The 72,089-nt window shown below is 42.3% G+C and overlaps 3 protein-coding genes and 1 long non-coding RNA gene across 4 annotated transcripts; 3 read left to right on the top strand and 1 right to left on the bottom strand.

Moving 5' to 3' along the window:
- Window positions 1-7,105: 7,105 nt before the first annotated feature.
- On the top strand, window positions 7,106-10,532 carry LOC308400912 (tripartite motif-containing protein 16-like). Its single transcript, XM_080888954.1, has 2 exons — window positions 7,106-7,270; window positions 7,979-10,532. The coding sequence occupies exon 2, from the start codon at window positions 8,275-8,277 to the stop codon at window positions 9,946-9,948; it is 1,674 nt and encodes a 557-aa protein (XP_080745080.1). The 5' UTR covers window positions 7,106-7,270; window positions 7,979-8,274; the 3' UTR covers window positions 9,949-10,532.
- Window positions 10,533-20,802: 10,270 nt separating this feature from the next.
- On the top strand, window positions 20,803-26,569 carry LOC308401926. The gene is made up of 2 exons (XR_013972653.1): window positions 20,803-24,494; window positions 24,639-26,569. It is a non-coding gene; the product is annotated as an uncharacterized lncRNA (long non-coding RNA).
- A 1,078-nt stretch (window positions 26,570-27,647) lies between these two features.
- On the bottom strand, window positions 27,648-53,144 carry LOC308408424 (uncharacterized protein; the record flags this gene model as incomplete). The annotated part of the gene is made up of 7 exons (XM_080900649.1): window positions 52,951-53,144; window positions 51,757-51,945; window positions 50,422-50,656; window positions 42,779-42,918; window positions 40,910-41,173; window positions 37,532-38,005; window positions 27,648-27,685 (listed from the first exon to the last, which is right to left on the bottom strand). Exons 2-7 carry the CDS (start codon window positions 51,926-51,928, stop codon window positions 27,648-27,650), a joined length of 1,323 nt encoding a protein of 440 aa, XP_080756775.1. The 5' UTR covers window positions 51,929-51,945; window positions 52,951-53,144.
- Window positions 53,145-56,141: 2,997 nt separating this feature from the next.
- LOC308400924 (tripartite motif-containing protein 16-like) lies at window positions 56,142-59,544 on the top strand. The gene is made up of 2 exons (XM_080888981.1): window positions 56,142-56,286; window positions 56,993-59,544. The coding sequence occupies exon 2, from the start codon at window positions 57,289-57,291 to the stop codon at window positions 58,960-58,962; it is 1,674 nt and encodes a 557-aa protein (XP_080745107.1). The 5' UTR covers window positions 56,142-56,286; window positions 56,993-57,288; the 3' UTR covers window positions 58,963-59,544.
- Window positions 59,545-72,089: the final 12,545 nt, after the last annotated feature.

Consider the following 72,089-nt stretch of genomic DNA (forward strand, 5'->3'; position numbering starts at 1 on the left):
TTTAGTGGCCTCCACAGGAGATCATCTGCCTGCACCACACCACAACAAGGCGTGTGCTGCTGAACTTGGGGAGCCGCTACAACGAGTCTTCAACCTCAGTCTGCGACTGGGGAGAGTGCCCGCCCTATGGAAGACATCCTGCATCGTCCCGGTCCCCAAAAAGAACCGGCCCAATGAGCTGAATGACTTCCGACCGGTGGCACTGACGTCACATCTTATGAAGACTCTAGAGCGGCTCTTCCTCAACTTCCTCCGACCACAGGTACAACATGCCCAGGACCCACTACAGTTTGCATACAAGGCGGGTGTCGGAGTGGAGGATGCCATCCTGTACCTCCTACACAGAGCCCACTCACACCTGGATGGGGGAAAAGGCACGGTCAGGATCCTGTTTCTTGACTTTTCCAGTGCCTTTAATACCATCCGGCCCTGTATGCTTCAGGAAAAACTGAACAAGATGGAGGTGGACCCCTGCCTGGTCGCTTGGATCTCCGACTACCTCACCGACAGACCACAGTACGTCAGGCTGAAGGACATCACGTCTGACACTGTGGTCAGCAGCACAGGGAACTGTGCTGTCCCCTCTTCTCTTCACCCTGTACACCTCTGACTTCTGCTACAACTCTGAATTATGCCATATTCAGAAGTTTGCAGATGACACGGCCATCATGGGGTGTATCTGGGATGATCAAGAAGAGGAGTACAGAAGTCTGGTGAGGAACTTTGTCGCATGGAGTCACACAAACCACCTGCAACTCAACACCTCAAAGACTAAGGAACTGGTTGTGGACTTCGGGAGGTCTAGAGCAGGTCCACTGCCGGTTCAGATAGAGGGGGAGGAGGTGGAGGTGGTCAACAAGTACAAGTACCTCGGGCTGTGGGTGGACAATAAACTGGACTGGTCATGCAACACAGAGCACCTGTATAAAAAAGCCCAAAGCCGACTGTACTTCCTCAGGAGGCTGAGGTCTTTTAACATCTGCAGGAAGCTCCTGAGGATGTTTTACCAGTCGGTGGTTGCTGGAGTACTTTTCTATGCTGTGGTGTGCTGGGGGAGCAGCACAGCAAAGAGGGACTCATCCAGGCTGGAGAAACTGATCAGGAGGGCTGGCTCTGTGGTCGGCATGAAGCTGGACACTCTGGTGACAGTGGCAGAGAAAAGGACATTAAAGAAACTGATGGACATTATGAACAATGCTGGGCATCCTCTGCACACGGCCATTAACAACCAGAAGAGTCTGTTCAGCGACAGGTTGCTTCTCCCAAAGACAAGAACTAACAGACTTAAAAACTCCTTTGTCCCACACGCCATCAGACTGTTTAACTCCTCTCTGGAGGGGAGAGGGAGGGGAAACAGGAGGACAAAGGAGGGGGGAACAACTAAGCTGTAGTGCCTCTTCACTTCACTGTGCAATACCTTGTGCAATACTTTTTGTAAATAGTCAACAGTGCAATAGACTCAATACTTGAAATGTGCAATTCACTTGTATTTTTTTATTTTTTATTCCTATTTATTCTATTTATCCCCTTTGTATATTTTATTTATATTTGTCTCTGTATTTATATATATATGTGTGTGTGTGTGTGTGTGTGTGTGTGTGTGTGTGTGTGTGTGTGTGTGTGTGTGTGTGTGTGTGTGTGTGTGTGTGTGTGTGTGTATATATATATATATATATAACAATTCTGTAACTGTAACTTCGGTCGTTGCTGTGCTTTTTGGAAGTCGAATTTCCCAGAGGAACCCACCCGAGGGATTAATAAAGTTCTATCTTATCTCTTATCTTATCTTATCTCTAGCACGCTCCGCTTTCACACTAACTCTCTGCATGTCCTCCTTCACCACAGCCATGAACCTCCTCTGTTACTGCCTCCTAACAGGTCATCCACTTCGGAGCAGTCTGGTAACAACTTTTAGTTAAATGTGTATTGTATATCTGAGATCTACCTTTATCTTTACTGCTCTGTCTCAGTGCTTGGAGAGGAAAACTGACACTCGATGAACTCAACAGTGGAATCTGTTCGACAAACACTTTAAATAAATGAATCAAAATATGTCAATCAAAAAAGGAGCTTTCGTTAACTATATTTAAATTTAACTGCAGAAAACTTCGGTCAACATATTTAATCATTTATTGAAATCTGGTTTTGTGCAATGATATAAACTAGTTTAGATTTATTCTGGATATTCTCACCACGGCTGAGGGTAGTGTTATTCCAAACAGCACAACACCTAATCTAGCAGTGACCATGGACCTGCACCAGTCCAACATAGTCCGTCAGGGTGGCTGTAGCTCAGGTGGCAGAGCAGGTCAGCCACTAATCAGAAGGTCGGTGGTTCGATCCCAGGCTGCCTCCTGGCTGCATGCTGCAAATATCCTTGGGCAAGATACTAACCCCATGTTTGCCTACTGGTGGCGGTCAGAGGGCCCGGTGTGCGCCTGTGTCCGGCAGCCTCGCCTCTGTCAGTGCGCCCCAGGGCAGCTGTGGCTACAATGTGGCTATCGCCAGTGTGTGAATGGGTGAATGACTGAATGTAGTGTAAAGCGCTTTGGGGTCCTATGGACTAGAAAAGCGCTATACAAATGCAGGCCATTTACCATCACTGGACACTGACCCACAGCACTGATAAATACCCAGTTTAACTTCTTCTAGTAAAGTCAGTCACACTGAAGAATCTGAGCTTGAACAGCACAGAGTTAAAAACATGTCCATACCTATGATGTGTGAGTTTCTGTCGGGTGTCCAGCTGATATCCAGCAGTCTGTGCTGACGGTTGATCTCCTCCTCATACTGGACGATGGTTTTTTGAACCTCTGAGAAGATTTCTTCACAAACAGCAGTTAGTCTCTCCTTGATGAACTCTCTCAGATACTGAGCTGAACTCATTGCTGCTGAGGCTGGGGCTGGGCGGATCGATACAAATGATACAGACATATTGGTATAAGACCCACACTAACGTGAAGGGATCAGTACTTTAGTTTGTGTTTCTCACAAATACGGGCCATTCAAGTCTGTCAGGTTTATATTGTTGATTGTCATTTATGCTTAGAAAAATAAAACCATATATGCTTAGAGGTGAATAATTGATTGTGTAGTGATAGGATGTGTGATCCTTAGTAGTTTGCAAAGACTGTGTGTCTTCCAGAGTGTTCTGGCATTCACACTCAGATCCTGGAGTCACAAGAAGAGCTCGTAACTTCTTTTATTGTTTTATGGTATAGCAAACACAAGTACATCTGTTTTAGTCTAGGTGCCTTTTGTTTAGATGAACTGCTGGACTGCAGGTTTAGGGAAGTCGTTCACAGGGTCACATCTTGATTTAGCTAGTAGGCCATCACTGTTTCCCTCATCAGATCGGTTGGTTTTTGAGCTGTTCTTTACTCAAGTGAACTGGCTTCACGCTTCTAAATAAATTACAGTACAATGTTTCTAAATCTCACTGCAACTGCTGCGTCACAATAATCTGTCCTGCTTCATAAATCTGTCCCATAGCTTATATAGTAACACATATCTTATTTTCCTATCTACTTGTTGTAATTCAGTGGAACTTATTTCCTTCATCCATCAATTACCCCAGCTGAAGTAAAAATATTAATAACAATAACAATGAGCTGATTCCACATGATGTTTGTCATGTTTTCCTGTCTATGCTGAGCTCGTTATCACTTCAGCCACTTTATCACCATCTTGTCACTTTTTCCACCACATTGTCATTCTACCTACTGCTTGAACACTTTGCCCAAACTGCACCTCCTTTCCATTTACTAGACTCAGTCGAGTGTCTTTACCTTGCTGAACCACATCCCTACAAACACTCATCAGAGAGCCGTTCCTCAGTATTATATCACTCTTAACCTCCCTGCATGCTTATTTATCGCCGTTGTAGCTGAAACTGGTTCCACTCACCGAGCCGAAGACTTTTTCTTCTGGAGACAGTTTTTTAACCTCGACTTAAATCCGTCCTCGTGTCTCGTTGTCACGGTTACATTGCGCTCACTGTCCGTTTCATCCACATTACAGATTTACTTTCACTGTTTGTTTTTTTTGTATTTTCCCCTCTTGTTTGACCTTTTTTTCACCCCCGCTCTTCTCTCCCGCCATCGACTTCTGTTCTTATTTCACTTCCTGAAACGTCACGTCGCTCTGCTGTTTCCGGTCCCTTCGCAGACCTGCCGGTCAAACCTCTCGTGGACCCTCCCCCCTCCTCTGTTTGTGTGTGTGTGTGTGTGTGTGTGTGTGTGTGTGTGTGTGTGTGTGTGTGTGTGTGTGTGTGTGTGTGTGTGTGTGTGTGTGTGTGTTTTCGCCTCTTGTTGAACTTTTTTCACCACCGCTCTTTCTCCCGCCATCGACTTCTGTTCTTATTTCACTTCCTGATACCTCTCTCTCTCTCTCTCTCTCTCTCTCTCTCTCACACACACACACACACACACACACACACACACACACACACACACACACACACACACACAGACTTGTCACCCTTGTGACTCAAGGTAAATTGATGTATTCTAATAATGTAATTGTAGAAAACTGTCCCATCATTTGAATACCGCAGACCTGCGGACACAACAGTGGAGGTTCAAACATAGCTGGGTCAACCAAACACTGGAAACATCTAGAGTATTAGAAAGGACAGAAAAACGTAAATTCCAACTTGTATAAACTTTTGTTGCTTGAAATGATTAAAATACTGCTCTTATTTTAGGTGTTACATTATGTCCCTAGTAGCACAAGTGCAAAACCTTCCCGCCATTTTGGTTTCAGTTTCCCTTTTGAACCCTCCATTGTACCATGTAGACACACACAGAGTTAATATGTTCACAATTTATATATTGGCATCACAAACATAATTCATTCATTTATTCATTACGATACCTCACAGAGTGTCGTTATAATCACTCTGCCTGTTTTACATTTATTGTCCACTTGATGGCACAAAAGAGCAAATAAAGCATCGTAAAGCTTCAGTCCATGAACGAAGCAAATAGATAAAAGCTTCAATGCTCCATGGAGCTTTATCTTTCCACCACTAGAGAGTGCAAATTACAATGTATACAAGACAAATATAGTGGAAATGAAATAAAGTTGAAATAATTAGAATCAATACATTAAAATATATTCAGTAAAATACTTTGACTGCAAAAATGTAACACATTAGATGCACACTGGCCCTTTCCATGCTCTATTTTAACAGTGCTGGCCTTTGTGAGATCCATGTTATTTAAGCACAGCGGCTTAATGTTAAGTGAAATGTGTGTCAATGTTTGTCACGTATCATGTATGAAGAACTCACTTTGAAGCTTTGAAATATGTTCAGATTCAGATTTCTTTAAAATAATAATAGTTATTATTTTGATTGCTGCTGAGACATTTAAAGAATATAAATACCAGTATAAATTAAACTCACATTATCAGCCATAATAACGAATTTCATCACAATATTTCACTCACAATGCTATATTATTGCTATTAGTTTTTAACATTTTGCAATATGAGCATATTGCTATTTATCACATTTATTTCCAGCTGCAAATTATGTCCTTAAATCTAAATGTTGTCAGTATCTGTTTTGTGCACTAAGGTAAAGTTCCCTCACTTGAGTTGTTTTTTTGTTTTTGCTGGAAAATTAGATTATTAAGCTGTCGATAATATCTGCTGTCAGTCTAAAATCTGCCTACAGTTGGGGTCATTTTAGCAAATACTTGTATTATCTATCAATTAACTTTGCTAACACATAAAAAATCACATATATGTTGCTGTATAAGAATATAACAAGAATTCAAATAGATGGTCAGTAAAGTGTCATTCAGTTGGCAATCTATCGCCATTTAAAAATTAGACGGCAACTATTTTCAAACTTTTAACAATCTCTTTGACAATGACTACAGTCATTTTCTTTTGTACATGCTAGGAAATTACGGTCCTATTTTTACTCGTGTGGCTGACCCATGTGTTTGGTCTGAATTTGGTCTGACTGGACCTATTCGCACCATCTTAGCTACTGTATACCGCCCCCCTGAACCTGTCTTCCTCAGTGATCTCATCTCTCACTCTGTCCTTCTAAGCAGACTTTCCTCTCTCAGCATCTCTGACATCCATCCGTCCTCCCTCCCACTTTCTTCTTTTACAGAATGCCTGACTTAAAATCCTGGTTCAGCTCTAATTTTCTTAAGCTAAATGAGGATAAAACTGAAATCCTCCTTATTGGCACTAAATTCAACCTTTTGAATGCAAATCATTTCTATCTGCTTATTGATAACTCCACAGTTTTCCTTTCTCCTCAGGTTAAGAGCCTTGGTGTCATCCTAGACAGTTCACTTTCCTTTAAATCTCACATCAATAATCTCGTTCTGCCTATTTCCATCTACGCAATATCAACAGATTACGTCCTTCTCTTTCCACCCAGTCTACATCCATTCTTGTCCTAGTCTAATTACCTCCCGCATTGACTACTGTAATTTTCTCTTCCAGGGTCTTCCTCCAAAATCCCCCCATAAGCTTCAACTGGTTCAAAATTCACTAAACTTCACTGGGTCCTTCCGGATAATATACAAACTTCTTCTGCTCACCGTCAAGGCCCTTCATAACCTTGCTCCTCCTTACCTCTCTGACCTGTTAAGCACTACCTCTTCTGCCCGTTCACTTCGATCTTCTTTTTCTATCCAGCTTTCTGTGTCTTCTTATGGCCTCACCACCACGGGAAGCAGAGCTTTTAGTTGCTCTGCTCCCAGGCTGTGGAACTCTCTGCCCCCAGATATAAGAAACATTGGTTTGCTCCCCCAGTTTAAATCAAGACTCAAAACCCATCTGTTCAAATCTGCATATTCACTGTGAACCCACTGTTTGTTCATTTTATCTTGTGCTTTTGTGTTTATTGCTCTTCTTTTGTCAACGTTGTGTTATGTGTTTTATTCTAGCATTATTATTGTTGTTGTTGTTGTTGTTGTTGTTGTTGTTGTTGTTGATGATGATGATGATAACAACAACAACAACAACAATAATAAACTGTATTATTTATTTGATTGTTTGCTATGAGCTAACGCTAGTCCACACTCCAAGCCACTTGGTGGCGGTAATGCGCCACGTCGTTGTTTGCTAACCGCCAAGAAACGACGACGACGACGACGAAGTTAAACGAGGCGAAAACCACAATAAGAGCAAAATGAAATCTGTAATGTGGAGAAAATGGGCAGTGTAACCGTGACAACGAGACACGAAGAGGGATGTAAAGTATAAAAAAATGGCCCAAGAAGAAAAACTCTTCGGCTCGGTGAGTGGAACCAGATTTAGCAACAACAGCGATAAATACGCCTGTAGGGAGATGAAGAGTGCTAAAATACTGAGAAACGGCTCTCTGATGAGTGTTTGTAGAGATGTGTTTCAACAAGATAAAGACACGACTCAGTCAAATAAGCGTTAATGGACTCCACAGTCTGCTGCCCGACAACAAAAGAGCGTCTGTGGGGTTTTATCCGGAGTACCTGAAATAGAAAAAAGAAAACAGAAACGGGGACAAAAGTTCTGTTTTAAAATGCATATTATAGCGAGAAATGTGACGGCTTGTCTGTTGTTATTATGTTTGATGAGCCAAGTAAGATGTGGATAAATTAGCTATGAGATTAGGCCTCCCCCCACCACGGAGATGCTGTAAGTATCAAAGCAGCTCAGATTACTTGTTTCTTTCTTATTAAAGAGAATGACAAAAGTTTCACTGTGAGGACGTGATTTAAAGATGAAAAATGTCTAAATTGCACATATCATGTCCTGAGTAAAGGACTGGCAGTTTTATGTTGGGGTGTCTGTTGATTCTCACTTGTCTTGGAAACATTGGTTAGGAAAACAATCAAATCAGTAAAACACATATTACTGGATGCAACAGTTTGCTAGAATTGGAAGGAATTTGTCAGGCCAATTGTGTAATTGATTGATTCAAAGATTTTCTTTTTTCCTTTTCACTGCTTTACCCTTGTCTGCACAGGTGATGAAAATGGATCTGTGTTTGCCAAATGCCATTAAGATCTGAAGAAGAAGAGAGGTGCTGTTTGATGAAGCGGACTTAAGTTAAAGGAGAGACACAAACTAAAGTATTGATACCATCACGTTAATGTGGATCTGATACCATCGTCTGTATCACTTCTATCATTCTGACATGCAGTCAACATGTGGTGATGTGTAAGAGCTGACAGGCTCCATTCACATTTTGAGATCAGAGCTCAGACTAGTTTCAGTTATAAGGAAGAGAAACTCACACAGTCACTGACACTGAGAGGAGAAATGGCACAGAAAGGAGTTCAGCTGGACCGAGAAACCTTCTCTTGTTCCATCTGTTTGGATCTACTGATAAATCCGGTGACTATTCCCTGTGGACACAGCTACTGCAGGAACTGTATTAAAACCCACTTTGATGAAGAGGACAGGAAGGGAATCCACAGCTGCCCTCAGTGCAGGAAGACTTTCACACCGAGGCCTGTCCTGGAGAAAAACACCATGTTAGCAGCTTTAGTGGAGCAGCTGAAGAAGACTGGACTCCAAGCTGCTCCAGCTGATCACTGCTATGCTGGACCTGAAGATGTGGCCTGTGATGTCTGCACTGGGAGGAAGCTGAAAGCCATCAAGTCCTGTTTAGTCTGTCTGGCCTCTTACTGTGAGAAACACCTCCAACCTCACTATGATGCAGCTCCGTTAAAGAAACACAAGCTGGTGGCCCCCTCCAAGAAGCTCCAGGAGAACATCTGCTCTCGTCATGATGAGGTGATGAAGATTTTCTGTCGTACTGATCAGCAGAATATCTGTTATCTCTGCACGATGGATGAACATAAAGGCCATGAAACAGTCCCAGCTGCAGCAGAAAGGACTGAGAAGCAGAAGGAGCTCGAGGTGAGACGACTAAACATCCAGCAGAGAATCCAGGAGCGAGAGAAAGATGTGAAGCTGCTTCAACAGGAGGTGGAGGCCATCAATGGCTCTGCTGATAAAGCAGTGGAGGATAGTGAGAAGATGTTCACTGAGCTGATCCGTCTCATCCAGAAAAGAAGATCCAATATGAAGAAGAAGGTCAGATCCCAGCAGGAAACTGAAGTGAGTCGAGTCAAAGAGCTTCAGGAGAAGCTGGAGCAGGAGATCGCTGAGCTGAAGAGGAAAGACGGCGAGCTGGAGCAGCTCTCACACACAGAGGATCACAACCAGTTTCTACACAACTACCCCTCACTGTCAGCACTCAGTGAGTCTACACACTCATCCAGCATCAATATTCGTCCTCTGAGCTACTTTGAGGATGTGACAGCAGCTGTGTCAGAGACCAGAGATAAACTACAGGACATTCTGAGAGAGGAATGGACAAACATCTCACTGACAGTCACTGAAGAGGATGTTTTACTGTCACCAGCAGAGCCAAAGACCAGAGCTGGATTCTTAAAATATTCATGTGAAATCACACTGGATCCAAACACAACTCACACACATCTATTATTATCTGAAGGGAACAGAAAAGTAACATTTATGGAACAACAACAGTCTTATTCTGATCATCCAGACAGATTCACAGGATGTTATCAGGTCCTGAGTAGAGAGAGTCTGACTGGACGTTGTTACTGGGAGGTGGAGTGGGGATGGGGAGGAGTTTGTATAGCAGTCACATACAAGAACATCGGCAGAGTAGGGAGAGTGAATGAATGTTTCTTTGGACGCAACGACAAATCTTGGGCATTATATTGGTACACAGACAATAATAAATTTCGCCATAACAATGTCCAAACTCACCTCTCAGGTCCTCCGTCCACCAGAGTAGGAGTGTACCTGGATCACAGAGCAGGTATTCTGTCTTTCTACAGCGTCTCTGAAACCATGACTCTCCTCCACAGAGTCCAGACCACATTCACTCAGCCGCTCTATGCTGGACTTTTTCTTTATGGACTTGGAGCCACTGCAGAGTTGATTAAAGTCAAATAGAGAAGACAGGTTCATGTTGATCCCTGACCATTATATGTACTTGTGTAGTTTCTAAATGAGGCTTTACATTTTAGAAGCTGAGAAGTTCAGTGGTCCATTGATGTGTGAAAATAATGTTGGACTGATTCAAACTTTTGTTACGACTGTTGTCGTAATTTTAATATTCAAATCTGAGTGTGCAGGTGCCTCTCCATGATTGGTGCATCCAGTGGGACTGTTCGTACCGATTGGCTAATGACCAGGAGGCAGCATATAAGAAGACACCCCCCTGGACGGCCAGTCATTCATCCTCGGCCCATCCCAACTGGCAGACTGTGTGTTTACTGTATAGTAATGTTTGTTTAATGCAGGAGCATGTACGGGTGGACCGCCTTTTTGTTTGATTACAGTTTTCTCCTGTTTTTGTTAGTTAGGGAGGTAAGTCGTTGTGGTTTGGTTTAATTCTTTTGAATAGGTAAGTTTGATTTATCCCTGAGATAGGCTCCCTTCTGTTTGTTATTTTGTCCTTAGGTTCGAAGTTATAATAATCTCCCTTCCTTTGTTTCTAAATTCACTCATTGTAAATAAATCACTGTCAAAAAGTATTAATTGCGTGATGTGCTGCTTTGGATCAGATGGGGATGGATCACTCTTATGTTATGGTCTTGCCACGCCTAGACAGACCATAACACTGTACTAACATTTATATACCTTATATATCATCAATATAAATCTAAATTTGTTCTTATGGCTGATAATCATGTGAGTTTACATTATACTACTCTTCATATTCAGCATGTTTGAAATCTGTCATCAGTCTGGTTAGTGGTTTTATTCTGTAGTTGCTGTAGTGGGTTGTCAAATTCTACTTGCTTCAAACGGCACATTTATAGGAAACAAGGAGATATGATGTATGACTTACCTTTGTTCTCGTCCTGGTTGCAAATAGAGTGCAAGTGTCAACCAAGAAAGGACAGTCCTGTCTCATCCTTTAACCAGCCACGACCTGCCCGTAAGTACACCTCTCCACTCACAACAATATTACATGGGACAAATGCATCCCATCCTGTACAGGCAGCACAACCCATCATAACAGCTAAGGCAGCATGTGCATATTGCTGCTCACCTGAACACCACATTAGCAAGTGCCCTGAGTTTATTAACAAGACAAAGAATGACTCAGCTGCTCTATGCTGCACTTTTTCTTTATGGACTTGGAGCCACTGCAGAGTTGATTAAAGTCAACTAGAGAAGACAGGTTCATGTTGATCCCTGACCATTATATGTACTGGTATGTATGTATGGTCATTTTTTTAGTGCAAGTGTCAACCAAGAAAGGATGTGTATGTATGTGTATGTATATATAAAAACACCCAGCACGCCCCTGCGGGCGGTTTATCCTTCAAGCTCGGGTCCTCTACCAGAGGCCTGGGAGCTTGAGGGTCCTGCGCAGTATCTTAGCTGTTCCCAGGACTGCGCTCTTCTGGACAGAGATCTCCGATGTTGTTCCCGGGATCTGCTGGAGCCACTCGCCTATCTTGGGAGTCACCGCACCTAGTGCTCCGATTACCACGGGGACCACCGTTACCTTCACCCTCCACATCCTCTCGAGCTCTTCTCTGAGCCCTTGGTATTTCTCCAGCTTCTCGTGTTCCTTCTTCCTGATATTGCTGTCATTCGGAACCGCTACATCGATCACTACGGCCGTCTTCTTCTGTTTGTCTACCACCACTATGTCCGGTTGGTTAGCCACCACCATTTTGTCCGTCTGTATCTGGAAGTCCCACAGGATCTTAGCTCGGTCATTCTCCACCACCCTTGGGGGCATCTCCCATTTTGACCTCGGGACTTCCAGGTTATACTCGGCACAGATGTTCCTGTACACTATGCCGGCCACTTGGTTATGGCGTTCCATGTATGCCTTGCCTGCTAGCATCTTGCACCCTGCTGTTATGTGCTGGATTGTGCCTGGTGTGATAGACCCCAGCCTCTATGGATCTTGTGCTCAGAGCTTGTTCTTGTGCTGCCATGATTAGTGCCTCTGTGCTGTCTTTCAGTCCAGCTTTGTCCAGCCACTGGTAGGATTTCTGGATATCAGCCACCTCCTCTATCTGCCGGTGGTACATACCGTGCAGGGCTCTGTCCTTCCATGATGGTTCCTCGTCTCCCTCCTCTTTCTTGGGTTTCTGCTGCCTGAGGTATTCACTGAGCACTCGGTCAGTTGGGGCCATCTTCCCAATGTATTCTTGGATGTTCGTTGTCTCATCCTGGACTGTGGTGCTGACACTCACCAGTCCCCGGCCCCCTTCCTTCCGCTTAGCGTACAGCCTCAGGGTGCTGGACTTGGGGTGAAACCCTCCATGCATGGTAAGGAGCTTTCTTGTCTTTATGTCAGTGGCTTCTATCTCCTCCTTTGGCCAGCCTATTACCCCAGCAGGGTACCTGATCACGGGCAGGGCGTACGTGTTGATGGCCCGGATCTTGTTCTTACCATTCAGCTGACTCCTCAGGACTTGCCTGACCCTCTGCAGGTACTTGGTGGTTGCAGCTTTTCTAGCGGCCTCTTCATGGTTCCCATTCGCCTGCGGGATCCCCAAGTACTTGTAACTGTCCTCTATGTCTGCAATGTTGCCTTCTGGTAGTTCAATCCCCTCAGTTCTGACTACCTTCCCTCTCTTTGTTACCATCCGACTACACTTCTCCAGTCCGAACGACATTCCAATGTCATTGCTGTATAGCCTGGTAGTGTGGATCAGTGAATCGATGTCTCGTTCACTCTTGGCATACAGCTTGATGTCATCCATGTACAGGAGGTGGCTGACAACTGCTCCGTTCCGTAGTCGGTATCCGTAGCCAGTCTTGTTAATGATCTCACTGAGGGGGTTCAGGCCTATGCAGAACAGCAGTGGGGACAGAGCATCTCCTTGGTAGATCCCGCACTTGATGGTGACTTGTGCTATGGGCTTGGAGTTGGCCTCTAGTGTTGTACGCCACATCCCCATTGAGTTCCTGATGAAGGCTCTTAGGGTCCCATTGATCTTGTACAATTCTAGGCATTCCAGTATCCAGCTGTGGGGCATTGAGTCATAGGCCTTCTTGTAATCAATCCAGGCAGTGCACAGGTTGGTCAGTCTGGTCTTGCAGTCTCGGCTGATTGTTCTGTCTACCAGTAGCTGGTGTTTTGCGCCTCTGGTATTCTTGCCAATTCCTTTCTGTGTCCCGCTCATGTATTGACCCATGTGCCTGTTCATCTTATCCGATATGATGCCTGACAGGAGCTTCCATGTAGTACTGAGGCAGGTTATTGGTCGGTAGTTGGAGGGGACCGGTCCCTTCTTGGGGTCCTTGGGGATCAGGACCGTCCGGCCTTCAGTTAGCCATTCCGGGTGTCTCTCGTTAACTAGCAGCTGGTTCATTTGTGCTGCCAGACGCTCGTGGAGTGCAGTTAGCTTCTTCAGCCAGTAGGCGTGAACCATGTCGGGCCCTGGTGCTGTCCAACTCTTCATACTGGAGACCCTTTCTTGGATATCTGCCACTGTGATGGTTACTGGACCCTGTTCAGGGAGGTCGCTGTGGTCTGCCCTCAGATCCTCTAGCCACTGAGCATTGCCGTTATGGGTTGCATCCTTCTCCCATATGCTCTTCCAGTATTGCTCCGTCTCCAGCTGTGGTGGTGGTGCTGTTCTCTTATTGTTCCCTTGCCACTGAGAGTACACCTTTGCTGGTTCTGTGGAGAACAGCTGGTTTATTCTCCTGCCTTCTATCTCTCTGGTGTACCTCCTCAAGCGGCTGGCCAAGGCTGTGAGTCTTTGCTTGGCAGTTTCCAAGGCCTCAGGTATGGACAGCTTGCTGTATTTCTTAGGCACCTTATTCGTCGCACCTTTCTGCAACTCCGTTAGTTGGCTAACCTCTACCTCTGCTACTTTGATCTTGCCCTCTAGCCTCCTTCTCCATGGAGGGTACTGCCCCTTATGGCTGTTCAACTTGTAGCCAAGCATCTCACTGATCACTGCTGCCGTATTGTAGATCAGCTTGTTAGTGTCGGTAATCGTGGTTGTAGGTATTGCCCGTAGTGCTGCATTAACATCATCTAGCAGACCTTCTGAGGGTACTTCACGTAATCTTGGTAACCGGCTACGGGGGATCCAGGTTTCAAGCTTGGCCATGATCCTATTTTTCAGGTCAGTTCCTCTCGCACTCAACGATCCTTCTCCTATCACACTTGGGGCTATGTACCCAATCTCGGGTGGGGGTGATGATATCTCCCCCCTGACCTGGCGTCCTGACTCCTCCTTGCCGTAGCATTTGTGTTGTACCTCGTCAATCTCTAGCTGTGAGAGCAGTCCCTTCTTTCGAATGTTGGAACACTGAGCTACTAGTTGTTTCGCCGTCATTGTGGATGTTGGGTATCGAAGAATCCATAGGTCCCTCATCCTATTCATGTAGCCCCTTCCGCCGGGGTTACTTGCGTAGTAGCATTCCAACAACGCCCTGTTTTCGTCCCTTGCCCACCGATGCCTTCTTGTTCCAGTAGCCCACTTTTCGTCAGGGTGCCCTGGTTCCTCAACACCTGACGCGGACCTTGTTGATCCGGGCGACGTCCGAGCCGGCATGCCTTCATATTTATCTGTCTCGCTCATGTCTGCGGTAGGCTTGCTTAGCATAGGGGGTCTAGCCTTAGGACCCTTACTGGATACAGACGCCCCAGGCAGGAATCGAACTTGCGATCCTCTGTTCCAAAGGCGTGTAGTCTAACCACTACGCTATCCAGCTGCTTATATATATATATATATATATATATATATATATATATATATATATATGTGTGTGTGTGTGTGTGTGTGTGTGTGTGTGTGTATATATATATATATATACACATACATATATATACACATACATATATATACACATGTGTATATATATGTGCACATTATATATAAATTTGTTGTTGCCAGTTACCTTGACTGGAAGAGCTCTGCTGCCGCCTAGTGGCAGGAGCTTGTCCTGCATTTTGTGGTTGAGGCGCGCGTGCTCTATTGGAAGCTGCAAATTTGCATTCCCTAAACCAATGTCCTATCTTTCCACAGCAAAACACACATCTCTACTCTTATCTTTCCATCCTCTGAAACCTCCCTGCTGTGCTGGGGCAGGTGGTACTCTTGCATACATTAGTTTCTCACTTTCTTCTGGATCTGCAACATCAAAATTCAGCATCATTTTAACATAGACTTTATATTTTATTTTTTTCGGCTTTACAGTTAATTTAGATTTTTTCTCGGACCTGTCTGAGGTGTAAAATTATGATATTATTTTATGCCATGTTATACCCCTAATTAAAGATTGTGAATTATTATGTAGTTTTAGTTTGCATTATTCTCCTGAATTAGAAGAAGCTGATAACTATTGCATTAGTTAAACTGATTTGCATTACATTAAATTGCTGACTTGTTGTGAATGAATGATATTGTTTTATGATGCATTATATTGCTGAGTTATAAGAAATACTGTTCGCAGAAGGTTATTGTCTAATTTGTCTGAGTAGAAGAGAACAGAGTGTGCTGGAGTTTTCTGCCCCATTTCAGCAGGAGCAGATAAACAGGGAGCCAAGGTCGTAGCTTAGGCGCTGTGTGAGAGAGACCATGTGAATGTTTAGGCTTTTTATGATAAGGTGGAGGCACCAGAGGTTATAAAAGTTTGAGCAATGCTCCACCATTTTGAGATTTTGAGGCTGTCTGCATCAGTGTCCATCTCCCACGTGTGTGATCATTAAATCATCGTTTGACTCAACCCGGCCGGACCAGTGTTGTTATTGTGGTTTTTTCTCTTGTCTCCATCCCCAATATTTTGAACCTTAACAGCTTGGGGGCTCGTCCTGTGGTATTGGGGTGGAATTTAAAAGTTTGGACGGTCCGAGGTTGTCGAACGGACAGGCACGAGCCAGTGGTCTGATTTGAGTGGACAAAAGCCGGCTTATCTAAAGGTAAGGCACTACCTGTTGAATTATTTCCAAAATGTGCCAAATTGGATATGACTAAATTAAAGTCTACTCACTGAAATTACTGGTAGAGTGTCTGTTTTGATTTTGATGAGAATCACCGTGTGTTATGCAGTTAAAGTTGCTTAAGAATGTTTAATGAAGTTGAAGAAATATGAAACTGTTCTGGAGGTAACAGATATAATGTTGGGTTTGAGTCCCTGGATATTGAGCTGAAGGCTCAGGTAGTTTGGTAGGGAAATTAGGACAGAAACTGTTCTGGAGGAAACAGAGACTGGTTAATAGTTTTACAAATTAGGTCAGAAACTGTTCTGGAGGTAACAGATACTGTTTAATTGATATGTTAAAATTTGTCAAAATTGTTTAGGTGAAAATTGTTATAGGACGGCACTGGAAGATGCTAAGAAGCACATAGCCCGGAGGTTACGCTCCCTCCTGGCCGTGGACGCGCGGTCTTGACCTGTCGGCGAACAGGGGTAGTTCAGTTTGGCTTTAACTGTGGGGTACAGGGCATCCCGAAATAAGCTAGGAGTTAGAATCTCCTCACCGTTTAAATGGTGTGATGTGCTTGTTTGGACAAAGTTAAATTGAGTTAGGGACTTTAGAAATCAGGCCATAGGCTGTTCTGGAGGAAACAGATACTGGTTAATTGATTACAAAAAAGTGAAGCTTTCTTCGGTTGGACCCGTTAACTTAAATTTGTTGAAATTTGTTAGGTGCTGAATCTGTCAGGCCTGTCAGTGATTGTAAATATAAGACGTCTTTGTAATATAAAATAAAAGAGTTTTGTCTGAGCTTTGTGTGACCCTGTGTGTGACGACAGCGCACTGCAGCGCTGCGAGCTATTTTTAGACGGTGTGTGAACATGCAAATGAGCTGTGACGCGCACAGAGGACTTTGCTTCCTGTTTAGCGTGTTTTTGAGTTTTATAATTTTGATTTGCAAACAATGATACATGCCTGTAAGTAAAACGCTGATTTTGCTGATTATGATACTACAAATAAGGTGTTGAATGACTAGGGTGTGAATGATGTTGGAGTTTAAAGCTGAAACTCAGAGAGGAGTGTGTTGGGAGACTGGCATGTAGTCTGTAGTGCAAAGGTGGACGTCTTGCCTGCTAGTCTATTTAACAGTGATGAAAATGATATTAAATAAATCTCTCAGTGTGTTGATACAGGTGGCTATGGGGCTGGACCAACTGCCCCCACAAGCACGGCGGCCGAAGCAAAATTATAGTAATGGAAACCAAACTCAGCAAGAATCAGCAGCTGTGGAAAAGACAGCAGCTAGCAGAGAATTAAAGGAGAAATTAAGAGAAGTTTTACACATAAAATTGCGGCCAACAGACTTGTGGAGGTTGGGAAGGCGCCTGGAGCATCACAACAAAAAGGTGAAACAAAAACACACACAAGCAGAGAAATGTGAGAGAGAGGCACGTGCTAGAGAAATGCCTCGTTTGAGAAAAAACGTTAAATTAGCCCATGTACAAACGCACATACACGCAATGAAGAAACAGCTTACACCCATGAACACGTGAAGATTTTCCAGCAAGTTTAAAGCAGTGAAACTTAACATACACCCGCCGTTACACAATAAAGTTTATCCACTACTAACAAATAAACCCTCTGGGTTGCAGGACAACAACTTAACTTCAAAAAAAAAAAAAAAAAAAATCACAACCAGTGATAACACGACAAATTTAGTGGTTAATAAAAGTCAAACTGTGACATGTTTTCTTCTGATTGATTAATACAAGTGATTACTGAATGAAAGAAAATTCCATTTTTGTGCTTTAAACATGATCTTAAGAATTTTAACATGTACCTGTGTTGTCCTGTCAGCTTGGTGAGTTATGAGAGGATTATATGGTGAGAAAAAACAAAAAAAAAAGGGGGAGAGAAGGCTGACACAGGGCCTGGTCCCGTTGTTTTTCCCCTCTCTGAGTAACACAGCCAATACAACATGATTTTCCTGTTCGTTTGTTTTTGTTTTTGTTTTGTTTTGTTTTTTCTCTTTATGCTTGATTACAGGCTGCTTTGTCGGCCCGGAAAAGCCGAGGCTGACCCTGGACTCCTGCTCTCTCCTCTACCATCTTTGCTCTCTCCTCTACCATCTTTGATGTGACCCTGACTAAATGCTAAAGCAGCTGAACCTGCAACAACAACTTGAAAAGGTCAACAGTGCTGCAGGAAAATGATCGCATGCAGCAGAGACGGAGAGCGGTAATCCAAGGCCCGTTTCACTACACGGGGAGATTTCTGTCAGCGTCTTTTCTTTCTGAGAAGATTGAGAAAGGCCCGGCTCCCACCACCGATTCTGACCACCTTATATAAAGGAACTATTGAGAGCATCCTGAGCAGCTATATCACTGTCTGGTTCGGGAACAGCACCATGCCGGACAGACAAGCACTACAGAGGGTTGTGCAATCAGCTGAGCGCACCATCCGCTCCGAGCACCCTGACCTGCACTCAATCTACAGCAGGCGGTGCTGGACCAAGACCAGGAAGATCGTGAAAGACCTCAGCCATCTCAACAACAGACTGTTCTCTCTGTTGCTGTGTACGTGACAAAGAAACATCTGGATTTGGAAAACGAGGCACTCGCAAAGCCACCAGCATTGTGCCTGATTGGACACACCCCTCTCACACACTCTTTACATTCTTGCCATATGGAAAAAGACAGCTTCAGCTGACAGAGCTGTGACGAGACGCCCATCAAGCCCAGATGAAAAGTGAGGCCGAGCAAAACCATGCTGACCTTAACCACTCTGCATTAAAAACTGTGCAGGACAGTGACGGACCAACAATGACCATCGGGCAGCAAAAAGGGCGTGCCAGGGACAGGAGGAGTAACTGAGGTCACCTCAGAATGGACAAAACACCAGGAGAAAATAAGCTGAAGGCACAGGTGTCGGGGCTCGGCCAGGAGCTGACCTCTGAGAAGAGCCGAACAGCAGAGCCGCAAAAGGCCGAGGAGCAAAGCAAGGAAAACATCAATGGACTTAAATCTGATTTCTACGGAAAAGACTCTGAGGTTTCTGCCCTCAATAAGACCTCGAGGCATCAGAGCAGAAACTGAGCATGGCCCAGGAGGAGCTAGCTGAAAATCGAACCCATCAGGCTTGGAGTCCAAGACACCGGACTTGAAATCAGGCCGGAGCATCCTGGAGCTAGATGAGCAGTGTGATTTGTCCGGTCTGCTATGGAGCGAACGTCAGGGGGATGGCTTCCTGTCGCCTCTGCCGTCCTCCGATCGCTCAGCGTCCTGGGCTGCCCAGCTCTGGACTGAACGCTCGGGCCGAGACACCCAAACAACCATGGACTCCATTCCCGTGGAATGGGACCACGACTACGACCTCAGCCGTGGGCTTGAGAGTGCAAGAAGGGATCCCAGAGAGCCTTGAGGCCTGTGTAAAACTAACAGAACAAAGATTGAGGTCTTCCACTGGGGAGGTGGAAGCTGTAGACTCTCCTATACACCTTCTGGATGTCAGCCGTTCCACCTGCAAACAAACGGACATCCAGACAATTGAGCTGCGTATCAAAACCCTGAAGGAAGATCGAAGCAAAAGGGTCAAGTTAAGGAGGAGCGAAATAAGGAGAAGATGCTGGACACTGGAGAAAAGGACTGCCTCAATTGGGGCCAGAACCAGTATGGACAGAACTCTGAGCAGCAGCACCAATGGATGCAAACAGACTGAAAAGGAGGAGGGCAGGACCCAGGGCAAGCTTCAGGCCGTGGTTTACCCAGAACACTACAACAGGAAAGTGATGAACACAAACACCCACACAAACACACACATCTACATGCACCGACTCAGAGTGAAAAGAAACATACATATGAACATATGCGCTCGTTGATTGAGGGAGAAATGACACACACACACACACAAATTAAAATGTTGATTCAATGAACTGAGAAGTGATCCACACACACACACGCTGATGCAATGAAGAATGCTTTACTAACAAATGCTGCACACAAACATCCAAATACGGAGTTGGTTACAACAGCAAGAACTGATTGATTATTTATTGCTTAAATGTATTTCATGCCACGCAGAGGGCATTTGTGTAGATTTAGAGGACATGGTCTGAAGCACTTTGATAATGAAAACAATGTCTGTGCGTGATGTCTGTTTATGGCTCAAAGCCTCCACTGAATTGTTTACTGTGCTTCACACAGTCTAACAAGGACCAGTGGTACAGAGCGAAAATGATGAATGAATGGTGTGAGTTTTATTTCGAAGAGATTATGAAAAGGTTGTGTTGATTCAACTTAGTTGTTTACGTTTTTGCCAAGGTAAAGAGTTGGTGTGTAACTAGTGTCCACTATTGAGTCAAGTAAATCCAACATGTTTTGTTGGTGCAAAAAGGAGTTTTGGTTGATCTTTGGGTTTTGTTTGACACTAGGTTGATTCTATCAGTGAGGTTTGGATTGTTCTCTTTCTCTAAAAGAGAGGAAGATGGTTTGAACTTTGGACATGTTTGCAATGGGCCCCAGTATCTGTTATTATATGAGTGTTTTATTGTTTACGTTTGTTTTTGCTTTTGTTGCAGTGCACTGAGATAAGAACATCTGAGAGGTGTGATCCACCGGTGGTGATATTTTGGTATTTTGTGAGTTCCTGATTTAACAAATCAGCTCTTTAATCCAGGCCTGAGAGATTGAACTTTAAAGCGCTATAAAATATTCTTATTGAAAACAGTCGCAAAGTATTTTTTCTCCATGATTATAATGAGCTTGGGAGAAAATTCACTTATATGGGACACTGATCCTGAAGCCTAAAAGGATTGCAGCGAGTCAATCCAGTCCAAAGAAGGAAAAACAAACAAGGAGCTGTTTCCTTTAAAATGATGACGTGATCTTGCTGGTGATGGAGCCTCGAATAGGCTGCGCGTGAGACTCCATTATCAGCAACTTTTGGTATGAATGTGTGTGGATGTATGCATATGACTGACGACTAAAAGTCATGGACTGACGACTAAAAGTTTAACTGACTTGATACTGAGACAAAAACGGTGCTGACTTTAGGATTATTGAATGTCCACAGACAATTCACCCAGCCTGTAAAAGAAGGGTGGATGTTTTGTTTTGCTTTGTTTTGTCTGCAAGAACAGAAGAATGACAGAGACTAAAGAGCTGTAGCTTCACAGCAGTGTGAACTGCAGACTGAACCCTTTGGTTGCTAATTTTGAGCTACTGATGTTTGCATTAAGGAAATTGTGTTTCAGTAGCTGTGTTTTAATTAAGGTATTACATTATATTGTTGGGAATATTAAATGCTAAAGTGAAGAAAAGGTTTGATCCCACTCATGACTGAGCATGTTATTATTAACCATAGTGGGTCACTATAGAGAGTCAATTAATTTTAGAAAAAAACAAACAAACAAAAAACCCTCCACCGAGGTCTATGAATAAGAGGGGAATGATAGACAGCCACACTCAAAATGGAGATATGTAATGATAAACACTGGTCCCCGTCTTTTGGGCGCTCTCTTGAAGTAGTCAACAATTTAAAAGTAAGATAAAATAACAGGGGCATGTGCTGAGGGGTGGTGCTGCACAAGAACAAGAGTAAAATAAAGAAAATATTGTTTTTAGAAGTGCAAATTAAAATGTACCATTACACTCAGAGGATCAATATGAAGCTTGATATTTGTTAATTTTGAATGAAGTACATGACTGGTGACTGTTCTGTCCTGAGCTTTTGTTTTTACAGCACCCGCTTGATCACACCAACAGTTTCTCGCCACCGAAGAGGGGTACTTGCAAAAATAAAGAACGGGGAGGAATATCATCAAAACTGGAAACAGGTAATCCCCAAAGGGGGTGATAATGCCATAACTTTCACTATGGTCAAATTCTCAAAATTTGACCCTCAAAAATTCTTCAAACATTTAGACACAAAGTGGAGATTTAGATACATATAATGTCGTCAACCACATAAGCATGTAGTATTTGATTCAATAACATGGTGAAATAACAAGCAGCAAAAGGTTGATCATGTTAATGGTGTTTATTCAAGGGTGCAGAGGAGATTATTATTATTAAAGACAACAAATGAAATAACGAAAACTAGAAGTGGAAAAATTTGCGTTAACGGTAATAAAATCAAAAAAAAAGAAATACTAACTAAAACTGTACTGAATGTTCACAAAACTAACTAAAATTAACTAGATTTATAGCAAAATGTGTTTGGTTGCATTGATGTGTGCGTGCCCTGCTATAGTGAAATTAAGGTAGTACGTTAGTCGAGTCGTCTGTGTTGCTGCTCCGTTCACGCGCAGAATCAGGTCAGGAAAAGTCGGGAGACAGCGCCAGAATAGAATTGAGGATGATTTTAATATGACTGTTTTGTAGACATAACAAGAGTCTTGTAGTGGAGAGGGACGTAATGTCCTCCTGAGACCCAGAGAATAAGAAAAAACAGGGAGAAAATATTTTCGTTTTTTCTTTTTTCTTTTTTTTTTCTTTTTTCTTTTAAATGAATCAAGTGTTATTAAAATAACAATCTCATAAGATGAAGATCAGGGACCAACCCAGAAGTCACTGACACTTCACTAGCTGTAAACTATTGGTTTAGGAATAAGTGATGGCACTGAACTGTCTATTTCACAAAAGTCAATTTATTTAGGATATCTGAGGAAGTACTGATTTTATTTGGAGACACAAAGGAACATTTGGCACTTCCCTCATCTCACATCTGTTTCATTGTTGTACCCAATCATTCTACAACTGAAATGCCTTGGACTGCTAAACATTTCAGGCAAGTGGAGTGAACCATATTTTGCTAGACTCTCATCAGATTGGGGCTTCCTTTTATTGATCTTTGGAGAGAAGTCTTCATTACTGGTATTATTCAGGTCTTGTTCACATGTTTGTCCCAGGTTTCTCAGCCAAGAGGAGCTTAAACCCCAGATATTGTGAGTTCTTTTCACACATTGAGATCACTGATAACTCTCAGCAACGACGTGATCTCGTAGAAACAATTAGGTGTTATGGATTCAACTATAATTGCGACACTTATTTTTTTTTTACTTTACTGGAAAAGATTTCTGCATTTTACCCATATTTTATTTTTAACTCAAAATCAAAATTCCAGATTCTACTACATGTTGGTTTTGCACCAGATAGGATGACAGATTTCAGGTGGCCCTGTGTCTTCCTCTATTACATCTGCCACTGCATCTCGATAATCTTCTCTGTGGCTTTTAGTGGGTCCTGACCCTCTCATATTTTGAAAAATCTATGTTTGAATCTCCCTTAATAATTGTGTTAAGAATTCTCTCCGTCTTTGTCAAAAGTTGGGTATTAGGAAAAAGTGAAATAAATATAAATATAAAGTCCCAATGTGTAGAGCACACATTAATAAATTAGTCATGTTCCCTGTGAAAGTAAATGAGCCTAATTCTTAAAGACCCCTGAAATTATTTACCAGATGTTTATTTTTTGAATAAAATAGAAATCTGAGTTTAACAAAACATTTTAATTGTAAATATCAAGCTTATCTTTCTTTCTTCCATAAAATGTGCTTGTGGGCACGCCAGCCATTTTGAAAAGGTGGGAAAAACAATTGGCAAGGCCACACCCCCACACATGGGATATAATTTTAAAGGTTCTGTTGTCCTCTCTAAGAAACATCAGGACTTAGAGGAGTGGCAAGTAGAGTATGAGAGCTACAAGCAAAAAACTAAATGTGTACTACAGTGCGAAAAAATGAATTACTGGGTCATCAGGGGGTCTTGAGGGACATTTATAAAACAAAAAATCCCACAAACCTTAAAAGTGCACTTGAAAAGCTCACACAAGAAGGTTAACCTAGCTTACCTAGAAGACCTCATCAGGGGGAGCACGCTCCCCCTCGTTGAAGAGCTCACCCACTTAACTCGCATCCCAAGAAAATAGCTAACCCCAGATAAGGCAGCGTGATGTATCCCGAGATAACAGGACTGGGACATCTAAATAAAGGTGTGAAACAATCGCCTTCAAAAGGTTATCAATTCACTTTAACCAAAATTAGGACCACTCGGTGCGGCAAGAGTTAATAGTTATTAGTCTCAACACCCAAGGATAATTAGAAGAGCATGACTGATATGATGGAACTGAGATTTTGTTACACTTAACTTTTGCAAAACACAAATAAAACTAAATTGAAACTAAGGACTTTCAGAAAAATAAAAACTAGACTAAACTAGCAAAGAATTGGTAAAAACTAATTACAACTGGCAAAAATTGAAAATCTGGAGTCGAAACTAAATAAAAGATAAAACCTAATGAAAATGGCGAAACGTTTAAAACTCTGGTGCAGAGATTGGCAAATCTGACCAGGAACGTTATAAAATGGATTGTCAGAACAGTCAGCGTTAAAGCCACATTTGACAGTCCATACTAGGATGGCATTGGACATCTCGGGGGTGGAAAGGGGTTGGTGTGACCAAGGTGTGGTTTGGCTTGTCGTATGTATATTTGAGATCATATGGCTCTGGATGGACCGGTTACCAGGGCATGGAAGGAGGACAGACTCATTAAAGGAGGAGAAGGAACTTGCTGGGATTGGAGATCCTCTGGGTGAGTGGTTGATTAAAAGCATGCATAAAATAGAAGTTATCTGTTGTTATTGATTGGTAATAGATTGATAATTGGCCACATTTACAGCTGTATTGACTTGTTGTGGACGTAGTCGACTTCAGGTTTAAACACTCTCATTAACAGGTTGAAAATAGTGATATTAAAGGAAGAGTATGCAGCGCCACCCTGTCAGACGCCAGTGATGGTGGAGCTCACTGATGAATCAGGTGAGCTGGATTCATGGCTGATTCAAAACTAAGATCCCCCTGCTGTGGTCAGTAAGGGGAGAAAAGGGGGAAATAAATTCAAGAATTAAAGAGGCATTTATAAACGTTTAGGTGTCAAGTGAAACGGGACAAAAGGGGGTGTTATACTGTTATTTTCAATGTCAGCATTATTATTGTATGAGAATCATGCAACAAGCATTGCATCGATGATCATTTATTGAAGCTTTTGACCTTATACTAACATTTGTGTTCCTGTGATTGTTATAACTTCTGATGAGTCTTCTATTTACAGGTGTTAGGATAATGATATAATTTTTCATTGCAGGTGTAACCATGATCATTTTTATAAATATTGCAACTTGTTGCTCATTGTAGAGTTGTGCTCAAGTTAATAAGGGTTAAAAGCTACAGTCAGCGCGAATGTCTGACTGATCTATTGAGGGGAAAGGCTTCGAGCATAGAAGGCCGCACGCGCTTACAAAACACTGATATCATGTTATTCTTTGTGATCTTTTCTTAAATTATGTCTTTAAGGTTAGTTTAAATAGTGGCAGTTAATTAAACGAGATTTATTAAAATATTAAATACCTGAGTCAGAACGTTACACGCGGATCACCTTAAGAGTCTGGGAAACTTTGTAGCTGCCTAACTTTTTTTTTTGAATGTTCTAGCTCCGTTGATTTGACACATTGGAATGTGTCAAAAAAGGGGGGGAAGGTTGAGCTTTAACATCAAACCAGGATTATTTGAACATTTTATAACTTCATTTGTGTCTTTAATAATTTAGGAATGGTAAAGCTTAAGCTAATAGCGGTCCGAGAAGACAGACCTTTTAGAGAATCAGTGAAAAAGCATAAACTATCACTTTCATGTTTAATCATTACTCATTGAAATGAACTGAATAGCGTTTAGAAGATTTGTTAATTTTTTGTCTTTTGTTAAAAAGAGGGGTTTCAATAATTTTCAGACACACCTTGCAAATGTGCTTATAACGAGTTGGCACTCGGCCTTTTGAAGGTCAGAAGCTTCGTTCGGCGTGACTGTCCGGACTGATAAAGTGTAAGAAATGCCTTGAGTGCGGAGGGCTAAATGCAAACATGCTTACACACACATAAGATATGATTAGAATAAGTCCCTGGGACATTCTGAATGTTTTAGACCAATTCTGAATCACTAGAAGGTCAGTAGATAATAACATTAGATTATTAGGGTTAGGAAGAGAGGTGTTTTGGTTTTCTGTCTCTTACAGAGAAAGGAACAGACACCAGACGAGGTCACAGAGATGCGAGGATCCTCCGTAGCAGAGTCAGACACAGTGACTGCCGAGACATCAACTGGGTCCAAGGGTCATGGCGTTTGGGCTCCAGCTAGTCACCACAAAAGGATGGATCCCATAAACACAGCAATAACCATGAAGGGGTTGGCGGAAATCCGGGAACACCAGACCAACGAAGTTCGAGAGGCTTTTGGGCAAAAAGGGGACACCTTCCTGTTCCTTTTTCTGGAGAATACACAGATCGTTGTTTGAAATTGGAGCAGAATAATCCCCTGATCTGTGTTACGACTGAAGGGTTGTCTAACCCCTAAGGTTGAAGAATTAAGAGCAGAGGATCACCCAACTGGACGACACTGGTAGCTGCAGCAATAAAATAAAGGTTAAGAGCTCTTCGGACAGAGGTTCTAGTCTACGTCTGAATGGTATAAGGGAACACCAAATAAAGCTGTGGGAGAACAGGGGAGTGTCATCTGGACCTGCTATCCTTGTAGTAATAGTTTGTCTTGCACCTGACTTGCGCAAACACAGAGGTCATCTTACATATGGTTTGCCCCTCAGGGGGACAAAGGACCTCAGGAGTGAGAAGAGATGAACCCGGCGACACTGGGCTACAGGGTGTTTGTGAGGTCATTATTCTAATGACCTCATCAGGGGGAATTGTAAAATTATGATATTATTTTATGCCATGTTATACCCCTAATTAAAGATTGTGAATTATTATGTAGTTTTAGTTTGCATTATTCTCCTGAATTAGAAGAAGCTGATAACTATTGCATTAGTTAAACTGATTTGCATTACATTAAATTGCTGACTTGTTGTGAATGAATGATATTGTTTTATGATGCATTATATTGCTGAGTTATAAGAAATACTGTTCGCAGAAGGTTATTGTCTAATTTGTCTGAGTAGAAGAGAACAGAGTGTGCTGGAGTTTTCTGCCCCATTTCAGCAGGAGCAGATAAACAGGGAGCCAAGGTCGTAGCTTAGGCGCTGTGTGAGAGAGACCATGTGAATGTTTAGGCTTTTTATGATAAGGTGGAGGCACCAGAGGTTATAAAAGTTTGAGCAATGCTCCACCATTTTGAGATTTTGAGGCTGTCTGCATCAGTGTCCATCTCCCACGTGTGTGATCATTAAATCATCGTTTGACTCAACCCGGCCGGACCAGTGTTGTTATTGTGGTTTTTTCTCTTGTCTCCATCCCCAATATTTTGAACCTTAACAGAGGTCTTTGAATTATTCTGACCCATGTTCAGTGACTTCCAGAGGGGTTTACACGCTTGAAGGATTTATGTTAGTATTTTTGCTGTGGCACAGCTGAGGTTACTTTCAATTTTATTGCTAGCAATTTTATCTTTTCTTTTGTTTTTGGTGAGCAACTTTTCACTTAACGAGCAACTTCTCGCAAAACAACAGGCAACTTCCTGTGTCTCTCTGCTTTTAATTTACTTTATTCGGGGACTAAGGAAGATTCGTCAGTGTATCCCATTTATCTGGGCCACTAAGGAAAACTTCGTCAGCATATCCCGTTTCTTTGTGGGTCACTGAGAAAGGTATAATACAGTCCCATATAAATATAAAAGACACGTATTTACCTTCGTCAGCGTATCCCACTTCTGACACCAAATTGAAAGAAATCTCCGTCCCGGGTCATCCGTGGATCGGGCTTTCCTCCGAGGCGTGGGCACCTATAAGCAGAGTTTTGTCTTTACCCTATAAGATTCAAAATTATTCAAAGTAACACTCAGGTATGCCGTTCAGCAGGTTAGTTACGACGTCGGGAGTAGCTTGGGAGAACAAGGAAACACAGACTGCTTCAGGTTGCCTTCCCAAACCAACTCAAAGGTTTATTCATAATACAACAGTTTATATAGAGGAAAAAGGTTCGTGTGTCAGCAGATTCTCAGTTCAAACCGGTACAGACCAAATAAGGAAGCGTCTTCCTGCCCTCTGAGCAAAGAAGTATCCTTTGTATAGTTTATCAGTTCAGCTACAATTTATGATTATCCCAGCAAAATACACTCCTAGACATAGAATACAGAGTTCTTTCATTAGTGAATTCTGAAACAAACCACCTGGCCTTTAACAAGCCTTTTTCTAAGAGATAAAGAAGGGAGGATGGGAGTAAGGAAGTGATCTCTGTGGTATTTTCGACCTTGAGGTACCATCCTGTGATTCTTACACATTAATTCTTGGGTCACAGAGAAAGAGAAAAACAACTAGTAAATGGGCCTTATTGAGTAACAGTTTTCCTGTATAATATCACTATAAAACAATATCCTGTAAATGCTACCATGGTATCAAAATATCACAACAAGTATGAGTTTAAGTACTTGAGAAACATCAAAAATATCATTTATGTATACATTGAAAAGTTTTGGTCCTAACACTGACCCTTGGGGAACACCACATGTAATACCAAGTTTCTCTGAATGGTAATGCCCTATGCTAACATATTGTTCCCGACCCGTTAGGTAACTTTTTAACCAGTTACCAGCTTTCCCTCGAATACCATATCTTTCCAATTTATCCAATAAAATTGAGTGATTGATTGTGTCGAAGGCCTTTTTGAGATCAACAAAAATACCAACTGCATATTTATTTTTATCCAGTGTATCAGTAATTTCTTCTACTGCCTCAATTATCACCATTGAAGTGGTTCTTTGCGTTCTGAAACCATACTGACCAACATTTATTATTTGATGTTTTTCAAGGAATTTTTCTAATCTTGAATTAAAAAGTTTTTCTAGAATTTTTGAGAATTGAGGCAGTAGAGAAATAGGCCTATAATTGGTAAAACTGTGTTTGTCATTACTTTTATATAGTGGTATTACTTTCACAATTTTTTGGAAAACAACCGGACTGAAATGATAAATTACAGATACAGTATATGTTAAGGGACTAGCAATATTCAGAACAACCTGTTTAACTACAGACATATTTATGTCATGATAAGCCATTGAAGACTTACTTTTACATTTTAATGTGATATTTATTACTTCTTGCTCATTTGTAGCTGAGAGGAACAGTGAAAATGGATTTGATTTTATATTACTGATATTTTCATTTTTATGACACAGGATGTCCGCTGCTAGTTCAGGGCCAACATTTATGAAGAATTTGTTTTTTGTGATTTTCACCATTTGCATCAGTAAAATATTCAGGATATGATGTTCCAGAAGATCCTTGTTTAATTAAGTTGTTTAACACATCCCAAGTTCCTTTTATATTGTTTTTATTGTCATATAATCTTAATATTCAACATATGGACACCACGGCGCCAGCTGCTCAGGCCCAAGGCTGGAGCCGACCAAGACAACTCCCTGATAACGACTGTGTGATGACTATTCTTCCCATCCCATGCAAGGCCACCTGGGTTGGCTGGCAGACTGTTTACTTAGCCTGATAGAGCGAAGGACACTGTCTCAGCTGAACTCTAGACACGCACACACATACACTTACACTGATAAGCACGCACTCATCCCCCTCCCGCAGATGACTCCGGCAAGACCAGAGGTGGAGGTTTGTGCATTTATATTAACAATGCTTGGTGCATGAACTCCACTACTACTGAGAGTCACTGCTCACCTAATGCGGAGTTTTTAATGGTCAAATGCAGACCTTATTATCTCCCCAGAGAACTCACTTCGATCATACTCACTGCCGTGTATATACCCCCCGACGCTAATGCTAGGTTGGCCATGAAAGAACTTTCTGCAGCCATTAACAAACACCAGAATAAACACCCCGAGGCTGCTTTTATTGTTGCTGGCGACTTCAACCACACCAACTTAAAGACAGTCCTCCCCAGATTCCACCAACATGTCTCCTGCCACACCAGAGGAGACAAGACTTTAGACCCTGTGTATTCCAACCTGGCTGGAGCCTACAAAGCCACACATTGTAGGCTCCCCACATTGGACAATCGGACCATCTCTCCCTGTTCCTCACACCTAGGTATTCACCACTCATCCAACATGTGAAACCTGCTGTGAGGACAATTAAAGTGTGGCCAGAGGGGACAGACGCAGTGCTCCAGGACAGATTTAAAAACACAGACTGGAATATGTTCACCCACACAGACCTGGACCAGTACGCCTCATCTGTACTGGATTACATCTCCGAAACCACAGACAGTGTCACCACCCAGAAACGGATCACCATGTACCCCAACCAGAAGCCTTGGATGAACCGGGATGTTTGTCTCCTCCTGAAGGCCCGCAACACCGCCTTTAGGTCAGGAGATGCACACGCCTACAGCACAGCCAGGGCTAATCTAAAGAAGGGCATCAAAAAAGCCAAACACCATTACAAAAAGAAGGTAGAAGAACACTTCTCCAACTCCAACCCCCGACGCATGTGGCAAGGACTCCAGACCATTACAGACTACAGGACCACCAAACCCTCCCCCGCATCCTCTGATGTCTCCTTCCTCAACGAACTCAACAACTTTTATGCTCGTTTTGAGCGAGGGAACCCCACAACCACAACCAAAGCAGACATGACGCCAGACCACCAACCTCTGACTCTCTCCCCCACCGATGTAGGAGCGGTGCTGAGCAGGATCAATGTCCACAAGGCTGCAGGTCCTGATGGCATCCCCGGGCGTGTTCTCAGAGCATGTTCTGGGGAGCTTGCAGGAGTGCTCACAGACATATTCAATCTGTCCTTGGCCCACGCTGTGGTACCGGCCTGCTTCAAATCCACCTCCATCGTCCCGATACCCAAAAACTCCAACCCATCTTGCCTCAATGATTACCGCCCAGTAGCACTCACCCCCATCATCACTAAGTGCTTAGAGCAGCTGGTCCTAGCACACTTCAAATCCTGTCTCCCCCCCACCCTGGACCCCCACCAATTCGCATACCGCCAGAACAGGAGCACAGAGGATGCAGTCTCCATCGCACTGCACTCTGTCCTCTCACACCTGGACAACAACAACACCTACGCCAGAATGCTGTTTATAGACTTCAGTTCAGCATTCAATACAATCCACCCCTCACAACTCATCAGGAAACTGACAGACCTGGGCATCAGTTCCCTCATCTGCAAATGGTTACTGGACTTCCTGACCAACCGCCCCCAACATGTCCGGCTGGATAACCGCTGCTCATCTACCATCACAATGAACACCGGTGTACCACAAGGCTGTGTGATGAGCCCTTTCCTCTACTCCCTCTTCACCCACGACTGCAGACCTGCTGATGGTTCCAACACCATCATTAAGTTTGCAGATGACACCACGGTGATTGGCCTCATCAGTGACAACGATGAGGCCGCCTACAGGGAGGAGGTGGATCGTCTGGCTGAGTGGTGCGACAGAAACAACCTGCTGCTTAACACCGAGAAGACCAAGGAGCTCATCGTGGACTACAGGAGGAATGCTGACCCACATCCACCCATCCACATTAAGGGGACGGCTGTGGAGCATGTGAGCAGCTTCAAGTTCCTGGGAGTCCACATCTCCGAGGATCTCACCTGGACGACCAACTGCTCCAAGCTGGTCAAGAAGGCTCACCAGCGCCTCTTCTTCTTGAGGACTCTGAGGAAGAACCACCTGTCCTCAGACATCCTGGTGAACTTCTATCGTTGCACCATCGAGAGCATCCTGACCAACTGTATAACAGTCTGGTACGGGAACTGCTCTGCCTCGGACCGGAAGGCGTTGCAGATGGTCGTGAAAACTGCCCTGCGCATCGCCAGAGCACCACTTCCTGCCATAAAAGACATCTCAAATTCAAATTCAAATTTTATTTGTCACGTACACAGTCATACACAGTACGATATGTAGTGAAATGCTTGGACAACTGCTCGTGACCTAAAGAAAACAAAAAAGGAAAAGGCTATGAATAAGATAGGAAATAAATATGAAAAATTAAAAAGGGTAAATTTAACTAGGAAGGAATAAAATATAAATTAAGGTTAAAAATGAAATAACTGTACAACACAAATTAGAATGAAGGGTAAATTTAACTGGGAAGAATAAGATAAAGATAAATATATAAATTAAAGTTGAAAATAAAATAACTGTACAACAAAATACACAATATAGAACTATATAAGAATGTATGAAGAAATCTAAATATAAATAAATATATACACAATAACAGCAGCTGTACAAGTATTAACCGGAAATGAAGAATATAGTGACCAGTGTTGTGCAAAACCAAAGTCCAGAAAGTCCAGTGTGTGTGTAAGAACTGTATGTGTGGGTCAGTACTGTGTGGTGGTGTGATTGAGAGACCGTATCGCCTGCGGGAAGAAGCTCCTCCTCAGTCTCTCTGTGTTGGTCTTCAGGGAGCGGAATCGCTTTCCTGACCTCAACAGAGAGAACAGTCTGTTGTTGGGATGGCTGAGGTCCTTCACGATCTTCCTGGCCTTGGTCCAGCACCGCCTGCTGTAGATTGAGTGCAGGTCAGGGAGCTCGGAGCGGATGGTGCGCTCAGCTGACCGCACAACCCTCTGTAGAGCTCGTCTGTCCTGCATGGTGCTGTTCCCGAACCAGGTTAAGATGTTTCCCGCCAGGATGCTCTCTATGGTGCACGAGTAAAAGTTCCTGAGCACCTTGGAGGGCAGTTGGAAGTCTCTCAAGCGTCTGAGGTGGTAGAGACGCTGTCGGGCCTTTTTCACCACGGTGTTGATGTGACAGGACCATGACAGGTCCTGCGTGATGTGAACTCCGAGGTATTTGAAGCTGTCCACTCTCTCCACTGGGCACTCGTTGATGACAGGGGTCTGGTAGTTCCTCTCCTGCTTAGTGCTGAAGTCCACTATCAGCTCCTTTGTCTTACTGACGTTTAGAAGGAGGTTGTTCCTCTGGCACCAGTTCTCCAGATTCCTAATCTCCTTCAGGTAGGCCGTCTCGTTGTTATCAGAGATCAGGCCCACCACGACGGTGTCGTCAGCAAACTTGATGATGGTGGTGGAGCTGGTAGTGGCCACACAGTCATATGTGTACAAAGAGTACAGCAGGGGGCTCAGAACACACCCCTGGGGGGCTCCAGTGCTGAGAGTGGTGGAGGCTGAGACATGTCCGCCCATCCTTACTGCCTGTGGTCTGCCAGTTAGGAAGTTGGAGATTCACTGACACATAGATGAGCTGAGTCCCAGATGCTCCAGCTTGGTGGTGAGTGTGAAGGGAATTATGGTGTTAAATGCAGAGCTGTAGTCTATGAAGAGCATTTTAACATAATTCCCCCTTCTAGTGTCCAAGTGAGTGAGTGATGTGTGGAGGAGATGAGAGATGGCATCGTCTGTGGAACGATTTGGACGGTAAGCGAACTGTAGTGGGTCCAGTGTGTCTGGTAGTGAAGAAATGATGAAGTCTCTGACCAGGCGTTCAAAGCACTTCATCACTACTGAGGTGAGGGCTACAGGGCGATAGTCATTGAGAGAAGCAGGGTGGGGTTTCTTTGGGACAGGAACAATGATGGACTCTTTGAAGCATGTGGGGATCACCGACTGAGATAAAGAGATGTTGAATATCTCAGTGAACACAGGAGCTAGCTGGTATGCGCAGTCTCTTAGGATACGACCTGGGATGCCGTCTGGTCCTGTTGCTTTCCTGGTGTTCACTCTCTTGAAGGCTCTCCTTACTTCATGCTCGGAGATGACGAGCACGTTTCCGGTGCTGGCAGTATCTTCCTGTCTGCAGCCGTTAGCGCCGCTAACACTAGCATTGTTGGAGACCTTAGCTGCAGCCTCGAAGCGAGCATAGAAAGTGTTCAGCTCGTCTGCCAGAGTCACGGCCGCGTTCGTCATACCGGTTGTTGGTGCTTTATAGTCCATTATTGTCCTTAGTCCCCGCCACAGGCTCCTAGAGTCACTCTGTTGGAGTTGTGACTCTAGTTTCCTCCCGTAGCGCTGCTTCGCCTCTTTCACCGCCCTCCGCACGTTATATGACGCGGCTACAGGAAGCGGTGTCTGAAAAGGGCTGGGAAAATCATCAAAGACCCCAGTCACCCGTCACATGGACTCTTCACCCTCCTGCCCTCTGGGAGGCGCTACAGGAGCCTCCGGACTAAGACCACCAGGTACCGGAACAGCTTCTTCCCCACAGCTGTCAGACTCCTGAACTCTGCCTCCTGACATCTGACCCACGTTAAACTCATGGACTGAACATACACACACCCACAATGGATAACTGTACCCTCAAACACACAATAATAACATGGACTGAACCACCACTCACAACCACCAGCACTTTATATAGCCTCTGTAGAAACTATCTACACCCTCACTTATCTTAACTGCACTACTGTATAGCTCTGTGTAAATAATCATTCTGTACATTCGATAATTTTTAATCCTACAACTGTTTACAACTTGCATAGTTCCCATTTCTGTATAGCTGTATATCTCAGATTCTGTAAAGTTATTTATTTCATATTCTGTATAGTTTTTCATATTTATATCCTGTTCATATCCTGTACATAGCTTGTACTCACTACAGCCTGTACATACTTATAGTTATAGAATATTCACAACATACTTCATACCGTGTACATTATAACATACCATAATAGACCCATTTCTGTAATATACTCACATATCTATATTATTGCCAATATATATTGTAATATATCTATATCACTAAAGCACTTCTGGATGGATGCAAACTGCATTTCGTTGCCCTGTACCTGTGCATGTGCAATGACAATAAAGTTGAATTCTATTCTATTCTATTCTTTCCAAACGCCTTCGATGCTTGTTTCCTGTGGAAGACGGCGGGTCTGTGTGCGGCGCTGGAATGGTTGCGCTGTGCAGGACGACTGCTGTGTTTCCTTCGGATTACTCCTCACCCCCTACCCAACCCCTGTGGCTTGTCACGTGCTCCAATGTTGTGATGTGGACATTTATGTGCTCTCTGTGCAGAGGAGTTTTTTTTGTTTCCTGTTCTCATGCTGTCCTCCCATAGGTGCCCAGCATGAGGAGAGGTCTCTTTTTATTTTTCCTCTCGTACTTTTCCCATTGTTGTGTACTTTTTCAGTGTTTTTTTTCTGTAATGCTGCCAATCTCCGACTGTATTCCCATGTGATGTCTTTGTTGTGTGTGTAAGTCGGGGGGGGGGGGGGGGGGGGGGGGGGGTCCTATTCCTCTGCGGGGCGACCTGCATATGGCCAATAAAGCATTCATTCAATTCAATTCAAGAGTTGGATGTCACTCAACTGTGAAGGAGAGCTGATGGTGTCAAAAACTGAATTATGTTATTTGCAAAGTGAATTTTATATATCATTTGTTTATCCAGCCAAAAAAACCTCACTGACTTTAAAAATGTATTTTTTAAGCATGAGCTGGCTGTAAACATATTTCAAGTGGCCAAAAAGGAGTGGATTGGTTATAATGTTGGTACAATAATGCAAAGTCATAAAGACACTTTTACACTTTGTATATAACCCCTTTGCAAATCCTGCTCACTAAAGTCTATTAGACAATTTAAGTAAAGACATTATACATTACAAAAAACAAAACAAATGGAAACATTGGAATCACTTTTTAGCAAAACACCCAATTTAACCCTCCGGAAAAACTCTCTCCACACACACACACACAATGATTTATGAGGCAAAACCAAACACGTCTCTTAGGCTAAGTTCACACTGCAGGTCTTAATGCTCAATTCCAATTTTTTTGCCTGCTTGTTCACACTACAAATAAAATGCAACAGCAAATGTGCTCTAGTGTGAACCCTCAAAGCAGCCCGCATGCGCAAAAAAAGACGTCTCACACAACGCGCTCTGTTTAGACCCAGAGCAAAGCGTATTGTTTGACTGTTGGCCCTTAATATAAAGACTTCGGACTTTACGTTTCCCAATTTTGCTTTGAGTAATAAAGTTATTGTGTTATTTACATATGGCCTAATAATGATCCTTATTGCTGTTTTAGAGAGGAGCGGTGCTTCAAAGGATAGTTGCAGATTTCTGTCAAAATCTGCCGATTGTACAGTACAAATAAAATTTCCACGTTCCTCCAACGCTGTCTTACCAACTGTTTCACTAACATCCACACGAGATGGCCAGGAAGCGTTCGCGATGTCTTCTCCGGCGCTGATAATTGGCGTCTGTCTTGTGTCAGTGACGTAAAAGACGCCTTTAATGCGACGTGACCATACAAACAGCAGTCGCTTTCTAAAACATCAGATGTGTATCGGATTCAGCACCACATACGAAAGTGACCCAGATCGGATTTGAAAATATTGGATTTGTGCCGTTCACACTGTCATACCATGATCGGATATGGGTCACATAGGGTCAAAAAAGTCGGATTTGATGCGCTTTTGCCTGCAGTGTGAACGTAGCCAAAGATTAGTTTCACATTTTCAGAAGTGAGTGACATCCTGGAATGAAGAAAGATGAAAAGATTTTGTTCAAAGTTTTATTTCATATAAAAGCTTTTTGTTCACAACAAACATATATTCACTGAATATAATCATTAAAATTACATTTTATAAATCACAGAATCACAACAGAAGGATTTATCTTAATGTTAAGTGAGGTCACCAATAGACTGGAGGGAGATTAGAACACTTGACAAGCTGCCACTGCCTCTGCTTTCACTGCATTGAAATCACTCACAGCTGTCTCACACTTTGTAAGCATGAATATTTCAACCAGTATGAATTCTTATGTGTTTCTTTAAGTGTGTGTTTTGACTGAATTTCTTTCCACAGGTGCTGCAAGAATACGCCTTCTCACCTGTGTGAGTTCTTGTATGAATTTCCATGTTTGATTTCTCACTGAATCTTTTCCCACAGGTTCTGCAAGAATACGCCTTCTCACCTGTGTGAGTTCTTACGTGAGATCGCAGTGTTGAGTTCTGAGTGAATGTTTTTTTACAGGTACTACAAGAATACGGCTTCTCACCTGTGTGAGTTCTTGTATGAATTTCCATGTTTGATTTCTTACTGAATCTTTTCCCACAGGTGCTGCAAGAAAACGGCTTCTCACCTGTGTGAGTTCTTACGTGAGATCGCAGTGTTGAGTTCTGAGTGAATGTTTTTTTACAGGTACTACAAGAATACGGTTTCTCACTTGTGTGAGTTCTTACGTGAGATCGCAGTGTTGAGTTCTGAGTGAATGTTTTATTACAGGTACTACAAGAATACGGCTTCTCACCTGTGTGAGTTCTTGTATGAATTTCCATGTTTGATTTCTCACTGAATCTTTTCCCACAGGTTCTGCAAGAATACGGCTTCTCACCTGTGTGAGTTCTTGTATGAATTTCCATGTTTGATTTCTCACTGAATCTTTTCCCACAGGTTCTGCAAGAATACGGTTTCTCACCTGTGTGAGTTCTTACGTGAGATCGCAGTGTTGAGTTCTGAGTGAATGTTTTTTTACAGGTACTACAAGAATACGGCTTCTCACCTGTGTGAGTTCTTGTATGAATTTCCATGTTTGATTTCTGACAGAAACTTTTCCCACAGGTGCTACAAGAAAACGGCTTCTCACCTGTGTGAGTTCTTATGTGAGCTTCTAGTGCTGACTTTGAAACTAATTCCTTCCCACAGGTGCTACAAGGATGTGATTTCTTACCTGTGTGAAGTTTCAAGCACTGACTGAATTTTGTCCTACAGGTCCAACAACAACAACATGATTTATTACGTGTGTGAACTCTCCGATGTGTAGTCAGATCGGATTCAGAGTTGAAAGTTTTTCCACAGCTGTCACATTTTAAAACATTTGTCTTTGTTTCAGTTTTACTCTGACTGTCTGACACAGGAGTGCTGTCTACTCTCTGATCGTGACTTGTCTTTCTGTGATGTCTTCTCTGCTTCAGCTCCATGTTTCTAGTTGATCCTGAGTCCACATGCTGACTTTCTACTTGATCTTGGCTCTCTGCTTCAGGAGAGCTGTGAGAAAGGAGCTGCTCACTGCTTAGTTTTTGTTCAGTCTCCTGCTTCAGTCCAAGCTGCTCTCCCTCCTGACTGCTGCAGAGCTCCTCCTGTTCCTCTTTAATGTGTAGAGGCTCTGGGTCCTCCTGGTCACAGACCTGCTGCTGTGTGGGGTCTGAAGAGACAAACGGAGAAAAATGATAGAAAAACGGGTGAAAATATTTTGTAAACTCTGAATATTCTCATTACTTTCACATTTCTCTGTGAAAATTACCTGGAATCCATTTTCTACTAATTTGCCACACACCAACACAAATCCCTATCCTAATAAGGACACACATATGATCTTTCTCTTAGTATTAAGGTATGAACACAAAGCCGAAAACACAAATTAAAAATGAAAACCAATAGAAAGAGACTTTAAAGTGGTCGTCATAGTGATTTTACTTTATAAACATGAACAGGTAGAAATGGAGGCTTCGGCCTGACTGCTCATCAGTTTGTTATCTGTTGAAGTTCAGGGTCTGGTTGCTGGGCTATTGTCTACAGTATAAAATATGTGCAAAGTATTTTAAAATATAGTGTAGTGGCAATTCCTTTTGTTTGACAAACCAAGCATCCCACAATTACAAATCCACAAGCTACTACTGTACTGAGATAATACAGGGAGTGCAGAATTATTAGGCAAATGAGTATTTTGTCCACATCATCCTCTTCATGCATGTTGTCTTACTCCAAGCTGTATAGGCTCGAAAGCCTACTACCAATTAAGCATATTAGGTGATGTGCATCTCTGTAATGAGAAGGGGTGTGGTCTAATGACATCAACACCCTATATCAGGTGTGCATAATTATTAGGCAACGTCCTTTCCTTTGGCAAAATGGGTCAAAAGAAGGACTTGACAGGCTCAGAAAAGTCAAAAATAGTGAGATATCTTGCAGAGGGATGCAGCAGTCTCAAAATTGCAAAGCTTCTGAAGCGTGATCATCAAACAATCAAGCGTTTCATTCAAAATAGTCAACAGGGTCCCAAGAAGCGTGTGGAAAAACCAAGGCGCAAAATAACTGCCCATGAACTGAGAAAAGTCAAGCGTGCAGCTGCCAAGATGCCACTTGCCACCAGTTTGGCCATATTTCAGAGCTGCAACATCACTGGAGTGCCCAAAAGCACAAGGTGTGCAATACTCAGAGACATGGCCAAGGTAAGAAAGGCTGAAAGACGACCACCACTGAACAAGGCACACAAGCTGAAACGTCAAGACTGGGCCAAGAAATATCTCAAGACTGGTTTTTCTAAGGTTTTATGGACTGATGAAATGAGAGTGAGTCTTGATGGGCCAGATGGATGGGCCCGTGGCTGGATTGGTAAAGGGCAGAGAGCTCCAGTCCGACTCAGACGCCAGCAAGGTGGAGGTGGAGTACTGGTTTGGGCTGGTATCATCAAAGATGAGCTTGTGGGGCCTTTTCGGGTTGAGGATGGAGTCAAGCTCAACTCCCAGTCCTACTGCCAGTTTCTGGAAGACACCTTCTTCAAGCAGTGGTACAGGAAGAAGTCTGCATCCTTCAAGAAAAACATGATTTTCATGCAGGACAATGCTCCCTCACACGCGTCCAAGTACTCCACAGCGTGGCTGGCAAGAAAGGGTATAAAAGAAGAAAAACTAATGACATGGCCTCCTTGTTCACCTGATCTGAACCCCATTGAGAACCTGTGGTCCATCATCAAATGTGAGATTTACAAGGAGGGAAAACAGTACACCTCTCTGAACAGTGTCTGGGAGGCTGTGGTTGCTGCTGCACGCAATGTTGATGGTGAACGGATCAAAACACTGACAGAATCCATGGATGGCAGGCTTTTGAGTGTCCTTGCAAAGAAAGGTGGCTATATTGGTCGCTGATTTGTTTTTGTTTTGTTTTTGAATGTCAGAAATGTATATTTGTGAATGTGGAGATGTTATATTGGTGTCACTGGTAGAAATAAATAATTGAAATGGGTATATATTTGTTTTTTGTTAAGTTGCCTAATAATTATGCACAGTAATAGTCACCTGCACACACAGATATCCCCCTAAAATAGCTAAAACTAAAAATTACTTCCAAAAACATTCAGCTTTGATATTAATGAGTTTTTTGGGTTCATTGAGAACATGGTTGTTGTTCAATAATAAAATTATTCCTCAAAAATACAACTTGCCTAATAATTCTGCACTCCCTGTATTTTGTACGCAGGCAAAAGCAGTCCACTATCCATACTTGAAAGTTGCGTTTTTATGGCTTATTCGTCCAGTTTGGCAAGCAATAGCAAGATTCATTTTTTATTACTTCCTGCTGCTGCTTCGCCTGCTCTGGTTAAAAAAAAAAAAAAAAAAAAAAAAAAAAACATAGGCCAGTGCATGCTGGTCCAATACCAGTCTCTATATTTATACAAACAAATGGCCCTACAGCTCTTACTGACTGACTTAACAAGGTAAACACCAAAACCACACCAAACATTAAAACAAATATTAACCTACAAATAAAACTTGTAAATAAACCCCAAAATATAAGTCAACTAACAACAAACTTTAAACAAATTTTAAAATGAAAAAAATAAAGAACAAATAGCTCCAACATATAAGATACGGTACTGTACACACATACAGATGTTTTAAGATTATACAAAGGGTTTGAAAAAGCGTAGGGAGGGTTATTATGGCTTAAAACATCTAAAAAATAATTTTAGAAAAGATATGGTTTCCATTTCATTGATTCGTACCTAATGTGGTGGGTCCCAGAACACAACCCTCCTGATAATCGAGGAAATACTGTATTTAGAAAACAACCAACAACCCTTTAAGGCAATAAAACTTCATTAAGCTAACAGCTTAGTTAGGTTCCAGACTCAAGTCAGTTTCTTTGACTTATACCAAGTGGAGGTTTAATGTTACATGTTAAGAGAAAAGAGATGCATTCATGCTGATTGGACTTTTAATTCTTTCTGTGCTTCTAAAAAGGAAAAAAAAACCTTTAACCTGTGATTAGGATCCTACATGACTCATATTCATTTTAATAATATAAAAGCAATAATAATTTTACATACCTATTCTATCCAACTTTAACTCTGGTTTCCAGATGGTCTCCAGCAGTGTGAGTCGCTCTTCATCAGTCCAGACAATAATGCCTTCAGCCTCCTGCTTCAGTCCAAGCTGCTCTCCCTCCTGACTGCTGCAGAGCTCCTCCTGTTCCTCTTTAATCTGTGGAGGCTCTGGGTCCTCCTGGTCCAGACTGGAGTTCCTCTCCTGGTTACAGACCTGCTGCTCATCCAGACCCTCCTCTTCCTCACAGACATGTTGTTGTGGGGGGTCTTGAGGAGAAAAGAAACACAATAAAAAGGTCATTAATGTGATGAACAGTAACAGAAAACACTATTTTTAAAAAGCACTTTGTGCGTTTGGCAGCCATCCTAAAAGGTTGCCCCCTTTAGTGGCCTCCACAGGAGATCATCTGCCTGCACCACACCATCTCTAGCACGCTCCGCTTTCACACTAACTCTCTGCATGTCCTCCTTCACCACAGCCATGAACCTCCTCTGTGGTCTTTCCTCCTCTCTTACTGCCTCCTAACAGGTCATCCACTTCAGAGAAGTCTGGTAACAACTTTTAAAGTTAAATGTGTATTGTATATCTGAGATCTACCTTTATCTTTACTGCTCTGTCTCAGTGCTTGGAGAGGAAAACTGACACTCGATGAACTCAACAGTGGAATCTGTTCGACAAACACTTTAAATAAATGAATCAAAATATGTCAATCAAAAAAGGAGCTTTCGTTAACTATATTTAAATTTAACTGCAGAAAACTTCGGTCAACATATTTAATCATTTATTGAAATCTGGTTTTGTGCAATGATATAAACTAGTTTAGATTTATTCTGGATATTCTCACCACGGCTGAGGGTAGTGTTATTCCACCTAATCTATCAGTGACCATGGACCGGTGTTCCAGATCTACTGGCGTTTAGATCAACTGGCGTTGGTCGAACAGATGTGTGGCAGTCTTGCGTTTCAGGAGCTGCTACTGACAAACCAGCAAAAAACGCCAAATGTGTCATCTGTGACACTTGTGAGGTTGTCTCAAACACACTCCGTCAGTCTTGATGCTGTTGAACAACAAAATGTTTAAAAATGTGGCGAGTTTACCTGGTGATATCCTCATGCGCGACGCGATCGCGAAAACAGCAAACAATTAACACCACGCCGATGTTGTTCACAGGACAGCAAGAGTAAACGATCGGGAGACTCTTGTCGTCGTTATCGTTCCCCTCGCACGGTTTATTTCTCCGATTTCAGCGTTTTTGCTTCACAACTAAAGCGAACAGTTTACTTTGTGCACTAACATGGAGTCGAGTCAACCAGCGCCACCTCTGGCCAAGTGCCACAGCCTACAGCCAGATCAACTTGTGACACACATCTGCACCTGCTGCTATGATCGCATTGAGTAGAGACTGAGTGGCTGCACTAACCCCTGATACATCCAGATCTACCCACAAACATGTTGACAGATGCAATCCCAGCAATGTGGATTGTCAACACTAAAAACAATCAGTAAGCAAAGACAACAGGGATCAGTTTTTTCTGTTTATTTAGCACCCACAACATCTGTAGTCGCCTTCTGCACAGGGAAAGTCCACACACACTGTGTGGTACCACTTTCCACAGAAGGTGCATTCGATCTGCAAGACTGAATGAGATTGTCAGAGTCATTGTCTGACTGTTTATTACTAATCACCTGCAGTACATTCACAGTAACTGCCATCTCCTTACAAATGTTTATTAGATTAACCACACTTATACAGACTGTATATAACAACCAACTCTAAAATGTTTGTTCGCAGAGAAAAGACACAGACAGACTACACTAACGACATGTGATGTTACAACTGTTAACCATTCCTCGCCGTCAGTCCCCTGACCGTGGTCGGGAGACGCGAGGGGAGACGCTTCCTCCAGGGCCGAAGTTTGTCCTCCTTCGGGGTTAACTCCCTTCACTTTTGTGGAGTAGTGAGGCAGACAGAAATCAGCCGAGGCACCGGAGAGTACTGAAGAGATGAGGCTTTAATAACAGTACTGCACACTTCGAAAACACACTGCATAGCCTGTAGCCCGTTAGAACGCTGCTCCCGGTCGCCCTCTCTACCCATGACACACTCTCCCTCTCTTTTTCCTCTTTCGCTCCCCGCGTTTCCTTCACGCGCATGCTCACACACACATCACATACACTCCTTACTGCATCCAGTCACACACAAGACGGCAATTCCCGCAACACAACACTAGTGAAATATTAGTGTCATTTCATTCTTTTCAAAGGTTTATTTGCATGACGCACAAACAGACACAATTGAAAGGTACAAATGTGCATGACACGAATTCAAACGTGGTGCAGATGTGTGTCACAGGTTGATCTGGCTGTAGGCTGTGGCACTTGGCCAGAGGTGGCGCTGGTTGACTCGACTCCATGTTAGTGCACAAAGTAAACTGTTCGCTTTAGTTGTGAAGCAAAAACGCTGAAATCGGAGAAATAAACCGTGCGAGGGGAACGATAACGACGACAAAAGTCTCCCGATCGTCTACTCTTGCTGTCCTGTGAACAACATCGGCGTGGTGTTAATTGTTTGCTGTTTTCGCGATCGCGTCGCGCATGAGGATATCACCAGGTAAACTCGCCACATTTTTATACATTTTGTTGTTCAACAGCATCAAGACTGACGGAGTGTGTTTGAGATAACCTCACAAGTGTCACAGATGACACATTTGGCGTTTTTTTGCTGATTTGTCGGTAGCAGCTCCTGAAACGCAAGACTGCCACACATCTGTTCGACCAACGCCAGTTGATCTAAACGCCAGTAGATCTGGAACACCTGCACCAGTCCAACATAGTCCATCACTGGACACTGACCCACAGCACTGATAAATACCCAGTTTAACATCTTCTAGTAAAGTCAGTCACACTGAAGAATCTGAGCTTGAACAGCACAGAGTTAAAAACATGTCCATACCTATGATGTGTGAGTTTCTGTCGGGTTTCCGGCTGATATCCAGCAGTCTGTGCTGACGGTTGATCTCCTCCTCATACTGGACGATGGTTTTTTGAACCTCTGAGAAGATTTCTTCACAAACAGCAGTTAGTCTCTCCTTGATGAACTCTCTCAGATACTGAACTGAACTCATTGCTGCTTCACAACTGAAATATTTTCATATAAGATCACCAAACTAAAGTCCTCGGCTAAGTGCAAATCAAACATGAAGCTTACGTCGTCTAAGCTAGCGGTTCCCGCTTTTCGTGTCACGTGATCAATCCTCAACAGTCCCATAGGGCCGCGGTCTTTATATTTACATGTTGGTCACATTATACAGACAGATAATAAAAGACTGTTAGACTTTGTAAGTTGAGTCTTTTTATGGTGCGTGAGAATCCTTTTCATTAAGTATTTTCAGCTGTTTGTCGCTCCTCTGCGCTTTAGTGATTCTTCTTGTCATGTCTATGTTTGTCCACCAGGTGTCCTCCTCGGCTCAGCTCTGTGTGACAGTTTTCTACAACTATGATGAAGAAGAGTTTCTTTGTTTTTCAGTCTCTCTGCTCACTTTAATGTTTACTGCTGGTTCAGTTGTGTAACGATTTCTCACATTTGAAGTCAATCACACTGAGCTGAACATGAAGTTCCTGCTAACACAAAATAAAGTGAGTGACATCCTGGAATGAAGAAAGATGAAAAGATTTTGCTCAGTTTTATTTCATATAAAATCTTTTTGTTCACATTAAAGATAATGGTATCTTCATTTAAAAGAATCTTTAAAATTGCATTTTATAGTCAGAATGACAACAACGGCGGAAAAATGCATCATATGTTGAGGGAGATTAGCACACTTGACAAGCTGCCACTGCCTCTGCTTTCACTGCATTGAAAGCAGTCATGAAACACGCTTAATGTGCAACAAGGACCATCATTTGCAAATACACAGCTATACTTACAAATTTTATATGAGAAAATCTATCAGGGGAGACACAGCTGGCTTTGCAAGAGGTAGAGCAGGTCATCTGTTAATCACAAGGATGGTGGTTCAATCCCCAACCAGTCTGCATGTTTGCACCATTCCATTTATGATGAAACAACTAATCATGGCACACACCTGTTGCATGTACATTCACCCCTGTTTGTTTTGCTATGTTTAAACAACTCCTCAGGTTGTGTCACTAGGAGGCAGTGTATAAAGGCACAACAGACTTCCCCATTTACACCTCTGGCAAGACAAGGTCAAACTTTCTGCCTCTGCTCAGTCTCAGTTTGTCATTTAGTTTTTCTAACAGTGAGGCAAATTGTGTGGCAGTACATCTGAAATTTAAGCATGAAACAATATCAGTGCGTGTGTTTGTGAAAGTTGTGTGTGAATGTTAGAAAGTACTTACATAGGAACAGCATAGAAAAAAAGAGCTTGCTTGAGTGGGTGAATGGGGCAAGTTGTAAAAAGCACTTGGAGCGCTCAGAGTGGAAAAGCGCAAACTTTAAACTGGATCTAAAAATAAGACTTGATTGCCTCTAATAAATGAGGCTAAGCTGCTCCAGACACTTTGAGTTCTTATGCTCTCTGGTGCAGACTCGGTGCTGTTTAAAGGTTTGAGATATAAAGGCAGAATTCCAACATAGTCCAAGTTAAGAGTTGATATGAGGTCAGCAAGTACAGGGCATGTCTCCTGTGTGCTAGTAGAACAATAAAATTCTTTGCTGCCAATAGAAAAATAATTCAAGGAATAAAAGTTGTGTGCAAAAATCTGTATTATTTATTAGTGATGCTCATCAGGGAAACACAAAGACATTAGACATTGAAAAACTTTCGACCTTCCTGCTGTCTGGCACAGAGGTCCGAACGACTTCTTAGGGATGTGATTAGGGATTGATAAGAATTTTGAGATTCCGATTCCATTCTCAGCATCACTTCTTGATTCTCTTATCAAATCTCCTTGGCTCTGCTTTGAGAGTCACCACTATCACCAAGCAGCAAATCAAATCAAATACATTGTGCCGATTAATTACATGCTGTCAGGTCAAATGTTTATGCATGTTGGACGCATTTCCCTTCATTCTTGTGATCAGTGTTGGGGTCATTACTCAGAAAAATAATGTAATTTAAATATTACACAGAACATTTTTCTTACAAGTAAAGCAGTACATTACTTAACTACTCCCAGGAGAAAGTAATTTGTTACACTTCTCATTACATTACTTTCAGTGTTGGGGAGTAATGGAATACATGTACCAGCGTTACGTATTTAAAATACAGAATATGAGTAACTGTATTCCGTTACAGTTACCGTTTAAAAGGGTGGTATTCAGAATACAGTTACTTTGTTGAAATAAATGGATTACACAGGGTCTTTTCCTGTTTCATATGTTAGTCTCTACCCTCTCTATTTTTGGTAATTCCATGGTGGTGGAAACCAAACAAAACATGTATTAAGAGGCTGTATGCCTGTGTCTCAATCTCGTGGCTCATGTCACCTCTACTTGTGGCCCTCATAATGACCTGATGAAATATTTTTACAAATTATTATTCAAAAAATATTTAATTTTGATTTTTAATTGAAGGCAATAGGCAGAGTGTTACAGGCAATGCTCTAAAGAATGTGGCCTCATGGGTAGTGTAGTCCATGCTGAGGGAGAATGGACTGCCATACCCGTTATGTGTCTGTGAGCGAGGGAGGGAGAAAAAGGAGTTGTCACCGAGCAGAAACGGGAGATGGAAGCATGTAAATATCATAATAACCACTGCAGCCAAGAAGAGATCCTGACAAGCCCAGTTGTAAGTAAGCTATTAAGACTCGACTGTACGCTGCGCTCGTGTTTTTTTCTCTCGAAACAATAAGTTCTTTTGGAGCAGCCTTTCAACACCTCTCTCTGTCTCGCTGGGCAAAGTTGACCCAAACAAGTAAAGATAGTTTTCGGCCTGACACGGAAGTCGACCTATTAGCCAGAGGTCCCTTTACTACGGTTCGGAGCTGCGGACCTGTTTATATACGCACGGAATAGTTTTCTATACGAGATCACTGCAAAAAGTGCAGGCTTACCTAATGTCCACCCTACTGTTACTCATTTTATATTAGGATTTAAAAATCTAGTTGGTATTGGTATAACGAGTAACCTTCAGTAATAGTAAAAAAAAAAAAAAAAAAAAAAAAAAAATCACACAGCAAGAGTACATTCATGTAGTTGTAAAAAGCATGATAATACATTAAGTAATCCAATGTATTCCATTACGTTACTCAGAGTAACGTAACGGAATACATTTTGGGGCATGTATTCAGTAATCTGTAGTCAAATACATTTTAAAAGTAACCTTCCCAACACTGATTACTTTTGCATTACTCTGTAAAATGACATATTACACGAGCATGTGCAAAAGAAAACTGTCTCTCTTACTTTGCTGTAGATTGCGCAGACAAATGTAGTTTCTTAAACATTAGAATCACTAGAAGTGTAATTAAATAAATAATCGTATTCTGTGATTTCTGTCATATAGATGATGACAGACGCTTGTCAACAGAGAATTATTTTAAAATGTATGTGAAATGGACTATTATGATTGGTCAGAATAAGCCCATGAAAATATAACAAACGTTACTTTTTTTATATAGGAGGAGAGCATATTTTGTCTTTTTTTCCATTTCAATATATGTTTTTTAATTAATTTAAACTAGAACCTAATGCTATGCCAGCGTTTACCTTTGGCTGAGAGTGTAGAACTGATGCTTGTGATGATGTTGTAGAACTAGAAATTATAAATGTCAACCAAACTTTGTGGGTTGTGATCAAAAACCAAAGCCAACTGAATCCAAAAACAGTTGGAACCCTGTGTTCTGTTGATCGTAATTACTGATCGCCTGGTGTAGTAAGGAACTTTGTTTAAAATTGTGCTGGGCTTATCTGAATCATTGTTTCACAGAACAGCATCTACAACATGTAGCGATAACAAAATTGGCCAGCAGGTGTCCCCGTGGAGCTGGTTTCATGAAGTAATTTTGCTAATCACTAACAACCAGAAACCACAGAAAGTCAATGACATTTAGCAACTTCTAGCAACTAGCTCAAATAAGCGCAAGGGCAGCTACACTAACTCTGTCTCATGAAACACTGCCACCTAGTGGTTACATTTTCAATAAAAACGAGCACATTCTGTGTACAAATAGTTCCTCTAAGACTGTTTTCTCTCTCTCTTTTTTTTAACAAAAGAAAACACCCAGACTTTTTCCTCAACACACATATTTATTTCAGTATCGAACAAAAAACTGGAACACGTCTTCAATTCTGGATACGTTAGCAGAGCCATTACAACTACAGTCGCTGCCAAACTGATCCAACTCTGGAGTCCAGCCACAGGATCATCCAAACCACACTTATCATAAAACATAAAACTATGCACCCATACTCAAGGACTGACCAGATTAAGGTCACAAATGTGAAAAGATTGTAAGAGTCAAAACATCAGTTTCTACATTTATTTAAATCAGTGCAGCGATTTGACTTCTGGTTAGTGAGCTCTACCACCCACACACTGCTACGACTCAAAGCTGTCTCACACTTTGGAAGCATGAATATTTCAAGCATTATGAATTTTTCTTATGTGTCTCTTTAAGTGTGTGCTCCGATTGAATTTCTTTCCACAGGTACTACAAGAAAACGGCTTCTCACCTGTGTGAGTTCTTATGTGAGCTTCTAGTGCTGACTTTGAAACTAATTCCTTCCCACAGGTGCTACAAGGATGTGATTTCTTACCTGTGTGAAGTTTCAAGAACTGACAGAAGTTTGTCCTACAGGTCCAACAACAACAACATGATTTTTTACGTGTGTGAACTCTCCGATGTGTAGTCAGATCGGATTCAGAGTTGAACGTTTTTCCACAATTGTCACATGTTAGAACATTTGTCTTTGTTTCAGTTTTACTCTGACTGTCTGATGCAGGAGTGTCGTCTACTCTCTGATCGTGACCTGTTTTATCTTCTTGGCTCTCTGCTTCAGGAGAGCTGTGAGAAAGGAGCTGCTCACTGTTTAGTTTTTGTTCAGTCTCCTGCTTCAGTCCAAGCTGCTCTCCCTCCTGACTGCTGCAGAGCTCCTCCTGTTCCTCTTTAATGTGTAGAGGCTCTGGGTCCTCCTGGTCACAGACCTGCTGCTGTGTGGGGTCTGAAGAGACAAACGGAGAAAAATGATAGAAAAACGGGTGAAAATATTTTGTAAACTCTGAATATTCTCATTACTTTCACATTTCTCTGTGAAAATGACCTGAAATCCATTTTCTACTAATTTGCCACACACCAACACAAATCCCTATCCTAATAAGGACACACATATGATCTTTCTCTTAGTATTAAGGTATGAGCACAAAGCCGAAAACACAAATTAAAAATGAAAACCAATAGAAAGAGACTTTAAAGTGGTCGTCATAGTGATTTTACTTTATAAACATGAACAGGTAGAAATGGAGGCTTCGGCCTGACTGCTCATCAGTTTGTTATCTGTTGAAGTTCAGGGTCTGGTTGCTGGGCTATTGTCTACAGTATAAAATATGTGCAAAGTATTTTAAAATATAGTGTAGTGGCAATTCCTTTTGTTTGACAAACCAAGCATCCCACAATTACAAATCCACAAGCTACTACTGCACTGAGATAATATTTTGTACGCAGGCAAAAGCAGTCCACTATCCATACTTGAAAGTTGCGTTTTTATGGCTTATTCGTCCAGTTTGGCAAGCAATAGCAAGATTAATTTTTTATTACTTCCTGCTGCTGCTTCGCCTGCTCTGGTAAAAAAAAAAAACAAAAAAAAAAACAAAAAAAAAAACTTAGGCCAGTGCATGCTGGTCCAATACCAGTCTCTATATTTATACAAACAAATGGCCCTACAGCTCTTACTGACTGACTTAACAAGGTAAACACCAAAACCACACCAAACATTAAAACAAATATTAACCTACAAATAAAACTTGTAAATAAACCCCAAAATATAAGTCAACTAACAACAAACTTTAAACAAATTTTAAAATGAAAAAAATAAAGAACAAATAGCTCCAACATATAAGATACGGTACTGTACACACATACAGATGTTTTAAGATTATACAAAGGGTTTAAAAAAGCGTAGGGAGGGTTATTATGGCTTAAAACATCTAAAAAATAATTTTAGAAAAGATATGGTTTCCATTTCATTGATTCGTACCTAATGTGGTGGGTCCCAGAACACAACCCTCCTGATAATCGAGGAAATACTGTATTTAGAAAACAACCAACAACCCTTTAAGGCAATAAAACTTCATTAAGCTAACAGCTTAGTTAGGTTCCAGACTCAAGTCAGTTTCTTTGACTTATACCAAGTGGAGGTTTAATGTTACATGTTAAGAGAAAAGAGATGCATTCATGCTGATTGGACTTTTAATTCTTTCTGTGCTTCTAAAAAGGAAAAAAAAACCTGTAACCTGTGATTAGGATCCTACATGAGTCATATTCATTTTAATAATATAAAAGCAATAATAATTTTACATACCTATTCTATCCAACTTTAACTCTGGTTTCTAGATGGTCTCCAGCAGTGTGAGTCGCTCTTCATCAGTCCAGACAATAATGCCTTCAGCCTCCTGCTTCAGTCCAAGCTGCTCTCCCTCCTGACTGCTGCAGAGCTCCTCCTGTTCCTCTTTAATCTGTGGAGGCTCTGGGTCCTCCTGGTCCAGACTGGAGTTCCTCTCCTGGTTACAGACCTGCTGCTCATCCAGACCCTCCTCTTCCTCACAGTCATGTTGTTGTGGGAGGTCTTGAGGAGAAAAGAAACACAATAAAAAGGTCATTAATGTGATGAACAGTAACAGAAAACACTATTTTTAAAAAGCACTTTGTGCGTTTGGCAGCCATCCTAAAAGGTTGCCCCCTTTAGTGGCCTCCACAGGAGATCATCTGCCTGCACCACACCATCTCTAGCACGCTCCGCTTTCACACTAACTCTCTGCATGTCCTCCTTCACCACAGCCATGAACCTCCTCTGTGGTCTTTCCTCCTCTCTTACTGCCTCCTAACAGGTCATCCACTTCAGAGAAGTCTGGTAACAACTTTTAAAGTTAAATGTGTATTGTATATCTGAGATCTACCTTTATCTTTACTGCACAGTCTCAGTGCTTGGAGAGGAAAACTGACACTCGATGAACTCAACAGTGGAATCTGTTCGACAAACACTTTAAATAAATGAATCAAAATATGTCAATCAAAAAAGGAGCTTTCGTTAACTATATTTAAATTTAACTGCAGAAAACTTCGGTCAACATATTTAATCATTTATTGAAATCTGGTTTTGTGCAATGATATAAACTAGTTTAGATTTATTCTGGATATTCTCACCACGGCTGAGGGTAGTGTTATTCCAAACAGCACAACACCTAATCTAGCAGTGACCATGGACCTGCACCAGTCCAACATAGTCCGTCAGGGTGGCTGTAGCTCAGGTGGCAGAGCAGGTCAGCCACTAATCAGAAGGTCGGTGGTTCGATCCCAGGCTGCCTCCTGGCTGCATGCTGCAAATATCCTTGGGCAAGATACTAACCCCATGTTTGCCTACTGGTGGCGGTCAGAGGGCCCGGTGTGCGCCTGTGTCCGGCAGCCTCGCCTCTGTCAGTGCGCCCCAGGGCAGCTGTGGCTACAATGTGGCTATCGCCAGTGTGTGAATGGGTGAATGACTGAATGTAGTGTAAAGCGCTTTGGGGTCCTATGGACTAGAAAAGCGCTATACAAATGCAGGCCATTTACCATCACTGGACACTGACCCACAGCACTGATAAATACCCAGTTTAACATCTTCTAGTAAAGTCAGTCACACTGAAGAATCTGAGCTTGAACAGCACAGAGTTAAAAACACGTCCATACCTATGATGTGTGAGTTTCTGTCGGGTGTCCGGCTGATATCCAGCAGTCTGTGCTGACGGTTGATCTCCTCCTCATACTGGACGATGGTTTTTTGAACCTCTGAGAAGATTTCTTCACAAACAGCAGTTAGTCTCTCCTTGATGAACTCTCTCAGATACTGAGCTGAACTCATTGCTGCTGAGGCTGGGGCTGGGCGGATCGATACAAATGATACAGACATATTGGTATAAGACCCACACTAACGTGAAGGGATCAATACTTTAGTTTGTGTTTCTCACAAATACGGGCCATTCAAGTCTGTCAGGTTTATATTGTTGATTGTCATTTATGCTTAGAAAAATAAAACCATATATGCTTAGAGGTGTATAATTGATTGTGTAGTGATAGGATGTGTGATCCTTAGTAGTTTGCAAAGACTGTGTGTCTTCCAGAGTGTTCTGGCATTCACACTCAGATCCTGGAGTCACAAGAAGAGCTCGTACCTTCTTTTATTGTTTTATGGTATAGCAAACACAAGTACATCTGTTTTAGTCTAGGTGCCTTTTGTTTAGATGAACTGCTGGACTGCAGGTTTAGGGAAGTCGTTCACAGGGTCACATCTTGATTTAGCTAGTAGGCCATCACTGTTTCCCTCATCAGATCGGTTGGTTTTTGAGCTGTTCTTTACTTAAGTGATCTGGCTTCACGCTTCTAAATAAATTACAGTACAATGTTTCTAAATCTCACTGCAACTGCTGCGTCACAATAATCTGTCCTGCTTCATAAATCTGTCCCATAGCTTATATAGTAACACATATCTTATTTTCCTATATCTACTTGTTGTAATTCAGTGGAACTTATTTCCTTCATCCATCAATTACCCCAGCTGAAGTAAAAATATTAATAACAATAACAATGAGCTGATTCCACATGATGTTTGTCATGTTTTCCTGTCTATGCTGAGCTCGTTATCACTTCAGCCACTTTATCACCATCTTGTCACTTTTTCCACCACATTGTCATTCTACCTACTGCTTGAACACTTTGCCCAAACTGCACCTCCTTTCCATTTACTAGACTCAGTCGTGTGTCTTTACCTTGCTGAACCACATCCCTACAAACACTCATCAGAGAGCCGTTCCTCAGTATTATATCACTCTTAACCTCCCTGCATGCTTATTTATCGCCGTTGTAGCTGAAACTGGTTCCACTCACCGAGCCGAAGACTTTTTCTTCTGGAGACAGTTTTTTAACCTCGACTTAAATCCGTCCTCGTGTCTCGTTGTCACGGTTACATTGCGCTCACTGTCCGTTTCATCCACATTACAGATTTACTTTCACTGTTTTTTTGTTTTTTTTTTTGTATTTTCCCCTCTTGTTTGACCTTTTTTTCACCCCCGCTCTTCTCTCCCGCCATCGACTCCTGTTCTTATTTCACTTCCTGAAACGTCACGTCGCTCTGCTGTTTCCGGTCCCTTCGCAGACCTGCCGGTCAAACCTCTCGTGGACCCTCCCCCCTCCTCTGTTTGTGTGTTTGTGTGTGTGTGTGTGTGTGTGTGTGTGTGTGTGTGTGTGTGTGTGTGTGTGTGTGTGTGTGTGTGTGTGTGTGTGTGTGTTTTCGCCTCTTGTTGAACTTTTTTCACCACCGCTCTTTCTCCCGCTATCGACTTCTGTTCTTATTTCACTTCCTGATACCTCTCTCTCTATCTCTCTCTCTCTCTCACACACACACACACACACACACACACACACACACACACACACACACACACACACACACACACAGACTTGTCACCCTTGTGACTCAAGGTAAATTGATGTATTCTAATAATGTAATTGTAGAAAACTGTCCCATCATTTGAATACCGCAGACCTGCGGACACAACAGTGGAGGTTAAAACATAGCTGGGTCAACCAAACACTGGAAACATCTAGAGTATTAGAAAGGACAGAAAAACGTAAATTCCAACTTGTATAAACTTTTGTTGCTTGAAATGATTAAAATACTGCTCTTATTTTAGGTGTTACATTATGTCCCTAGTAGCACAAGTGCAAAACCTTCCCGCCATTTTGGTTTCAGTTTCCCTTTTGAACCCTCCATTGTACCATGTAGACACACACAGAGTTAATATGTTCACAATTTATATATTGGCATCACAAACATAATTCATTCATTTATTCATTACGATACCTCACAGAGTGTCGTTATAATCACTCTGCCTGTTTTACATTTATTGTCCACTTGATGGCACAAAAGAGCAAATAAAGCATCGTAAAGCTTCAGTCCATGAACGAAGCAAATAGATAAAAGCTTCAATGCTCCATGGAGCTTTATCTTTCCACCACTAGAGAGTGCAAATTACAATGTATACAAGACAAATATAGTGGAAATGAAATAAAGTTGAAATAATTAGAATCAATACATTAAAATATATTCAGTAAAATACTTTGACTGCAAAAATGTAACACATTAGATGCACACTGGCCCTTTCCATGCTCTATTTTAACAGTGCTGGCCTTTGTGAGATCCATGTTATTTAAGCACAGCGGCTTAATGTTAAGTGAAATGTGTGTCAATGTTTGTCACGTATCATGTATGAAGAACTCACTTTGAAGCTTTGAAATATGTTCAGATTCAGATTTCTTTAAAATAATAATAATTATTATTTTGATTGCTGCTGAGACATTTAAAGAATATAAATACCAGTATAAATTAAACTCACATTATCAGCCATAATAACGAATTTCATCACAATATTTCACTCACAATGCTATATTATTGCTATTAGTTTTTAACATTTTGCAATATGAGCATATTGCTATTTATCACATTTATTTCCAGCTGCAAATTATGTCCTTAAATCTAAATGTTGTCAGTATCTGTTTTGTGCACTAAGGTAAAGTTCCCTCACTTGAGTTGTTTTTTTGTTTTTGCTGGAAAATTAGATTATTAAGCTGTCGATAATATCTGCTGTCAGTCTAAAATCTGCCTACAGTTGGGGTCATTTTAGCAAATACTTGTATTATCTATCAATTAACTTTGCTAACACATAAAAAATCACATAGATGTTGCTGTATAAGAATATAACAAGAATTCAAATAGATGGTCAGCAAAGTGTCATTCAGTTGGCAATCTATCGCCATTTAAAAATTAGACGGCAACTATTTTCAAACTTTTAACAATCTCTTTGACAATGACTACAGTCATTTTCTTTTGTACATGCTAGGAAATTACGGTCCTATTTTTACTCGTGTGGCTGACCCATGTGTTTGGTCTGAATTTGGTCTGACTGGACCTATTCGCACCATCTTAGCTACTGTATACCGCCCCCCTGAACCTGTCTTCCTCAGTGATCTCATCTCTCACTCTGTCCTTCTAAGCAGACTTTCCTCTCTCAGCATCTCTGACATCCATCCGTCCTCCCTCCCACTTTCTTCTTTTACAGAATGCCTGACTTAAAATCCTGGTTCAGCTCTAATTTTCTTAAGCTAAATGAGGATAAAACTGAAATCCTCCTTATTGGCACTAAATTCAACCTTTTGAATGCAAATCATTTCTATCTGCTTATTGATAACTCCACAGTTTTCCTTTCTCCTCAGGTTAAGAGCCTTGGTGTCATCCTAGACAGTTCACTTTCCTTTAAATCTCACATCAATAATCTCGTTCTGCCTATTTCCATCTACGCAATATCAACAGATTACGTCCTTCTCTTTCCACCCAGTCTACATCCATTCTTGTCCTAGTCTAATTACCTCCCGCATTGACTACTGTAATTTTCTCTTCCAGGGTCTTCCTCCAAAATCCCCCCATAAGCTTCAACTGGTTCAAAATTCACTAAACTTCACTGGGTCCTTCCGGATAATATACAAACTTCTTCTGCTCACCGTCAAGGCCCTTCATAACCTTGCTCCTCCTTACCTCTCTGACCTGTTAAGCACTACCTCTTCTGCCCGTTCACTTCGATCTTCTTTTTCTATCCAGCTTTCTGTGTCTTCTTATGGCCTCACCACCACTTGAAGCAGAGCTTTTAGTTGCTCTGCTCCCAGGCTGTGGAACTCTCTGCCCCCAGATATAAGAAACATTGGTTTGCTCCCCCAGTTTAAATCAAGACTCAAAACCCATCTGTTCAAATCTGCATATTCACTGTGAACCCACTGTTTGTTCATTTTATCTTGTGCTTTTGTGTTTATTGCTCTTCTTTTGTCAACGTTGTGTTATGTGTTTTATTCTAGCATTATTATTATCATCATCATCATCATCATCATCATCAACAACAACAACAACAACAACAATAAACTATTATTTATTTGATTGTTTGCTATGAGCTAACGCTAGTCCACACTCCAAGCCACTTGGTGGCGGTAATGCGCCACGTCGTTGTTTGCTAACCGCCAAGAAACGACGACGAAGTTAAACGAGGCGAAAACCACAATAAGAGCAAAATGAAATCTGTAATGTGGAGAAAATGGGCAGTGTAACCGTGACAACGAGACACGAAGAGGGATGTAAAGTATAAAAAAATGGCCCAAGAAGAAAAACTCTTCGGCTCGGTGAGTGGAACCAGATTTAGCAACAACAGCGATAAATACGCCTGTAGGGAGATGAAGAGTGCTAAAATACTGAGAAACGGCTCTCTGATGAGTGTTTGTAGAGATGTGTTTCAACAAGATAAAGACACGACTCAGTCAAATAAGCGTTAATGGACTCCACAGTCTGCTGCCCGACAACAAAAGAGCGTCTGTGGGGTTTTATCCGGAGTACCTGAAATAGAAAAAAGAAAACAGAAACGGGGACAAAAGTTCTGTTTTAAAATGCATATTATAGCGAGAAATGTGACGGCTTGTCTGTTGTTATTATGTTTGATGAGCCAAGTAAGATGTGGATAAATTAGCTATGAGATTAGGCCTCCCCCACCACGGAGATGCTGTAAGTATCAAAGCAGCTCAGATTACTTGTTTCTTTCTTATTAAAGAAAATGACAAAGTTTCACTGTGAGGACGTGATTTAAAGATGACAAATGTCTAAATTGCACATATCATGTCCTGAGTAAAGGACTGGCATTTTTATGTTGGGGTGTCTGTTGATTCTCACTTGTCTTGGAAACATTGGTTAGGAAAACAATCAAATCAGTAAAACACATATTACTGGATGCAACAGTTTGCTAGAATTGGAAGGAATTTGTCAGGCCAATTGTGTAATTGATTGATTCAAAGATTTTCTTTTTTCCTTTTCACTGCTTTACCCTTGTCTGCACAGGTGATGAAAATGGATCTGTGTTTGCCAAATGCCATTAAGATCTGAAGAAGAAGAGAGGTGCTGTTTGATGAAGCGGACTTAAGTTAAAGGAGAGACACAAACTAAAGTATTGATACCATCACGTTAATGTGGATCTGATACCATCGTCTGTATCACTTCTATCATTCTGACATGCAGTCAACATGTGGTGATGTGTAAGAGCTGACAGGCTCCATTCACATTTTGAGATCAGAGCTCAGACTAGTTTCAGTTATAAGGAAGAGAAACTCACACAGTCACTGACACTGAGAGGAGAAATGGCACAGAAAGGAGTTCAGCTGGACCGAGAAACCTTCTCTTGTTCCATCTGTTTGGATCTACTGATAAATCCGGTGACTATTCCCTGTGGACACAGCTACTGCAGGAACTGTATTAAAACCCACTTTGATGAAGAGGACAGGAAGGGAATCCACAGCTGCCCTCAGTGCAGGAAGACTTTCACACCGAGGCCTGTCCTGGAGAAAAACACCATGTTAGCAGCTTTAGTGGAGCAGCTGAAGAAGACTGGACTCCAAGCTGCTCCAGCTGATCACTGCTATGCTGGACCTGAAGATGTGGCCTGTGATGTCTGCACTGGGAGGAAGCTGAAAGCCATCAAGTCCTGTTTAGTCTGTCTGGCCTCTTACTGTGAGAAACACCTCCAACATCACTATGATGCAGCTCCGTTAAAGAAACACAAGCTGGTGGCCCCCTCCAAGAAGCTCCAGGAGAACATCTGCTCTCGTCATGATGAGGTGATGAAGATTTTCTGTCGTACTGATCAGCAGAATATCTGTTATCTCTGCACGATGGATGAACATAAAGGCCATGAAACAGTCCCAGCTGCAGCAGAAAGGACTGAGAAGCAGAAGGAGCTCGAGGTGAGACGACTAAACATCCAGCAGAGAATCCAGGAGCGAGAGAAAGATGTGAAGCTGCTTCAACAGGAGGTGGAGGCCATCAATGGCTCTGCTGATAAAGCAGTGGAGGACAGTGAGAAGATGTTCACTGAGCTGATCCGTCTCCTCAAGAAAAGAAGCTCTGATGTGAAGCAGCAGGTCAGATCCCAGCAGGAAACTGAAGTGAGTCGAGTCAAAGAGCTTCAGGAGAAGCTGGAGCAGGAGATCGCTGAGCTGAAGAGGAAAGACGGCGAGCTGGAGCAGCTCTCACACACAGAGGATCACAACCAGTTTCTACACAACTACCCCTCACTGTCAGCACTCAGTGAGTCTACACACTCATCCAGCATCAATATTCGTCCTCTGAGCTACTTTGAGGATGTGACAGCAGCTGTGTCAGAGACCAGAGATAAACTACAGGACATTCTGAGAGAGGAATGGACAAACATCTCACTGACAGTCACTGAAGAGGATGTTTTACTGTCACCAGCAGAGCCAAAGACCAGAGCTGGATTCTTAAAATATTCACGTGAAATCACACTGGATCCAAACACAACTCACACACATCTATTATTATCTGAAGGGAACAGAAAAGTAACATTTATGGAACAACAACAGTCTTATTCTGATCATCCAGACAGATTCACTGGATGTTATCAGGTCCTGAGTAGAGAGAGTCTGACTGGACGTTGTTACTGGGAGGTGGAGTGGGGATGGGGAGGAGTTTGTATAGCAGTCACATACAAGAACATCGGCAGAGTAGGGAGAGTGAATGAATGTTTCTTTGGACGCAACGACAAATCTTGGGCATTATATTGGTACACAGACAATAATAAATTTCGCCATAACAATGTCCAAACTCACCTCTCAGGTCCTCCGTCCACCAGAGTAGGAGTGTACCTGGATCACAGAGCAGGTATTCTGTCTTTCTACAGCGTCTCTGAAACCATGACTCTCCTCCACAGAGTCCAGACCACATTCACTCAGCCGCTCTATGCTGGACTTTTTCTTTATGGACTTGGAGCCACTGCAGAGTTGATTAAAGTCAAATAGAGAAGACAGGTTCATGTTGATCCCTGACCATTATATGTACTTGTGTAGTTTCTAAATGAGGCTTTACATTTTAGAAGCTGAGAAGTTCAGTGGTCCATTGATGTGTGAAAATAATATTGCACTGATTCAAACTTTTGTTACGACTGTTGTCGTAATTTTAATATTCAAATCTGAGTGTGCAGGTGCCTCTCCATGATTGGTGCATCCAGTGGGACTGTTCGTACCGATTGGCTAATGACCAGGAGGCAGCATATAAGAAGACACCCCCCTGGACGGCCAGTCATTCATCCTCGGCCCATCCCAACTGGCAGACTGTGTTTACTGTATAGTAATGTTTGTTTAATGCAGGAGCATGTACGGGTGGACCGCCTTTTTGTTTGATTACAGTTTTCTCCTGTTTTTGTTAGTTAGGGAGGTAAGTCGTTGTGGTTTGGTTTAATTCTTTTGAATAGGTAAGTTTGATTTATCCCTGAGATAGGCTCCCTTCTGTTTGTTATTTTGTCCTTAGGTTCGAAGTTATAATAATCTCCCTTCCTTTGTTTCTAAATTCACTCATTGTAAATAAATCACTGTCAAAAAGTATTAATTGCGTGATGTGCTGCTTTGGATCAGATGGGGATGGATCACTCTTATGTTATGGTCTTGCCACGCCTAGACAGACCATAACACTGTACTAACATTTATATACCTTATATATCATCAATATAAATCTAAATTTGTTCTTATGGCTGATAATCATGTGAGTTTACATTATACTACTCTTCATATTCAGCATGTTTGAAATCTGTCATCAGTCTGGTTAGTGGTTTTATTCTGTAGTTGCTGTAGTGGGTTGTCAAATTCTACTTGCTTCAAACGGCACATTTATAGGAAACAAGGAGATATGATGTATGACTTACCTTTGTTCTCGTCCTGGTTGCAAATAGAGTGCAAGTGTCAACCAAGAAAGGACAGTCGTGTCTCATCCTTTAACCAGCCACGACCTGCCCGTAAGTACACCTCTCCACTCAGAACAATATTACATGGGACAAATGCATCCCATCCTGTACAGGCAGCACAACCCATCATAACAGCTAAGGCAGCATGTGCATATTGCTGCTCACCTGAACACCACATTAGCAAGTGCCCCGAGTTTATTAACAAGACAAAGAATGACTCAGCTGCTCTATGCTGGACTTTTTCTTTATGGACTTGGAGCCACTGCAGAGTTGATTAAAGTCAACTAGAGAAGACAGGTTCATGTTGATCCTTGACCATTTGCATGTTCTCCCCGTGTTTGCGTGGGTTCTCTCCGGGTACTCCGGCTTCCTCCCACCGTCCAAAGACATGCAGCTTGAGGGGATAGGTTAATTGGAAAATCCAAATTGCCATGGTGTGAATGTGAGTGCGAATGGTTGTCTGTCCCTGTGTGTTGGCCCTGCGACAGACTGGCGACCTGTCCAGGGTGTACCCTGCCTCTCGCCCTATGACAGCTGGGATAGGCTCCAGCGCCCCCCGCGACCCTGAAAAGGATAAGCGGAAGCGAATGGATGGATGGATGGAGATATATAGATAGATATATATATATATATATATACACACACACACACACACACACACACACACACACACACACACACACACACACACACACACACACACAGTGGGGCAAAAAAGTATTTAGTCAGCCACCGATTGTGCAAGTTCCCCCACTTAAAATGATGACAGAGGTCAGTAATTTGCACCAGAGGTACACTTCAACTGTGAGAGACAGAATGTGGAAAAAAATCCATGAATTCACATGGTAGGATTTGTAAAGAATTTATTCGTAAATCAGGGTGGAAAATAAGTATTTGGTCAATAACAAAAATACAACTCAATACTTTGTAACATAACCTTTGTTGGCAATAACAGAGGTCAAACGTTTACTATAGGTCTTTACCAGGTTTGCACACACAGTAGCTGGTATTTTGGCCCATTCCTCCATGCAGATCTTCTCGAGAGCAGTGATGTTTTGGGGCTGTCGCCGAGCAACACGGACTTTCAACTCCCGCCACAGATTTTCTATGGGGTTGAGGTCTGGAGACTGGCTAGGCCACTCCAGGACTTTCAAATGCTTCTTACGGAGCCACTCCTTTGTTGCCCGGGCGGTGTGTTTTGGATTATTGTCATGTTGGAAGACCCAGCCTCGTTTCATCTTCCATCAGTGAACCTCCTTCACTGATGGAAGGAGGTTTTGGCTCAAAATCTCACGATACATGGCCCCATTCATTCTGTCCTTAACACGGATCAGTCGTCCTGTCCCCTTGGCAGAAAAACAGCCCCATAGCATGATGTTTCCACCCCCATGCTTCACAGTAGGTATGGTGTTCTTGGGATGCAACTCAGTATTCTTCTTCCTCCAAACACGACGAGTTGAGTTTATACCAAAAAGTTCTACTTTGGTTTCATCTGACCACATGACATTCTCCCAATCCTCTGCTGTATCATCCATGTGCTCTCTGGCAAACTTCAGACGGGCCTGGACATGCACTGGCTTCAGCAGCGGAACACGTCTGGCACTGCGGGATTTGATTCCTTGCCGTTGTAGTGTGTTACTGATGGTGACCTTTGTTACTTTGGTCCCAGCTCTCTGCAGGTCATTCACCAGGTCCCCCCGTGTGGTTCTCGGATCTTTGCTCACCGTTCTCATGATCATTTTGACCCCACGGGATGAGATCTTGCGTGGAGCCCCAGATCGAGGGAGATTATCAGTGGTCTTGTATGTCTTCCATTTTCTGATGATTGCTCCCACAGTTGATTTTTTCACACCAAGCTGCTTGCCTATTGTAGATTCACTCTTCCCAGTCTGGTGCAGGTCTACAATACTTTTCCTGGTGTCCTTCGAAAGCTCTTTGGTCTTGGCCATGGCGGAGTTTGGAGTCTGACTGTTTGAGGCTGTGGACAGGTGTCTTTTATACAGATGATGAGTTCAAACAGGTGCCATTCATACAGGTAACGAGTGGGGGACAGATAAGCTTCTTACAGAGGACGTTACAGGTCTGTGAGAGCCAGAGATTTTCCTTGTTTGAGGTGACCAAATACTTATTTTCCACCCTAATTTACGAATAAATTCTTTACAAATCCTACCATGTGAATTCATGGATTTTTTTTTTTTTCACATTCTGTCTCTCACAGTTGAAGTGTACCTCTGGTGCAAATTACTGACCTCTGTCATCATTTTAAGTGGGGGAACTTGCACAATCGGTGGCTGACTAAATACTTTTTTGCCCCACTGTATGTATCGAACAATACAACATTTGTAATTTATTTTATCAACTTTCCTTCTGACGATGCTGTCTGTGTTGAGCGCTCAGTGAATCTGCGTTCGACTACTCCGCCTAGGCTGCACTGTCGAGCGCAGATCCACTGAGCGCTCAACACAGACAGCATCGTCAGAAGGAAGAGCGCAGGGCACCTCCCCCACCCTCCCCCACCCTCATTCAGATCTGGCGTTTGGAATTATTTTGGTTTTCATGTGACGTATGACCCTGAAGGTAAGCGAGTCATGGACTAAAGTAAAACAGTATGTTGGATGTGCCATGCAATGCTCAGTTACATGGGTGGGAACTAGTGTGTTAGCGCAGTTAGCTCGTTAACGTGTTGGCCGTCTAGCCCCATGCAGGGGGCGATCGGCGGTAGCTCGTTAACGGAGATTTGCCGTGTTGTGGCGTTAAGGTCATTTCAACGAGATTAACCTGAAAGCACTAGTGGGAACACAACGAATATGACTGCACATTTACGCCGACATCATCCTAGTGCAAAGACAAGTGGAAGCAGAAAAAAAACAAGCAAGCATGCTACTAACTTTAGCCGAGTCATTTAGACAGCTGTTTAATATGCTGCTGAGAATATAGCCCAGAAGAAGCGGATAGTATAGCTTTTATTTTGGAAAGAGACATTTCTCTGTAATAAACTCTCTTTTCCAAAGATGAGTGATTCCTCAATCAGATACAGGGCTCGCAAAATCGCTAGCCCGACGTCCCGGGGCTAGCGATTTTTTTCAGTCGGGCTACCAAAATCTATCTCTGCCCTGCCCGTCGGGCTATTGTAGGAAGGAAAAATATATGTCAATGCTTTTGCATTCTTTCAGAAATGTAGCTGGGTAATTATGTCATTGGCATCGGTGAGCCACTGTCAATATGTGACATATTGAAATCGCGTTTGAATTTGCGCTTGTTTTTTTTGCTTTCACTTTGCAATCGCGCGAACTGTGTATAGAGAGCGACAGCACTGATCTGTGAGTGATGATAATTTGTGCACCAATTCCTCTGACATCGTCTTATTAATTGTTAGCTTACTATGCAAACATGACAAGTGAAATCTCCCGCAGCTTAAACATGTGAGAGGTTGATCGCGCAGAGAATCGCTGAGCTTATGTGAGTGCGTGTGTAAAAGCAGCAGGATATATATTTGCCTACGATGACCTGGATGACTGAGAACCTTCACAGACAGATATATATTCAGTGTTGGGGAGTAACGGAATACATGTACCGCCGTTACGTATTTAGAATACAAAATATGAGTAACTGTATTCCGTTACAGTTACCGTTTAAAAAGGTGGTATTCAGAATACAGTTACTTTGTTGAAATAAATGGAATACACTGGGGTACTTTCCTGTTTCATATTGTCGCGGGTCAGGACTGTTTGGGTTTGTTTGACAGCTACGTTCTTTTGTTCCAGGTGGCAGCGTTACGGTTGCCATGGTTACAGGGCGACGCGCTCTCTCTCTCTCTCTGCGACTGTGTGTTTCCTGGGTGAGAGAGCGCCTTTTCGTTATTGTTGTTGTTGTGCTAAGCTAACAGGCAGAATGCTACAAGCATAGCTCTAAAGAATGTAGCATCATGGGCAGTGTAGTCCGTGCTGCTGGGAGAATGGACTGCCATACACGTTATGTGTCTGTGAGCGCTAGGAGGGAGAAAAAGGGGAGTGGAAAGGTACGAGCAGTCATCGAGCAAAAACGGGAGCTGGAAGCATGTAAATATAATAATAACCACTGCAGCCAAGAAGAGTGCCTGACGAGCCCAGTTGTAAGTAAGCTATTAAGACTCGACTGTACACCGTGTTCGTGTTTTCCTCCGAAAACAACAAGTTCCGTTGGAGCAGCCTTTCAACGCCTCTCTCTGTCTGTCGCAAGAAAAGTTGACCCACACAACAAAGTAGAGCTATTTTTCGGCTACCAGCCGACAGGGACCCCGCCGTATTATGCTGGGCTTACACTGTGCGATTTTTTTCAGTCGCGCGATTCAGCTCCTGCTCAAACTGTACGATTGACTCGCAGGGGTTAGAAGTTCATAGGTCACGATGCAGGGTCTCACACTATACGGCCCGATGCTCTGATGCGACCTGAGTGCTCACACTGTGCGTCCATAAAAATGAAGGTTATAACAGAAATTCTGTCGCTCGCTCTCCCTCTCCGTCTTTCACTCACACAGACACACCACCACCATCAACTTTGCTAAATTGCTAATGAAAAACATTGGTCAGGCAGCTGTGATTGAGCAGCAGTGTCGATCCAACTATTTTCACGGTTGTTGTGGTCGTGATAATTTTGTGAGGCCACATCGAAAGGGCTCGGATGGTTCTACAGGTTGTGCCTCCATCGCTTGTGTCCAGATCACACGCTGCACTGCCGTGCTACGCCGTCTTTTTCGCTGACATTTGTGTTTGCGCGTGCGCAGTGTGGCAAACTGCGGTGACACCCTCACGACCAAGCGATTGATGATCGGGAGCTGGTCGTGAGGTGTCAATCGCTTCTCGTTACCCCACGTATACTACACGATGCACGACGCACGATGAAGGCCAAAATCGGGCCGATCGCCAAAACGATCGCACGACTCAAAAATCGGCCCAAAATGGGCCAAAAATCGCACAGTGTGAGCCCAGCATTAGTCAGAGGTCCCTTTACTACAGTTCGGAGTCGCGGACCATCAGTAATAGTAATAAATCACACAGCAATAGTACATTCACGTTGTTGTAAAAAGCATGATAATATTGTAGCGGGTCAGGGCTGTTCGGGGTTCTGCTTGTACAGTTATGTTTTGTGTATGTTGCCATGGTGACGGGTGACGCCCTCTCGCTGCGACGGTGTGTCCTTCCGGGGTCAGAGGGCGCCCTATGTGTGTTGTGGTTGCCGCGCTGAGCAGTTAGCTAGTGGCAGTGTGTTCTTCTGCAAATGTAATAAACGGCTGTGCTCCCTGGCTAGCTCACGGGAAGCAAGACCAAACGATACCTCCGTCTCCTCCTTGTCTGAACTCGCCACAATATATTAAGTAATCCAAAGTATTCAGAATACGTTACTGTCATTGAGTAACGTAACGGAATAGGTTACAGAATACATTTTGGGGCATGTATTCTGTATTCTGTAATGGAATACATTTTAAAAGTAACCTTCCCAACACTGTATATATTTTAGTTCTGCTGAGCCAAATAAGACAGGTCAGGGTGAAGAAGTGACAGCCAAAGAAAAGCTTACCACAAAACGGAGAAGTTATGACAAATCAGACTATAAGGCAAAAAGAAAGTGCAGCTTTATGGTTTCATGGACAAAAGAATTTCTGTGGCTGCAATATGACGAGCTAAATAACCAGGGCTGCACATAAGTGGTCCGCAGGTGCGCATTCGCTGTCAAAATAAAAAACACGCACAAGGGTTAGGGTTAAATTTAAAAACTGTACTTTTGAGTTAAAATATATATTTATAATTTTAATAAATGACAAATTAAAAAGGCATGAACATTTTTTTGTATCGAAAAAATATCGAACCGTGACACCAAAGTATCGAACCGAACCGTGAATTTTGTGTATCGTTGCACCCCTAATATATATATATATATATATATATATATATATATATATATATATATATATATATATATATATATATATATATATATATATATATATCTGACAATACTATAATATTGGCCATATTATATTTACATTACCACAGTGAGATGACTTTAGTCTCATGAACAACATAACAACATTAACTAGTTGTTATTTGCTAACTAATCTTAAATGACTGTTCAGCACAGAAATGAAGCCCAACAATCATGTTCTACAGTCCCGTGGTCTCAGCCTCAGATACTCAACTAATCAAGGTGATGTCATGACAAAATGAATGACCAACAAAACATTTTTCTCCTTCATTTCTGTCAAACAAAGCTGTATGTAACGTGTCTCGTGGTTAGTATCATGGTTGCTAGGCAACGGAGGCTAGACCATCCCATTTCACAAGCCTCGCACTTCCGGCCTTAGCGGTCTTTAAGTACGCGGCCCGTGAGGACTGGCTCACGGGCTGCAGACCCTGAATTGGGATACAGACTAGAAGCTATTGATGTGCTTTTTGATGACGTCTTTTCTGACGTCGACGTCTCGAGATCTGGCCATACCACGAAAAAACACTAAGGCTCTCAAGACTGCTAACATCTACAACCGATTGAAACTGCTAACTTGATTTTGGCTCTTGCAAACTTTTGTTTATTTATGTTCCCCTTAATTTATTTTATTTTTTGTACTCACTTTTGTCTCACTGTCCTTGTCACTCTCTCTGTTCCTCATTGTACTACCACAATGTTATATTTTATGTGATTCCTGTTTTACTTGACTGTATGTCTAAAATGTGATAAATAAAGTTAAAAAAAAAAATCTGGCCATACCACGTGACAAATTTATGAACGGGTTAGCGCGTTTGGCGTGACATTAAAATAGGGGGCAGTTACAACTTACAAGTCACACTTTGTGGACTTTTGACTTTATTGTTTGTTTGTTTTTTAAACTTCTTTTTATCTAATGGAAATTGCAAGAAAGGTGTATTTTTCACCTGTCTGAGCATACTTATTAGGAGCTGATGTATCCTAATAAGTTCTGCACATACTAATAAATACTTGTAAATACTTAGCTGTGTTGAACAATAAAATCTCAGCTCTGTTGCAGTATTAGAGAGACTTGCAGGAAAACAAGGAGACCAACCTGGCTAAAACCTTTAAAAATCACATGGTATGCTTGTATTATACAACTTTAATTTATATTTTAAATATGAGTAATTACAGACATCTCCAAATGAATATTGTATTTTTGTTTTATCATCAGCAGAGATGAATGATGTGGATGAGGTCTTGGTCAATATAATGATGGAGGATTCCCAGCCCTTTACTATTGAGGAGGACAAACAGTTCAGAAAGCTCAGAAAACTTTGAAACAAACACATCCTCCAACAACGCACACCCATATTTTGTTTTCAAATTCCATTGCAGTCATTTCACACCTTAAACCTTTGGTAAACAATTGAACAAATAAAAGTAAACTGCAATAAATAACGAGGAATACAGAGTTCATCACACAACATAATAATAATTCTGTCGAGAGACCTACCTCGGCACTTGTGCTGGTGAAGCCAAAGGCAAGATATGCTTCATCATATTTTCTAGTCTTTGGCTTGGAAAGAAGTTGGTTTGGAAACATATTTGGTGATGCTTCAGCCTCTGCCTTGCATTTGTGTGGGAGCCCTGTCAGAAAACCTGTCCATTATGCTAGCAGTGTCCAAGCATTCTTTTTTTTTTTCTTTTTTTTATTCATGCCGCAGTCCCCCTGCAATGGCTCTGCGCCCCCAGGGGACACGCCCCCCACTCTGGAACCTCTGCCTTGTATGTAAAAATATCACATTTGTTGTATTTTTGTGCGCCTGACCAATCGCAACAGTTGGAGCAACGATGAAGAAACTTTCCTCAACTGTATTTGCGATGTATAGCTGCTGCTTTGGATGCTGTGTATCACTGGAATGATGTTTTACTCAGCCTGAGTCTTGAGTTTCGGTTATAATAAACGTCTGGCTTCCTGTTGTTATGAGGTACTCTAGGGCTGTCGAACTCCAGGCCTCAAGGGACAGTGTCCTGCAGGTTTTAGATCTCACCCTGGGTCAACACACCTGAATCAAATGATTAGTTCATTACCAGGCCTCTGGAGAACTTCAAGACATGTTGAGGAGGTAATTTAGCCATTTAAATCAGCTGTGTTGGATCAAGGACACATCTAAAACCTGCAGGGACACCGACCCTCGAGGCCTGGAGTTCAACACCTGCGTGATAGTCGCACCAGAAGTGTCTGTGAGAATAACCAAGGTAAAAGAAAAAAAAATTTGTCATGAAAATTGCTAAGAAGTAGATCACCTGTAATTAATTAATGTGTTTTTCTAGCTCTTCTTTTCTTGTGGTGACACAGTATGTGAGTAATGGGTTATAGTGAGGATGATGTCACTTGAGCAAATAACATTTTCTCTTGAAAGTAGGAAAAAAAAAAAAAAAGAAAAGGACAGACAGAGCTGAAAACTCTTCCTGATTTATTTTCTCCTTGAAAGCAGAGACTTTTTGTTGAGATGTTTTGGACTCAAACTTAGTAGACAATTTTTAGGCATGGTTTCTTCCTGTCACAACATTACTGCGCACCAGTGCACAAAACAAGGTCGATAAAGACAATGATGAGCAATTTTGGTGTGGAAGAACTTGACTGGCATGTGCAGAGCCAGAACCACAACTAATAGAACACCTTTGGGATGATTAAGTTTGTGGAAAGCCATGCAGAAGCATCACATCGCAGAACGGCTCACTGCAGTTGTGGGGTCTCAGAACCAAAAGAATGACAACACCACGGAACAGAAGTTTGATACCATCATGGGGAGGCTCGCGGCTCTCCAACGGGAGATTGAGAGACCAGTGTCAGAGTGCTAAATTCGGAGCTGCTCGCATAAAGGAGAAATCAACAATTCATTCATTTCATTCATTTATTTGTTCATTTTCAGGCACAACAAATACCTATAGTGAACATAAAATGCACAAAACAAAAAACAAAAATTGCCTGAAAAAGGAGTGTGACGAAGAAAACTTATTAAATCCCACCCCTATACTCACTCATCAACGAAAAAAACAATAAACTTCCCGCAGCTACGCTGTCAATGGAAAATTGTATTTAGTAGTCAGTATAATCTTTTAGTGATATAAGTTTGCATATGGTAGAATACTGCATGTAGTTATTTGTATTAGGAAATATTTAACCATGTGTGCTTAGAGGCATATAATCAATTGTGTAGTGACAGGATGTGTGATCTCTAGCAGGCTGCAGGCTTGGTGTGCACCCCAGGAATGCACCCCCACGTCCTGGGATCATGAGAGCTCGTACCTTGTTTTATTGTTTTATGGTAGGATTAACGTAGCTACGTCTGTTCTAGTCGAAGTGTTTTAACTGCTGGACTTCCTCACCGTGTTATCTAGGGTGAACCATCTAGGGTGGGGGAGACTACCCTCTTTGTGACCAAGGATGTACCTTTTGTGCTTTCATGTTATATGACCCTTTGATCAGCAGGACACACACACACACACACACACACACACACACACACACACACACACACACACACACTGAAGTATAAAATAAAGACAGGGGCAGTTTCTTAGCGCGAGTCTCTCTGTCTGGAGGCTGCCCTTGCTAGCAAGACGTTCTGTGTGTTTCTCTTCTCTGAGTCTTTACTGAAGAAGTGTTTTAGAACATTTTCCCTAACATTATTTGGTCCTTCGAGCCGGATGCAGAAAATATCAGAACTGTTATCTGTGACTCTGTTCCAGGATCCAGCACTGATTCCTGACGCCGTGGGGAGCCAGCACCGAAGCCTGTGCACAGCCCTCATGGACGAGGAGAGAGCCCCAGGACGTTAAATTCGGGTCTGGGCCGGTGTTATAATCTGGTCCACGGCGGTGGGATTCAGTCCGATGATCTGAATCACCAGTGAGACGTCGGAGAGTGAGAAACACTATTTTGGTATATAAGACGGCCGCAAAGGTTTAAAGTAACGTGATAAATTAGGTTGGGTTCGCCGAAAGGAGCTGAATTAGACTTAGGTTTTAGAGGTAGCCGAAATTACTTCGTGACAAATTCAAATGAAAACACGTTGAGACAAAGAAATTAAAATAGGTTGGGTTCGCCGGAAAGAGCTGAATTAGACTTGAGTTTTAGAGGTAGCTGAAATTATCTCGTGACAAATTAGCGCGCAAATGTCTATGTGTGTGTATGTGTCTGGAAGTAAGTTGATTTTACAGCACAATACGCTGCTGAACTACTTCCATTTTTGTTTTCTTTGCTGAGGCTCACGTACTGGTGACAAAGGAGAACGGTTGAGTTTCATCTCATAAAACTGATACCGCTTCACCGTTAGGGTGAAGTCGAAGGCCGTATCACTAAACCACTCTGAAGTCAAGCGTGCCAGCAACGGCCCAGCAAAATCTTTGAAAATGGGGGATAAACAAAAAAAAATTAACAGCTGATGAGGAATGGTTAGAAAAACAACAAACCGGAGCAGGTAAAATAAGTGCAAATAGGTGGAGAAATCCACAAAAAGCAAAAAAAAACAAAAACAAAAAACGCAGATTCTTTAGATTGCCCTGATCAACAACAGCCAGTGCTCCAGACCATTAATTTAACCAGTTGTTAATAGAAATCTGCATTAAGCTTAGGGTTGCTCAAATTCAGTATAATGACATATGAGATGAAGTAAAATAGGCAAATATTTAAACTAATGATGTGCATAGAGGCATTTGACCTGTTTGAAAGACTGTCGTCTTATTATGAGCCATGGTCGAGATATAGAGCACACCTGTGAAAACAACTAATATGTTGAACCCTGTATGAAACATCTAAAGGTACATGATGGAGAAGCTGAATTGAATATGAAAGTGCAAGACTTTGCCACTGTGTGGCAAAGCACGCGACCACTGTGAAGTTGCGTTGCGGTCTCTTCTGAGCTGATGAGCAAGCTACACATCATCAGATCGAGAGCTGTCTGAGAACTCCTCAAAGAGAGGGAAACAGAACTGTGATATCTAGAGTGTGCAGCGTTTCCGTGAGCAGTTTTTCTGCATCTTGACTCATGTGTAGAGTGTTCATAGCATCAGCATTATGTTTTTGTTTATTTGTTTTGTTGGGTGGAAAAATTGTTAAATAAACTGGTGATCATATTTATGGATCACCATGGCACATATCATCAGCCATGTGATTTATTTATGCAGATGAAAAAGTGAGTGTGAATGTGTCTGACGTCACAGTGTTTTTGTGCGCTGTGTAAAAGTAATTGCCTCTGATTGTGAGAGCGGTGATTCTGCAGGTCACCAGCTATTTAAACAAAAAAACAAAAAAAGAGTGAAGAAGAGACAAAATTTACATTGTAGATGAAAAATAATCATAGGAAAAAGGTTTTGTGTTGATCAGCCAAGAACTACAATCTCATTTTCTGCTTTTAAGAAAGGACTGTTCACAAAAACAGAGAGAGAGAGAGATGAAGCAGTGATAATAATAATGAAAATGTCTTAGTTTGTCACTTTCAGGTGCAAAGCAGACCTGAATCAATTTTCCACATGCAGCGGTCGGAAGAAAGTCATAGTTTAACATCATTGGAAACATTCAGGCCAAGTTTCTGGCTGACTTATTTACAGCACCATGTGTCTCTCAAACTCACAAGCAAGCGCTCACTCCTCCCTGAAGACAAGGAATGCAGCTCCAAAGAGCAATAACATGGCAGATAAAGAGACAGCAGCAAAGTCCTGAGCAAAGAGTCCCAACAAGCAGCAGCAGTGTGGACAAACAGCATCAGAGAAGAAGAGCAAACCCATCATCCTGACTGATCGGATGAATGGCACTGTGTTTACAACAAGCTGTGACTTCACTATGCATGTGAAGAAAACTTTTGAGGACAACTGAGGAGACTGTTGGAGTTTGACATTTGCCACCTTTGGAGTAAAATGGCAAGAAGAGACAGTGGAACACAGGACAAAGCTGAAGGAGAACTGCCGGCTATTGGACTGTTGTAGTGGGAGAGGACAACAGAGTGAGTAAGTAGAACACAGAGGAGTGCTGGTGTTAAATGTGGGGAAATCAAAATTTGGGTTAGCAAACCTGGGAAAAACAAAACTGACTGCTTAAGTTGGAAAATTGAGAAGGAGTCTGAAACACTGCAAAAAGAAACATACAAAATCACACACACAAGCAGAACATGCATTAACCCTACTAATACAAACACAAAATAGCTCATGAAGATTAGACAACATCTTAACCCTTGTATGGTG

This window comes from Rhamphochromis sp. 'chilingali' (assembly GCF_963969265.1).
Source record: "Rhamphochromis sp. 'chilingali' genome assembly, chromosome: 1".
NCBI classification, from domain to species: Eukaryota; Metazoa; Chordata; class Actinopteri; order Cichliformes; family Cichlidae; genus Rhamphochromis; species Rhamphochromis sp. 'chilingali'.

Excerpts from the sequence above, each read along its gene's own strand:
- LOC308400912 (XM_080888954.1), top strand. The coding sequence starts at position 8,275 with ATGGCACAGAAAGGAGTTCAGCTGGACCGAGAAACCTTCTCTTGTTCC.
- LOC308400924 (XM_080888981.1), top strand. The coding sequence starts at position 57,289 with ATGGCACAGAAAGGAGTTCAGCTGGACCGAGAAACCTTCTCTTGTTCC.